Source organism: Pseudophryne corroboree, chromosome 1 (assembly GCF_028390025.1).
Source record: "Pseudophryne corroboree isolate aPseCor3 chromosome 1, aPseCor3.hap2, whole genome shotgun sequence".
Classification (NCBI taxonomy): Eukaryota; Metazoa; Chordata; class Amphibia; order Anura; family Myobatrachidae; genus Pseudophryne; species Pseudophryne corroboree.
Window position 1 is genome coordinate 44,062,419 of NC_086444.1, and position 72,089 is coordinate 44,134,507.

The 72,089-nt window shown below is 46.7% G+C and overlaps 2 protein-coding genes and 1 pseudogene across 2 annotated transcripts in view; all 3 read left to right on the plus strand.

The window, feature by feature from the left end:
- The window catches only part of LOC135055179 (perilipin-2-like), a 4,630-nt gene extending 1,300 nt beyond the window's left edge, over nt 1-3,330 (plus strand). Inside the window, exons 4-8 of the mRNA XM_063958908.1 lie at nt 759-841; nt 951-1,203; nt 1,375-1,559; nt 2,320-2,454; nt 2,749-3,330. Coding sequence (XP_063814978.1) covers nt 759-841; nt 951-1,203; nt 1,375-1,559; nt 2,320-2,454; nt 2,749-3,126 — 1,034 coding nt within the window. The 3' untranslated portion in view covers nt 3,127-3,330. The remainder of the gene's footprint in view (nt 1-758; nt 842-950; nt 1,204-1,374; nt 1,560-2,319; nt 2,455-2,748) is intronic.
- Nucleotides 3,331-12,076: 8,746 nt separating this feature from the next.
- On the plus strand, nt 12,077-28,860 carry LOC135055187 (perilipin-2-like; annotated as a pseudogene).
- Nucleotides 28,861-63,179: 34,319 nt separating this feature from the next.
- Nucleotides 63,180-69,626, plus strand: LOC135055199 (perilipin-2-like). Its single transcript, XM_063958957.1, has 8 exons — nt 63,180-63,240; nt 64,139-64,178; nt 64,888-65,083; nt 65,883-65,965; nt 66,075-66,327; nt 66,500-66,684; nt 68,502-68,636; nt 68,740-69,626. Exons 2-8 carry the CDS (start codon nt 64,155-64,157, stop codon nt 69,115-69,117), a joined length of 1,254 nt encoding a protein of 417 aa, XP_063815027.1. The 5' UTR covers nt 63,180-63,240; nt 64,139-64,154; the 3' UTR covers nt 69,118-69,626.
- The last annotated feature ends 2,463 nt before the right edge of the window (nt 69,627-72,089 follow it).

Here is a 72,089-nt window from a genome sequence, read left to right on the forward strand (position 1 = left end):
CCTCCTTAAAGATAGTTTCCAGAGATGAGAGATTAGTGTCAGTTAAAAGATATTTGGCTGTTTACATGATCAGTCTCCAAGCCTTGATAAATGCCCCCCCCCCCCCCCCCACCAATATTAGATCCAGTCTGTCATGCATTATTGACTTCCCTGTACTCGCACACGGGACAGACTTCAGTATTTTACAGCCTAGTATGTCCTTAATTAAAATACACATACATTAAGTACTGTACTCTGTATTCTGCTTGTCATCCAGTTGCTGATGATTACCTCTTGTATGTTTTCTCTTACAATGAGGAGAGCACTGGATTTAGTTGGCATAGCAGTAAAATGCTGATTTATGGTCTTGTATGTTGTAAATAAGGTCTCCTACTATGCAAGAACAAGCCCATCTTAAATCACCTTAGCATAGAAAGTAGCCTAAATATTGGCTGTCCCTGGTCTAAGATGCACATCACTAGGCTAGCAATCGATGGTTCCATTGGTGGTTAGCATCAATGTTGTATAACAATTGATGGCTTCACCCACTGATCATTAACCCCCATCTATTACTCGCAGGGCTGCAGGCCAATCAGGGGGTAGCATTAGGCTCCATGTGCTGGCAATAACATTGGGGCTCTGTACCATTTATGTTGGAGAGCCACTGGATCTCTATATTTGATATCATTGATGGCCAACTCCATTTAGATGCATGTTTGGTGCAATGTATTGTTTCATAAGTGGCTTTTTTTTTTTTTTTTTTTTAATAAACCCTTTAGTTGCCCTGGCTAACAACATTGCATGTATAGGATTGGATAAGATTGAGGTGAAGCTGCCCATTCTCTACCAGCCTACTGACAAGGTAACTTTACAGCCCAACAGATATAACTGAATATCATACACACAGGATAACATGCGTTACACAGGTGTGTTGTATAAATGTTCTCTGCAGTACCTGTGTCCTCCTCTAGGTGGTCTCCACTGCCTCTGAGGCAGTTCTTGGTGTTAAGGATGTGGTTGTACAGAGTATATCGGGAGTAGTTGGCAGAACTAAGGGAGCTGTGCAGGATGGTGTAGAGATGACCAAGGCTGCTGTGAATGGGGGCATTGGCACCATTATGGGGAGCAGTGTAGCACAGATGGTGAGCAACCGTGTGGACGCTGCACTGACTACATCGGAGAGTCTCCTGGAACAATACCTGCCACCCACGGACGAGGAGCTGGGTAAGCCAGAACTGATGTGAGCAGTATATTCATGAACTAACACTTGGCCTACTGGGCCACAAAGTATAACTATAGCCATACAACTCTTACTAGACCACTGACAGGCCAGCTGTAAAGCCAAGTCAGACATTTAAATGGCTTCATTGTATTTCAAGCTTTTATATATTTCAGTTAAGGAATCGACAAAAACAGAGGGTTTTGAAGTGGCAGCAGGAAAGCCAAGTTACTACGTTCGCTTGGGGTCGCTCTCTACCAAGGCCCGTAAACGTGCTTATCGGCAAGCCCTGACACGAGTGATGGATGTCAAATGCCGGAGCCAGGAGGCCATTGCTCAGCTACAGAACACCGTTGATCTGGTCAGTTGCAGATTTGTAACCATGGCCACCACCTGTCCAGCATCTTTTGTTGCCATACATGTAGCAGTAAAGGACTATTATTATTTTTTTTATTTTCTAAGAAGCAACATCTAGAATCTTGCTCAAGGTGAAGAAAGGAGCTCATAAACACTTGCATGGTCTGGTTGTAGCAGATGTGATGGCTGGGCTACCCCTGACATGGTTGTATCTGATGTGTCCAACACCCAGTGAGTGGCTGCCGGAAGTCTATATTCCAGCAGCCGTTAATTGTGGTGGTTTGCACCCTTGGTTTCTCACGAGTGTCTCAACACTGCTGTATCGGGAAGCTGGCAGCACCGCCACCTGGTGGTGGAACAGCTGCTGCAGAAATGTACAGTGCAGCACTTCAATTTCCCCACTTTTAAATACCCAGCAGCTGCCAGGTCATAGGAACACTGATTCCTTTAACAGCATTCACCAATGAGCATTGATTATCAGAATATCAATCATCTGATATTGGGGGTTTTTTGTTTCATCTATATCCATTAGTGACTAATTTAATAATCTTCATTATGGAATCCCATATTGATATAAGACCACTGATAACTTCAAGTTCATGCACAGTATACCATAAAAATTGCTATAGGAAAAAAATCATGAAATGGTATTGGATAGTGTTTATGTACTTTAGGCAAAGACTTTCATTATATAATAATCAAAATCAGTGTTTCTGAATAAACCTTTTCTATAATTAAGTGATTAAAGGCTTCTCATCTTTTAGATTGAATTTGCAAGAAAGAACATGAATGGTGCCAACCAGAAGATCCATGATGCTCAGGATAGGATGTACTACACGTGGGTGGAATGGACTAAAAGCACAGGACAGCAAGCTAGTGGGGAGGCTGAGAGCGTGGAGGTAAGCTCATCTACTGGTGTATATGCCAGGTGTCTAAGTATTGGCTGCATAGAAATACTACTCTGATACGCTAACACAGAGGTTCTCAAACTCTGTCCTCAGGGGCACACACAGTGCATGTATTGCAGGTGCACAGGTGTATTAATTACTCACTGACACATTTTAAAAGGTCCACAGGTGGAGCTAATTATTTCACTTGAGATTCTGTGAGGAGACCTGCAAAACATGCACTGTGTGCCCCTGAGGACCGAGTTTGAGAACCTCTGATCTAACATGTAACTTCTGGTTTTTCAGCAAATTGAATCACGCACTTTGACTATTGCCCGGCATCTGACTCTACAACTGCAAACCACCTGTCTCTCCCTGGTGACCGGTGTCCAAGGCCTTCCGCAGAACATCCAGAGCAAGGCTCAGAACATCCGTGTCATGGCTACTGAGGTCTATCAGAACTTCCGTTCTGCCTCCTCCATCAGAGACATGTCTGACGGCCTCTTAGGCACCAGCAAGGAACAATTCACCAAGATGAAGAGTTCTATGGATGACGTCATGGCTTACTTGGTTAATAACACACCACTAAACTGGCTGGTCGTTCCTTTTTACCCACAGCCGGCTGGCTGCGCACATGGGGAGGAAGAAGCTGACGTGACAGACTCTGCTAATAGGGACGATTGACCGCACTTCAGTCTACAGTCACTTTGTACCAAATTCACCCAAGTGGGCTATCACTGATGTGTAGTGGCAAATGTTTCATGTAGCTTTACTGTGTACTTTCACTCATATTTTTACACATGCTTTTTAGGTAAACCTGTATTAATTGTTTCAGCCACCACACAGTCTATGTTGTGCATTTTTGTATATTAAATACTTTTGCTGTAATGGTCTGTGTTCATGATGAAGCTTTGTTCATAACTTTATAAATTTTAACGTTATGTCACTTGGAATGGGGGTAGGGGTGTTAGTAACCAAATATTGCAGACTTCCTGTGCAGTTCTATGGGATGTAAAGGGGGAAAAACCTGATGCTAGTCACAAGGATAAATGTTCTGATACATTACATCCATTGTTGCTCCCTTAATATGTAACTGTTATCAGAGCAGCAGTGCAAGTATGCAGGTACAGAGTACCCTTAAGAATTTGGCAGTGAGTACGCAGTACCACCTGTCACACACTTTGCAATTACCACAATTATAATGTGCCACAAAGCAACAAGACCATGGTGCATGATGGCTCCTCCCACTTTGTCAGGGTTACTGGGAGTGTGACTGGCTGTAATTTTCTGTTTTATAATGGAGGCATTACTATATATTAAATTGGGGGCATTACAATATTTCTATTACACTGGAGGAATTATATATTTGTAGCCTTGCCTCCAGATTCTTCATCCCCCACACACAAAAAGGGGGCTGTTGTGTGGCCATGCTGCTAGTGTCATGGAGCCACTAGCAGTAGGTTGCCATGCCCCCCTCGCAACACATGACCATTTTTGGCATTCTGTACCACTAAAATATTTCTACGTGCACCACTGCATCAGAGCAAAGTAACAGATCAATTAGGATTTCAGTAATCTGGTCCTAAGAATAAATGAGTAGTAAACTACTTTATGGGTGGTAAGACTTTAGCAGCTCTGCTCATTGGGTCTCTGATAATTAGCTTGGCTTGAAACATGGCATTTTAAAATTCAGTCCCCCACAACTGAACTAAAAGAATGTCCTAAAATACGGCTTCACTAGTGTTGTGCAATAATCAGTCACTGGTTAACCAAATTGGCCTGCCTCCCACACCTAATATCGCATGCTTGGTCACAATCTACCTGTAAGGTGCATTGTAAATGGTTCTATGCAGATTACCTGTACATAGGGGATTTTATTTTTTACGTGTAAAAATACATAGTTGCTGTATAACTTTCTCCTAAATCCACAGCAGTAGCGGCTCTTGCCACGGGCAAGCAGGCTTCTTGCCCTGGGCACTGCAACCCAAAGTGCCACCACTGCCATGGCAAGAGCCACTACTAATACCCTGCCGCCGGCTGCAGTGTGCGCCCACTGACTGACGCTAGAGATCAAAATTGACTCCTAGTGTCAAATGCGGCACTACTATGGCAGACGTCATGATGTCTCTCCCACAGAGAGGAGCTGGTCCTTGGAGATTGCAGCAGCAATCCGAAAGCAGGAGCAAGGCTGGTAAGTATTGGTGTATTTTTTTTTTGTTTGTTTTTTTAGGGTTTCAAAGCAGCGCTACTATTGGTGGCAAATCTACAGGGGGCACAACTACAAGGGGAACAGCTACTGGGGGGGAAATCAACTGGGGGCACTACTACAGGATGCAAATCAACTGGGGGCACAAGTACAGGGGGATAACTGTGGGCATGCCCCTTCCCTATGAAGAAGCCACTCCCCTGTTTTGGGATGTGCGCACCAACTATTTTACCTGGCGGGGTGCCACAGGAAACTTTCACCATGGGTGCCACAAGGTCTAGAACTAACCCTGATCCACAGGATAACATTGGGATATAAGATGGCATCAGCGGATTGGCACCAACGATCAAAAGCGTTCGGCTTCCCAGAATGTAACGGGCCAGTCCCCTATATACCTGCCTCCGGGCTGAGGCAATTCTGTTTTCCAAAACTCAAGGCAGGAGCATCATAGAGAGCCCTAATCAGGTGAGAAGAACACGCATGCACACACTTCTGTACAAGAAGGAAGAGGTTAGTAGGTGTAAGGATTCTCAAATCGTATGGGATACTGTGGACTTAGGCGAAAGAGTTATCAACAGTAAGTCTACCATAACTACGTATTTCTCCTGCAGGGTCCACAGAATAAACATTGGGATGTCCCAAAGAAATTTTAGTGGAGGGGACGCTCCTGATTAGACAGGGGAATCCCTCGCCAGAATGCAGCATCCTGAGAGGCAAAGGCATAATATTTAATGAATGTGTTAATGGAAGACCATGTGGCTGCCTTACATATCTGTTCAGCTGAAGCACCATGTTGTGCTGCCCATGATGGTCCTACCTTACGAGTAGAGTGAGCAGAGACCTTAGCTGGAATAGGGAGAACAGCTTGAGAATATGCTTCTGAAATCGTCATCTGAAGCCACCTCGCCAGTGTCTGCTTGTCAGCAGACCATCCTCTCTTGTGAAATCTGTAGAGAACGAAGAGTGTCTGTCTTTCTGATGGCACTGGTACGATCCACGTAGACCCTTAAAGCACAGACTACGTCCAATGATAACTCTCCCGCAGAAAGGTCCAGCCCTTGGAAAGCCGGGACTACAATTTCTTCACTTTAGGTGGAAATTAGACACCACCTTAGGAAGATACCCAGATTTGGGTCTGAGAACCGCTCTATCTGGATGAAATATCAGAAAAGGAGGACGACATAACAATGCCCCTAAATCTGAAACTCTTCTAGCTGAAGCAATAGCCAGTAGAAAGAGAACTTTAGCTGTCAACCATTTAAGATCCACTTGCTTCAGTGGTTCAAATAGGGGCAATTTGAAGTGCCTTTAGGGCTAAACTTAGATTTTAAGGAACTGTAGGAGGGACACAAGGAGGTTGGATGTGAAGCATTTCTTGGAAAAAAAAGTGCAAACATCCTGCAGGTTAGCAATTTTCTTTTAAAACCATAGTCAGTGCTGACACCCGAACTCTCAGGGAAGCCACCCGTAGACCTTTGTCCATTCCTGCCTGAAGGAATGTTAGGAGCCTGGAAACTCTGAAAGACCTAGGGTCAAATTTCTAGTCACTACACCATTGAATATTCAGTAATAAATGCGAGCTGAGGATAGTTTCCTTGCTCTAAGCATTGTTCGAATAACCTGTTGTGAGAATCCTCTTGCTTTCAGGATGGAAGTCTCAAGAGCCATGCCGTCAAAGACAGCTGATCCAAGTGCTTGTAATAGCAAGGACCTCGAGACAGTAGATCTGGACGTTGAGGGAGTAGGAACGGAGTATCCACGACAGCCTCTGCAGATCTGTGTACCAATGTCTTCTGGGCCAAGCTGGAGCTATTAGTATCACTGTGCCCTTTTCCTGTTTTACCTTTTGCATCACCCTGGGCAACAGGGCAATTGGTGGAAACACATAGGCCAGACGAAAGTCCCATCTTACTGACAGGGAATCCACAAAGGTCACTTTGGGATCCTTTGTCCTTGACCCGTATGCGGGAACTTTGTTGTTCTGATGAGAAGCCATGAGATCTATCTCTGGTAACCCCCACTTGTCTACCAGAGTCTGGAAGACCTCAGGGTGTAAAGCCCATTCGTTTGCATGAATGGTGTGTCGACTAAGAAAATCTGCTTCCCAGTTTAGGACTCCCGGAATGAACACTGCGGACAAGGCTGGATGATGAAGTTCTGCTGACCTTAACGTGGTGCTTACCTCCTTCATTGGCTGCAAGTTCCTTCCTGATGATTATGGTACGCTACTCTCATTGCATTGTCTGAGCGAATTTGAACTGGTTTCCCCTGAAGAATGTCCTTTGCCCTAATGAGTGCCATATATATATAGCCCGAAGTTCCAATATATTTATTGGCAGGCAACATTCTTCCTTGGTCCACTGCCCTTGGAAGCAACTTCTTTCTGACACTGCTCCCCAGCCCTGAAGGCTGGCATCCATTGTCAGAACCTCCCAATCTGAGATCCAAAAGAGTCTCCCTTTGTCCAGATGGGATGTCTGTAGCCACCAGGCGAATTACCTCCTTACTTCCAGAGGAAGGACCATAGTCTGAGTTTTTATTGTCTGATGTAACCCATTCCATTTGGAAAGGATCAGATGTAGATGCCTTTAATGGAATTGAGCATACTCCACCATATCAAATATTGACACAATAGATCCCATCACATGCATCGCTGCGTGAATGGATACCCTTTGACTGCTGTGTAGCAGCTCCTGAATCCTCGACTGTATTGTGGATATTTTGTTCAGAGGTAAAATTACTCTCCAAAGACCTGAATCCAATACAGCCCCCAAGTGTGTCATCCATTGTGATGGAACCAGGGATGACTTTGCCCAATTTATGATCAAACCATGTGTCTGCAAAAAAACTATTGTCTGTTGCAGATGACTCTGAAGCAGGTCCTGAGATTGCGCCTGGATTAATAAATCATCGAAGTACAGACAAATTCTTATCCCCCTGTCGACGGAGATAAGCCGCCATTACCACCATAATTTTGGTGAACACTCTTGGAGCAGTGGCCAGTCCAAATGGTAGGGCCTGAAACTGAAAGTGTTGCTGGAGGATAGCAAACCTGAGATACAGATGGGTCCACGTTTATCTTGACCTTTAATAGGATTAATTGAGACTGGCCAATTGGACTTAATCCCCTGCTGTAATGACTTAATCCCCTGCTGTATTGTTCTCTGTATTGTATTGCAGCTGAGAACTATAGATGAAGGGTTTATGCTAATAAGTCATGTTGTGCCTAGGCACAGAAAACTAGTCAAGATAACCGTGGGCCCATCTGTAGCATTGATGGGACTGTGCTATAGGAAAATGAAGGTAAGCATCCTGGATATCCACGGATACCATATAATCCTCCAGCTCCATGGACAAAATTATGGAATGTAAAGTCTCCATATAAATATGAGGCACCCAAAGGTACTTGTTCAGCACTTTGAGAGTATGGGCCAGAACGAACCATTTGGTTTCTGAACTAGAAACTGGTTGGAATACAAATCTTGTCATCGTTGCACAGGAGGAACTGGAATTATCACTCCTGACTGAAGCAACTTCTGAACTGCCTCTTGCAAGGCCCTGGCCTTTGTTCCACTGAAGATGGTCTGGTACAAAAGAACCTTTTGTGGAGGGTGTTTCTTGAAAGCAAACGCATAACCGTGAGATACCGCTTCTTGCAATCAGGCATCTGTGGTGGACTGCTGCCAGATGTGTGCAAAATGAAGAAGTCGGCCTCCCACCCGGGATCCCACAGGTGGAGGCCCGCACGATCAGGCTAATGGCTTATCTTCTGGCTTGGAAGCAGGCCTTCTAGAAGCCCAATGCTTTTTAGTCTTACCAGACTTGTCAGATAGAGACTGTTTGCCATAACCCTTTCCTTTTGCTTTTCCCTGGGTCCAAAAGGGCCAAAAAGTTGGAAACCTACATTTGGATTTGTGTGTTGAAGGAAACTTCACTTTCTTGGAGTCTGCTTCTGACTCCAAAATACTGTTTAATTCTTTACCAAAAAGAATATCTCCAGTAAAAGGCAAAGACTCTAGAACTTTCTTGGACTCTGACTCAGCCTTCCATGTACGTAGCCAAAAAGTTCTGCGAGCTGCTACTGCTGAGGCTGATGCTTGAGAAGCAATAGTACCCATATATAAAGCTGCTTCTTCCATAAAAATAGCCGCCTGTTTAATATGTGCAATAAGAGAATTTTGCTCTCTAGATGCCAATGAAAGATCATCATGTAATGCATCAGCACAGGCTGCCACTGCTTTTGCCATCCAGACTGAAGCCATGACTGGTCTTACAATTGCCCCAGACAAGGAGAAAATGGTTTTTAAAAAACATCTCCTTTGCCTCTGCCTTCAACATCATTAAATGATGTTACAGATAGGAATGTACATTTTCGCACTAATCGAATGACATGCGTATCTAGTTTGGGAGCCAGCTCCCTTTTTAAAAAGTCCACAGCTGGAAGAGGATAATGGGAATTCTATTTCTTTGGAATTCTAAACTTCTTACTGGGTGTTAACCATGCCTCTTACATAATCTCCGTCAGCTGTTCCGGCCCCCGGAAATTCAGTCCTGATTGTTTTGGGATGTTTAAACACAGGTGCCTTGAATTTTAACAAAGGCTCTGCTGCCTCCTCTAAGGATAGAATGGCTTTCATAGCACTAATTTCAGGTGTGTCCACTGAGCTGAGGCCTTCCTCCTCCTCTCTGTATGCAGACCCGGAATGCGAGAAATCCTCATCCTCCAAAGAGTCCCCATCTGAAACATGTGTAGACAGTGAAGATGTTGGGGTAAATTTACTAAGGTGGGAGATTTTTAGAACTGGTGATGTTGCCCATGGCAACCAATCAGATTATATCTATTATCTGCTAGAAGCAGCTAGATAAATGGTAAGTAGAATCTGATTGGTTGCCATGGGCAACATCACCAGTTCTAAAAATCTCCCACCTTAGTAAATTTACCCCGTTGTTTCCTGTCTGTTTGATTTACTTACCATGGGCCTTTCAGCCTGTTTTTGTTGAAAGGCTGCACATTCCTGGACTGGATGTGATAAACCCCAGGGGGAATGTTGCATGTAAGGGTTATTAGGGAAGCCTATTCCTGGTAAAGGAGCTGGCATTATCTGCTCAGCTAATCTGGATAATGTCTGTGCAAAAGAAGCCCATGGGGGATCAACTTTAACCTGTGCCTGCCTTGGATTATTCAAGAGGCTTTGGTGAAAGCTAAAACAATTTGCACATAATCCATTTTGAACCAGATCCTAAGAGGTTAACCCAGCTTTGCAAGACAAACATGAAATGAGTGTTGGTATCCTCATCACCTTTGCCTAGACATGATAGATAAATAAATCACACACCTGTACAGTGTTAACTACACAATTTATGATTGAAATTACTTAAAAACTAGTTAAAGTGACATACAATCTGATCTCTTCCTGCTTTGCACCAGCATTGATAATCAGAATACACAGAAAACTGACAGAATTATAGTAAAGTCAGCAATCACACTAGCAATCAGTCACAGGTTATACATTATTAAAATAAGCAATATGAGCACATAATCAACTACAAATACATTTCAAGTATCTAGAAACATTATTGCATTGCCTTATATATGACTTTAAACGTATTCAGTCGCACAGCGATAGAAACAGCAGCAATAGTTTACAGACTCATATGCATCAGGCACTTATCCAACTACTCGTACTTAATGGTAGGTAGAGACACTGGGGGACATTTACTAAGCAGCGATAAGAGCGGAGAAGTGAGCCAGTGGAGAAGTGCCCATGGCAACCAATAAGCACTGAAGTAACATCTATAATTTGCATACTATAAAATGATACAGAGCTGCTGATTGGTTGATGGGGCAACTTCTTCACTGACTCATTTCTCCGCTCTTATCACTGCTTAGTAAATGTCCCCCTTAGTGCTGTATCACCCGGCTCAGGAGGATGGGATACAGGGAGACTTCACCCCGCTTCCAGGATCCATCAATACGTTAGTGAATGTTGAGTGGATCCAGACACCAATAGTGTACACAAACGCCCATGAACCTACAGTGAACACAGCCACCCAAGTGAACACCGACGCACTAGTCACACAGCCGCCTATGCTGCAATTGGGTCCATTAGATACACAGCGTCTCAGACGGAAGTGGGAAATCAGTTCAAAGCTGGAAACTGGTCATGAACCGGGGGGGAGGGCATGTCACTAGGTAACGAAAGCAAGGACTGAACAAAACAGAGCCTAGGAACAACAAACAATAAAAAGCACACAATATAGACAATACATTAGCACAGTGGTTCTCAAACTCGGCCCTCAGGACCCCACACAGTACATGTTTTGCAGGTAATCCAGCAGGTGCACAGGTGTATTAATTTCTCACTGACACATTTTAAAAGGTCCACAGGTGGAGTTAATTATGTCACTTGTGATTCTGTGAGGAGACCTGCAAAACATGCACTGTGTGGGGTCCTGAGGACCGAGTTTGAGAACCTGTGCATTAGCATGTTAAGCAAAAAGAAACGTAGACTCTCAGAATCATTAATGTGTTGTTAGAACAACCTAGTTTAAAAATATCAAAATATTTTAGCAGCTAAATAGCTATCTTCTGTTTGAATATATGAAATTATTTGTGCTTTATTCTAATTTCCCTGTGCGGCGCTATGGACACTTTGTGGCACCACATAAATAAACGATAATAAGCAGAAAAATCAGCATAAAACTGCCACTGTCATAGATTGGTGTTTGTGTAAGCATTGCATTCCCAAGACAGATAGTCCTAGCCTTAGACACCTAAGGGGAGATGTATCAGAGCCTGGAGACTAGAGAGATAAAGTAGATGAGATAAACTACCAGCCAATCAGCTCCCAACTGACATGTTACAGGCTGTTTTTTTAAAAATTACAGTCAGGAGCTGGTTGGTTGGTACTTTGGGGCAGATGTGTTAAGCCTGGAGAAGTGATAAAGCAGTGATAAGTAGAAGGTGATAATGCACCAGCCAATCAGCTCCTAACTGTCATTTTTCAAATCTGTAATGATTGGCTGGTGCGTTATCACCTTCCACTTATCACTGCTTTATCACTACTCCAGGATTAATACATCTGCCCCTTTATCTCTAGGCTTACCACACTGTCCCTGGGCTGGCTGACATCAAGTCTGCATTTCACCTGGTTGTAATCAGCTAGAGAATCTGTGTAATCCATGAGTGCTTAGATTTAAAGGGACATTATGGTAAGCCTATTTATCTCTCTCCAAGGCTTAGAACATCTGCCCCATGTCGCAGAAATGTAGTTAGACACTTATGGAGCTGACAGGAAACACTAATGATTTGCACCCACACCTGTGACTCCTCCTCCTGAGCTTTAGATAGGGGAGGGACAGAGCAGGTCACATGTGAGGCAGCTCCTATAAAAGCCAGGGTGCCCTGAGTCAGGGAGCAGCAGTCAGGAAGGAGCTAGGAGGTTGTGCAGAGCTCAGGATACTGGAATACAGGTAACCACTGGAACACCATCCAATCATCACCATTTGATGGCTGCAAACATTGAAATGCTATCATTGAATGTTTGATATATTAGTAGTTGCAAGTAGGGAGGCCAATCCCGGGGGAATTTTTTCAATCCTGGGATTTGGGATTAAAAAATGCTCATTCTCAGGATTGCAGTAGGGAAAGTATATGTGGAGGGCAGTAAGGCAGGGTGGATGTAGGGAGCAAGAGAGGGTGGGTGTAGGGAGGATGTAAGGAACAGGATGGGAGGGTGGGTGTAGGGAGCAGTGGGAGGGTGGGTGTGTAGTGAGCATGTAAGATACAGGAAGGGAAGGTGCCAGTGGGTGTAGTGAGCAGAGGGATGTCTGGAGCAGTGAGGGAGTGTGGGTGTAGGTAGCGACAAGTTAAACACTTACTACTTAGGCGGGCCGCGGGCACCAGCCATGGACACACACTGACCGCGCTGGCAGCATTTCAAATGTAGCGCTGGCCGCTTCCCTGATTGGCTGCCGGTCTGCCAGCTCTGATTGGCCGGTGCTACGTTTGAAATGCCGCCAGCGCGGTCAGTGTGTGTCCATAGCTGATGTAACTACATCGCTGACAGCTGGGCAGCGCTGTCGGGCAAAACTGTGCATGCGCACTCGAATCCCGGGATTGGAGGCTCCAATCCTGGGATTCAAATCCCGGCATTTTTGGGCCCAAATCCCGGGATCCCGCCGATCCTGATCCCGGGATTGGCCTCCCTAGTTGTAAGGGAACCATTGATGGTCTGTAACCATCAGGCAGTGATGTCCATCCCTGAATAACTGCTGCCTTCTGTGCTCTTACATGTGTGTATCTTATGTTTCCTAGGTGGCTGACTGTTAATATGGCAGAGACAGTAGAGCAGCAGGTAAGTACAGTGTATGGTGACACTATGGTATACGTGAGGCTGGAGAATGGTAATGTGGATTCCTGTAGGTGATCACATGCCCTGTATTGGGATTATTTACAATTAATATTCAGGGATATATGCTTGTTCGCCTCATGCCCTATGCGGTTAGTAGTGTGCTTCTCTAAACCAGTCACACCCCCTCCCCTCCCAAATACTACTGTTACAGTCCAGGTTTTAAGGATATCTATGCTTGAACCTAGATGATTAAATCAAATGGACTGGGGTACTAATTGAGTCACCTGTGGTGAAGCATGGATACTAAAACTTGGAGTGCAGTTTGGGAGCATTGTATGTAGACTAGGCACAGAATAGTGTATGTTTGCTCCTGTTAATTTTAAGTAATGGTGGTGGTCTACAACCCCCTTTCTCTGACGTCCTAGTGGATGCTGGGAACTCCGTAAGGACCATGGGGAATAGCGGCTCCGCAGGAGACTGGGCACAACTAAAGAAAGCTTTAGGTCACCTGGTGTGCACTGGCTCCTCCCACCATGACCCTCCTCCAAGCCCCAGTTAGATTTTGTGCCCGGCTGAGGTTGGATGCACACTAGGGGCTCTCCTGAGCTTCTAGAAAGAAAGTATAGAATTAGGTTTTTTATTTTCAGTGAGACCTGCTGGCAACAGGCTCACTGCAGCGAGGGACTAAGGGGAGAAGAAGCGAACCTGCCTGCCTGCTTGCAGCCAGCTTGGGCTTCTTAGGCTACTGGACACCATTAGCTCCAGAGGGATCGACCGCAGGCCCAGCCTTGGTGTTCGGTCCCGGAGCCGCGCCGCTGTCCCCCTTACAGAGCCAGAAGCAAGAAGAGGTCCGGAAAATCGGCGGCAGAAGACATCAGTCTTCACCAAGGTAGCGCACAGCACTGCAGCTGTGCGCCATTGCTCCTCATACACACTTCACACTCCGGTCACTGAGGGTGCAGGGCGCTTGGGGGGGCGCCCTGAGCAGCAATAAAAACACCTTGGCTGGCAAAAATACCACAATATATAGCCCCAGAGGCTATATATGTGGTAAATACCCCTGCCAGAATCCAGAAAAAAGCGGGAGAAAAGTCTGCAAAAAAGGGGCGGAGCTATCTCCCTCAGACACACTGGCGCCATTTTCTCTTCACAGTGCAGCTGGAAGAAAGCTCCCCAGGCTCTCCCCTGTAGTTTTCAGGCTCAAAGGGTTAAAAAGAGAGGGGGGGCACTAAATTTAGGCGCAATATTATATATACAAGCAGCTATTGGGGAAATTTCACTCAGTTATAGTGTTAATCCCCACATTATATAGCGCTCTGGTGTGTGCTGGCATACTCTCTCTCTGTCTCCCCAAAGGGCTTTGTGGGGTCCTGTCCTCAGTCAGAGCATTCCCTGTGTGTGTGTGTGGTGTGTCGGTACAGCTGTGTCGACATGTTTAATGAGGAGGCTTATATGGTGACGGAGCAGATGCTGATAAATGTGATGTCGCCCCCTGTGGGGCTGACACCAGAGTGGATGATTAGGTGAAAGGTATTAACCGACAGTGTCAACTCCTTACATAAAAGGGTGGATGACGTAACAGCTGTGGGACAGCCGGCTTCTCAGTCCACGCCTGCCCAGGCGTCTCAAAGGCCATCAGGGGCTCAAAAACGCCCGCTCACTCAGATGGCAGACACAGATGTCGACACGGAGTCTGACTCCAGTGTCGACAAGGTTGAGACATATACACAATCCACTAGGAACATCCGTGACTTGATCCCGGCAATAAAAAAAATGTGTTACACATTTCTGACATTAACCCTCTAAAAATGGGTTTTTATGTTGGGGAGAAAAAGCAGGCAGTGTTTTGTTCCCCCATCAGATGAATGAATGAAGTGTGTGAAAAGCGTGGGTTCCCCCCGATAAGAAACTGGTAATTTCTAAAAAGTTACTGATGGCGTACCCTTTCCCGCCAGAGGATAAGTTACGCTGGGAGATATCCCCTAGGGTGGATAAGGCGCTCACACGGTTGTCAAAAAAGGTGGCACTGCCATTTTAGGAATGGCCACTTTGAAGGTACCTGTTGATAAAAAGCAGGAGGCTATCCTGAAGTCTGTATTTACACACTCAGGTACTAGACTGAGACCTGCAGATCGTGCTGCTGCTGCAGCGTGGTCGGTGACCCTGTCAAACATGAGAACATATTAAAGATGTCGTCTTATATATGAGGGATGCACAGAGGGATATTTTGCCGGCTGGCATCCAAAATGAATGTAATGTCCATTCTGTCAGGAGGGTATTAGAGACCTGTCACTGGACAGGTGATGCTGACTTTAAAAGGTGCATAGAGACTCTGCCTTATAAGGGTGAGGAATTATTTGGGGATGGTCTCTGGGACCTCCTATCCACAGCAACAGCTGGGAAGAAATATTTTTACCTCAGGTTTCCTCAGACTAAGAAAGCACTGTATTATCAGGTACAGTCCTTTCGGCTTCAGAAAAGCAAGCGGGTCAAAGGCGCTTCCTTTCTGTACAGAGACATGGGAAGAGGGAAAAAGCTGCACCAGTCAGCCTGTTCCCAGAATCAAAATTCTTCTCTCGCTTCCTCTGAGTCCACAGCATGACGCGGGGGCTCCACAGGTGTAGCCAGGTACAGTGGGGGGCCGTCTCAAAAATTTCAGCGATCAGTGGGCTCGCTCACAGGTGGATCCCTGTTTCATGCAAGTAGTATTTCAGGGGTACAAGCTGGAATTCGAGATGTCTCCCACCCCCCCCCCCCCCCCCGCCGTTTCCTCAAATATGCCTTGCCGACGACTTCCTCAGGCAGGGAGGCTGCGCTAGAGGCAATTAATAAGCTGTATTCCCATCAGGTAATACTTAAGGTGCCCCTACTTCAACAAGGACGGGGTTACTATTCCACACGGTTTGGGGTACCGAAACCGCATGGTTCGGTGTGACCCATTTTATATTTAAAATCCTTGAACACATACATAAAAAAATTCAAGTTCAAGATGGAATCGCTCAGGGCGGTTATTGCAAGCCTGGACGAGGGGGATTACATGGGATCCCGGGACATCAAGGATGCTTACCTGCATGTCCCCATTTACCATCCTCGCCAGGAGTACCTCAGATTTGTGGTACAGGATTACCATTACCAAGTCCAGACACTGCCGTTTGGACTGTACATGGCACCGAGGGTGTTTACCAAGGTAATGGCCGAAATGATACTCCTTCGAAAAAGGAGTTTTAATTATCCCGTACTTGGACAATCTCCTTATAAGGGCAAGGTCCAAGGAGCAGTTGCTAGTCGGGGTAGCACTATTTTGGAAAGTGCTACAACAGCACGGTTGGATTCTAAACAGTCCAAAGTCACAGCTGGTTCCTACGACGCGTCTACTGTTCCTGGGGATGGTTCTGGACACAGAACAGAAATAAGTGTTTCTCCCGGAGGAGAAAGCCAAGGAGCTGTCATCTCTAGTCAGAGACCTCCTGAAGCCAAACAGGTATCGGTGCATCATTGCACGCGAGTCCTGGGAAAAATGGTAGCTTCCTACGAAGCAATCCCATTCGGCAGGTTCCATGCAAGAACTTTTCAGTGGGACCTGTTGGACAAGTGGTCCGGATCACATCTTCAGATGCATCGGCTGATAACCCTGTCTTCAAGGACCAGGGTATCTCTACTGTGGTGGCTGCAGAGTGCCCATCTTCAAGAGGGCCGCAGGTTTGGCATACAGGACTAGGTCCTAGTGACCATGGATGCCAGCCTTTGAGGCTTGGGGGCAGTCACACAGGGAAGAAACTTCCAGGGACTTTGGTCAAGTCAGGTGACTTCCCTACACATAAATATTCTGGAACTGAGGGCCATTTACAATGCCCTGAGTCAGGCAAGGCCTCTGCTTCAAAACCAGCCGGTACTGATCCAATCAGACAACATCACGGCAGTCGCCCATGTAAACCAACGGGGCGGCACAAGAAGCAGGATGGCAATGGCAGAAGCCACAAGGATTCTCCGATGGGCGGAAAATCATGTGTTAACACTGTCAGCAGTGTTCATTCCTGGAGTGGACGACTGGGAAGCAGATCTTCTCAGCAGACACGACCTCCACCCGGGAGAGTGGGGATTTCATCCAGAAGTCTTCCAAAGGATTGTACACCATTGGGAAAGGCCACAGGTGGACATGATGGCGTTCCGCCTCAACAAAAAGCTATAAAAGATATTGCGCCAGGTCAAGGGACCCTCAGGCGATAGCTGTGGACGCTCTGGTAACACCGTGGGTGTACCAGTCGGTTTATGTGTTCCCCCCTCTGCCTCTCATACAAAAGGTACTGAGAATAATAGGAAGGCGAGGAGTAAGAACGATACTCATGGTTCCGGATTGGCCAAGAAGAGCTTGGTACCCAGAACTTCAAGAAATTATATCAGAGGACCCATGGCCTCTGCCGCTCAGACAGGACCTGCGGCAGCAGGGGCCCTGTCTGTTCCAAGACTTACCGCGGCTACGTTTTGACGGCATGGCGGTTGAACGCCGGATCCTAAGGGAAAAGGGCATTCCGGAGGAAGTCATTCCTACGCTGATTCAAGCCAGGAAAGATGTAACTGCAAAACATTATCACCACATATGGCGAAAATATGTTGCTTGGTGTGAGGCCAAAAAAGGCCCCAACAGAGGAATTTCAACTGGGTCGATTTCTGCATTTCCTACAAGCAGGAGTGTCTATGGGCCTAAAATTAGGCTCCATTAAGGTACAGATCTCGGCTCTGTCGATTTTCTTCCAGAAAGAACTAGCTTCAGTACCTGAAGTTCAGACATTTGTAAAAGGAGTGCTGCATATTCAGCCCCCGGTTGTGCCTCCAGTGGCACCTTGGGTTCTCAACGTGGTGTTGAGTTTCTTAAAATCACATTGGTGTGAGCCACTAAAAACCGTGGATCTAAAATATCTCACGCGGAAAGTGGTCATGTTGTTGGCCTTGGCTTCGGCCAGGTGTGTCTCAGAATTGGCGGCTTTGTTATATAAAAGTCCTTATCTGATTTTCCATATGGATAGGGCAGAATTGAGGACTCGTCCCCAGTTTCTCCCTAAGGTGGTATCAGCTTTTCACTTGAACCAACCTATTGTAGTGCCTGCGGCTACTAGGGATTTGGAGGATTCCAAGTTACTGGACGTAGTCAGGGCCTTGAAAAATTATGTTTCCAGGACGGCTAGAGTCAGGAGAACTGACTCGCTGTTTATCCTGTATGCACCCAGCAAACTGGGTGCTCCTGCTTCTAAGCAGACTATTGCTCGCTGGATTTGTAGCACAATTCAGCTGGCGCATTCTGCGGCTGGACTACCGCAGCCAAAATCTGTAAAAGCCCATTCCACAAGGAAGGTGGGCTCATCTTGGGCAGCTGCCCGAAGGGTCTCGGCTTTCCAACTTTGCCGAGCTGCAACTTGGTCGGGGGCAAACACGTTTGCTAAATTCTGCAAGGTTGATGCCCTGGGTGAGGAGGACCTGGAGTTCTCTCATTCGGTGCTGCAGAGTCATCCGCACTCTCCCGCCCGTTTGGGAGCTTTGGTATAATCCCCATGGTCCTTACGGAGTTCCCAGCATCCACTAGGACGTCATAGAAAATAAGATTTTACTCACCGGTAAATCTATTTCTCGTAGTCCGTAGTGGATGCTGGGCGCCCATCCCAAGTGCGGATTGTCTGCAATACTTGTATATAGTTATTGCCTAACTAAAGGGTTATTGTTGAGCCATCTGAGAGGCTGTTATATTCATACTGTTAACTGGGTATAGTATCACGAGTTATACGGTGTGATTGGTGTGGCTGGTATGAGTCTTACCCGGGATTCAAAATCCTTCCTTATTATGTCGGCTCGTCCGGGCACAGTGTCCTAACTGAGGCTTGGAGGAGGGTCATGGTGGGAGGAGCCAGTGCACACCAGGTGACCTAAAGCTTTCTTTAGTTGTGCCCAGTCTCCTGCGGAGCCGCTATTCCCCATGGTCCTTACGGAGTTCCCAGCATCCACTACGGACTACGAGAAATAGATTTACCGGTGAGTAAAATCTTATTTTAACAGTGCAGCCAGATATTGCATGTGCAATGTGTGCTGCAGTCCCTAACTGATCAACTGGGCCACCTGTAGTCCTGATATTACTGGTCCTAGTAACCTGTGTACTATGCAACTGCTGCATCTCAAACTCACAATTGTGTGTTTAAAAACAAACCAAAACTGAGTGGTAATTGCCAATGTTATAGGTCACAACTGAAAACCATAAATGTGCACCCTGAGCCCTGTCCACAGGTGTAGCCTCCTGGTCTGCTCGGAGAGGAACCCAGCTGTATGGTGTTGGACTAACTCTGGCTGTTTCTCCTGTAGAACGTTGTGGTCCGGTTGATCAACCTCCCCTTGGTGAGCTCAACGTATGACATGGTGTATTCTGCCTATATCCACACCAAAGATAACCACCCCTACCTGAAATCTGTGTGCAATGTAGCGGAGAGAAGTGTGAAGACCATCACGTCGGTGGCTGTGACCAGCGCCAGGCCAATCCTGCAGAGACTGAAGCCTCAGAGTAGGTTTTGGTATTTTCTGCTGTCTGGAAACTATCTTTAAGGAGGATGCTTATCAAAGCTCAGAGATTAGATTATTGGCAGTTAAAGGATATTTGGCTGTTTACATGATCAGTCTCCAAGCCTTGATAAATACCCCCCCCCCCCAATATTAGATCCAGTCTGTCATGCATTATTGACTTCCCTGTACTCGCACACTGGACAGACTTCAGTATTTGACAGCCTATTATGTCCTTAATTAAAATACACATATAGTAAGTACTCTAGATTATGCTTGTCATCCAGTTGCTGATAATTACCTCTTGTATGTTTTCTCTTACAATGAGGAGAGCACTGGATTTAGTTGGTGTAGCAGTAAAATGCTGATTTATGGTCCTGTATGTTGTAAATACGGTCTCCTACTATGCAAAGAACAAGCCCATCTTAAATCACCTTAGCATAGAAAGTAGCCTAAATATTGGCTGTCCCTGGTCTAAGATGCACATCACTAGGCTAGCAATCGATGGTACCATTGGTGGTTAGCATCAATGTTGTATAACAATTGATGGCTTCACCCACTGATCATTAACCCCCATCTATTACTCGCAGGGCTGCAGGCCAATCAGGGGGTGGCATTGGGCTCCATGTGCTGGCAATAACATTGGGGCTCTGTACCATTTATGTTGGAGAGCCACTGGATCTCTATATTTGATATCATTGATGGCCAACTCCATTTAGATGCATGTTTAGTGCAATGTACTGTTTCATAAGTGGCTTTATTTTTTTAATAAACCCTTTAGTTGCCCTGGCTAACAACATTGCATGTATAGGATTGGGTAAGATTGAGGTGAAGCTGCCCATTCTCTATCAGCCTACTGACAAGGTAACTTTATAGCCCAGCAGCTATAACTGACTATCCTACACATAGGATAACGTGTTACACAGGTGTGTTGTATAAATGTTATCTGCAGTACCTGTGTCCTCCTCCTCTAGGTGGTCTCCACTGCCTCTGAGGCAGTTCTTGGTGCTAAGGATGTGGTCGTACAGAGTATATCGGGAGTAGTTGGCAGAACTAAGGGAGCTGTGCAGGATGGTGTAGAGATGACCAAGGCTGCTGTGAATGGGGGCATTAGTACCATTATGGGGAGCCGTGTAGCGCAGATGGTGAGCAGCCGTGTGGACATGGCACTGACGACATCTGAGAGTCTCCTGGAACAATACCTGCCACCCACGGACGAGGAGCTGGGTAAGCTAGAACTGATGTGAGCAGTATATTCATGAACTAACACTTGGCCTACTGGGCCACAAAGTATAACTTTCTCTGGCTGGGTCCACAGGATTATCCACAGGATAACATTGGGATATTGTCAAGCGACAGCGAAAATGGCACCAACACGGTCACAAGCTTTCTGGCCTCCCAGGATGCATTGGGGCCTCCACTATATAGTCCCGCCCACTGACTCAGTCAGATCAGTTTTTTGCTTGGTGCGGCAGGAAGCCGCATGGTCACAGGGCTGCTGTGAAAGCAGCCTCAAGTTTTCATTACTTTATTTTTATAGACTTACTGTTTTGGTTTGAGCGACTTCTCTTAACAGCGTCTTAAACGTGTATTAGAAAGAGTCGCTCCAACAACTCCCCACCGGGTCGCAACAACGCTTACCTTCGCGGTACAGTGCTGTCTCGACGGGCGTCTGTGTCGGATGTTCTAGCAGGTCCAGCAGACGTAACCAGGCTGTGGCCGGACCATGGGGAGACGGTGAGTCTATGGACTTCCTCTTACTAGAGGGGTCAGGACACGGCTACACTGATTTGGTGGAGACTACAAACAGCGTGTTGATGCGCCGAACATCTCGAGTGTGACAGCGCTACGCTCCGGGGATCATAGGCGCCAGGACTAGGTGAGGCTGCGATCCTGGGAGTTTAAGTCAACAGGGGGTTTCAGACGCTCTCCTGGTCGTCCCTCCTCAGAGTTCATGGCCAGTTCCCGCGGGTCTCGTTTCATGAACTGAATGACCTCACTTCCGGCTCAGACGCTACCACGAGGGTACTCGGTCGCAGCTTAGACGCTGCGGTTGTGTACACTGGATATAAACCCGCCCAGACCGAGTCGCAGGCCTTTAGTGTCTGCATGCACGTGGAGTCGCTCAGCGTCCGTGTCCGTTATCAGTTACCAAGAGCGGCAGTGTACACCAGTAGCGTCTGAATCCACTCGGCGTCTTTCGAGCGTCTTTGCTTGGATATGGAAGTGTGGTGAGTCTCCCTGTATCCCGCTCCCTGGAGGCGGGGTATACAGTACTAAAAATTCCTTCTACTTCGTGTGCACTGTTAATTTTTAGTACCTATTGCATATGAGACCTGTATATTACTGTGTTTTCTGCATGTTATGTTGAAAAAGAACCAGTTAAACAGAAGTACAATTTTCCTACTTATGTATAAGTTATTATGGAGGTTGTATTTTCATATGACAATGTCTAATGCTTTAACATGTGACTGACTGCTAGTATGTGTGCTGACTTTTCTGTGTAATGTCAGTCCTGTTCTGACCCTCAAATCAGGTGCACTGTGGTCAGATTGATTTCACCTCTATATACTGATTATAGGGTGTGGTTCAGTCACAAAATTGTGTAGTCAATATCAGAAAAAATGTCTGAGCGGCAAAAGTGATGAGGAGAATTTGTCAAGCACTCCTACAGCCCTAACATGCTTATCTTGTAAGTCAGGGGTAATTGATATGATTCAATTGGTCACTTATGAGTGTTTGTGTGCAAACTGTGTCGCTTTTCAGCGAAGTAAAAAACAGGTTAGCTCCAGTAGCACCACCTCAAGGGTTAGGTTACACTATGAACCCATACATGCAACTCCCTTCCTATGGTTTGGTTCCAGTAGCCTCTACAAGCAACCAGGGGGTAGGTAAGACTAAGACAGATACGTCTGTATGGCAGACTACACAAGAGGATACATCGGATGATGATGCGGAAACAATAGATTCAACTCCGTATGATGATCAATTGCAGAGCTTTAGTTCAGATGATGTAGCTGAACTCATTAATGCAGTAAAGGCTGTGCTTTCTCTGGAAGAACCAGCCAAGACAGCGTTAAAAGCAAAAGCACCTGTATTCAAACGAACAAAGTCAGTGAAAGCTGAATTTCCAGCGTCAGAGGAGTTGACGGAAATGATGGATGAGTCTTGGGCAGCGCCCGGTAAAAAGTATAAGATTCCTAGGAGATGGGATTCTTATTATCCATTTCCTGCTGGAGATTGTTCGAAGAGAGAAGTTCCTCCAAAAGTAGATGCACATGTTCTGCAACTAGTGCACAAATCTGCTTTGCCACTGTCATTTACCTCTTTGAATGATGTCACAGACAGGAGGGTAGAGAGCCTATTGAAAAATATTTTTTTTCTCTTGTGGGTGCAGTGGTAAGACCTGCTATGGCTTCGGCCTGGGTAGCAAAGGCAATGGGCGAATGGATAGAGGAACTAGAGAATGACATCCCCTCTCCTACTAGGGAGCAAGAGGATCGTCTTTGCCGTTTAAGACAATCTGCCCAGTATTTAGAAGAAGCAGCCATTGATGTAGGCACTGTTGCTTCTAAAGCTTCAGCCCTGGCAGTAGTCTCTCTCAGAACAGTCTAGCTACGGACCTGGAAGGCAGATGCGGAGTCCAAGAAGGAATTGGAAGCATTGCCTTTCGTGGGTAATATATTATTTGGAAAACCTTTATCGGATATCCTAGAGTCAGAGGCTGAATCGAAGGTCAGTTTTCCGGCTACCTACAACCCTAAGTCCAAGGGTTTAAAATTTTGCTCATTTCGCTGGCAAAGCGAAAGGTAAAGAGGAGCCTAAACAACCCCAGTTTAAATCCAGGGGTAGGCAGCAGTGGGCTAGCAAAAAGCCAGCTTCCAAACCTGAACAAAAGCCCTCAGCCTGAAGAGACGGGCCTCCGCCTGGAGGATTCCAGGGTTGGGGGCCGACTCCTGCAATTTGCACCCACATGGCAACAGTCAACAACAGATGCCTGGGTGCAGAAGGTAGTATCTCAGGGGTATGGGTTCCCATTCAGGAGGCAGCCTCCTCAAAGATTTTTTTTTTGCACCAGCCCGTCTCGTATAGAGTCGAAGGACAATTCCCTGCAAGAAGCAGTCCAAAAATTACTGCAGTCAGGTGTGATTGTCCCAGTACCTCCATCACAAAAGGGACCGGTGTTAGTCCAATCTGTTTCTAATCCAGAAACCAAATGGGTCATATCGACCAATTCTAAATCTGAATATGTTGAACAATTACATATGGATCCCGAAGTTCCACATGGAGACGTTACGCTCCATAATGTTGGCTATGGAACCGGGAGACTATATGGTATCTCTGGATGTGCGGGATGCTTACCTACATATGCCTATAGCACTATCACATCAGTGTTACCTCAGGTTTGCCATCCTCAAGGAACACTTCCAGTTTCAAGCTCTGCCCTTTGGGCTAGCTACAGCACCCAGGGTGTTTACCAAGATCATGGTGGTTATGGCAGCTTGTCTGCGCAAACCAGGGATAAGGATATTCCCATACCTAGACGACCTATTAATCTTAGCACAGTCGCAAGATTTACTGTTGAGCCATCTCCAACAGACGATAGTTTGTTTACAGAGACACGGGTGGCTCATAAATTGGGAGAAGTCGTCCCTGAATCCATCACAGCGGATGGTTCATTTGGGAGCCATATTGGATTCAGACCTACAGAGAGTTCTCTTACCAGAGAAGAAAATAGTCAAGGTGCAGGTCATGGCTCAGGAAGCGTTGCAAGCCCAGACAATGTCAGTCCATGCAGCAATGCGACTGTTGGGTCTGATGGTATCAACGTTCGACATGGTGGAATATGCGCAATTCCACTCCAGACCATTGCAGCATCTCATTTTGACAAAATGGAACGGAAATCATCAAACAATAAAGAAGCAGATGATAAAGATTCCAGTAAATGTAAAAAGGTCTCTAGCATGGTGGCTACAGACAGACCATTTAAACAAGGAGACCCTTTTGGATAAAAGAGTGGCAAGTCCTGACGACAGATGCCAGCCTGCAAGGTTGGGGGGCGGTACTCGGAAGCCTATGGTTCCAGGGAAAATGGACCGCAAGGGAAAGTCGCCTGCCGATAAATCTGTTAGAAATAAGAGCCATTTACTTGGCCCTAGTTCAGGCAAAGGACAATCTACAAGGAAGACCAGTCCAGATCCGCTCAGACAATGCGACGGCAGTAGCATACCTAAATCAAGGAGGGACTCACAGCAAGAGTCTGATGGAGGAAGTAACTCCCATTCTAAAGTGGGCAGAACTCCATCTCCCAGCATTGTCAGCAGTATTTGTCCCGGGTGTACTAAATTGGGAAGCGGATTTTCTCAGTCGGCACACCATTCAGGAAACCGAATGGGCACTACACCCAGAAGTGTTTCGGACACTGGTGAACAGATGGGGTCTACCGGAGATAGACCTTATGGCGTCTCGTCTAAACAACAAAGTTCCGAGGTACGGATCAAGAACAAGGGACCCAGGAGCAGTCCTGGTAGACGCACTGTCAGTAGAATGGAGGTTTCAGCTGGCATATCTGTTCCCTCCAATATCTCTGTTACCCAGAGTAGTGAGAAAGCTAAAACAGGCAAAAGGAGCAATCATTCTAATAGCTCCAGCTTGGCCAAGAAGGCATTGGTACACAGATCTGTGGAGAATGTCCGTGGAAGCACCGATACTGCTCCCTCAACGTCCAGATCTGTTAATGCAGGGTCCTTGTCAGTCATCTGGATCGCCTGTCTTTGACGGCGTGGCTGTTGAAACCTCTATCTTAGAGGCTAAAGGATTTTCAAAGCAAGTAATCCAAACCATGCTTAGAGCAAGAAAGCCTTCTTCGGCCCGTGTATATCATAGAATATGGCAAGCCTATATTCATTGGTGTTCTGGAAAAAATTACAATCCAAGAGCCTTTAAAGTAGCTAGGATTTTGGATTTTCTGCAGGCAGGATTGGATAAGGGGTTGAAGGTTGCTTCCTTGAGGGTGCAAGTCTCAGCGTTGACTGTGGTTTCAGCAGAAGATTGCTGACCTACAGGATGTACGTACGTTTTTCCAAGGAGTAGTACATATTCAACCTCCATTTGTTCCTCCTGCAGCTCCCTGGGATTTGAATTTAGTTCTTAAATTTCTCCAGGGTCCTTTGTTTGAACCACTTGAGAGAGCGGATCTTAAGTGGTTAACGATTAAAGTTCTTTTTTTACTGGCAATGGCGTCAGCCAGAAGAGTGTCAGATTTAGGAGCATTATCATGTAAGTCTCCTTTCCTAAGTTTTTTTCCAGACAGAGCAGTTCTCAGAACGAGATCTAGTTATCTTCCAAAGGTGGTATCAAAGTTTCACCTGAATGAAGAGATTGTAGTCCCAGCTTTTCAGGTATCGGGACTATCTGCGGGAGAAGCGTCACTAGACGTGGTCCGGTCTTTAAAAATCTATATAGATCGTACTAGTGCCATCAGGAAAACAGATTCCCTCTACGGATTCCATAGGAGAGGTTGGCCTGCTAGTAAACAGACGCTGGCGAGATGGCTCCGAGTGGTAATATCTGAAGCTTATTCTCATGCAGATCTCCCTATTCCGGCTAATGTCTCTGCGCACACTACACGTAAGGTAGGTCCTTCTTGGGCAGCACAACAGGGTGCATCAGCAGAACAGATATGTAAGGCAGCCACATGGTCTTCCATAAACACATTCATCAGACATTATGCCTTGGATACTTTTGCCTCTCATGACGCAGACTTCGGGCGAAAGGTCCTCCTGTGCAATCAGGAGCGTCCCCACCACTAAAATGGCTTTGGGAATCCCAATGTTATCCTGTGGATAATCCTGTGGACCCAGCCAGAGAAATAAACGTTATGGTAAGAACTTACCATTGATAATGTGATTTCTCTTATGTCCACAGGTATCCACAGGGATCCCACCCGGACGCATCTGATTTGAGGATCTAGACAAACACTAAAAACCTCTTCCTTGTATGGAAGGGTGTGCATGTGTGTTCTTATCGCCTGTACAGGTCTCTACCTAATGTTCCTGCCTATAACCGCTGTGGAAAGAACTGATCTGAGTCAGTGGGCGGGACTATATAGTGGAGGCCCCAATGCATCCTGGGAGGCCAGAAAGCTCGTGACCGTGTTGGTGCCATTTTCGCTGTCGCTCGACAATATCCCAATGTTATCCTGTGGACATAAGAGAAATCACGTTATCAACGGTAAGTTCTTACCATAACGTTTATATAGCCACACAACTCTTACTAGGCCACTGACAGGCCAGCTGTAAAGCCAAGTCAGACATTTTAAATGGCTTCATTGTATTTCAAGCTTTTATATATTTCAGTTAAGGAATCGACAAAAACAGAGGGGTTTGAAGTGGCAGCCGGAAAGCCAAGTTACTACGTTCGCTTGGGGTCACTCTCTACCAAGGCCCGTAAACGTGCTTATCAGCAAGCTCTGACACGAGTGATGGATGTCAAATGCCGGAGCCGGAGGCCATGGCTCGGCTACAGAACACCGTTGATCTGGTCAGTTGCAGATTTATAACCATGGCCACCACCTGTCCAGCATCTTTTGTTGCCATACCTGTAGCAGTAAAGGACTATTATTTTTTTTTTTTTATTTATTTTTTTTCTAAGAAGCAACATCTAGAATCTTGCTCAAGGTGAAGAAAGGAGCTCATAAACACTTGCATGGTCTGGTTGTAGCAGATGTGATGGCTGGGCTACCCCTGACATGGTTGTATCTGATGTGTCCAACACCCAGTGAGTGGCTGCCGGAAGTCTATATTCCAGCAGCCGTTAATTGTGGTGGTTTGCACCCTTGGTTTCTCATCCGTGTCTCAAACACTGCTGTATCGGGAAGCTGGCAGCACTGCCACCTGGTGGTGGAACAGTTGCTGCAGCACTTCCACTTCCCCAGTTTTAAATACCCAGCAGCTGCCAGGTCATAGGAACACTGCTGCCTTTCACAGCAATCACCGATGAGCATTGATTATCAGAATATCAATCATCTGATATTGGGTTTTTTTTGTTTCATCTATATCCATTAGTGACTAATTTAATAATCTTCATTATGGATTCCCATATTGATACAAGACCACTGATAACTTCAAGTTCATGCACAGTATACCATAAAAATTGCTATAGGAATAAAACCATGAAATGGTATTGGATAGTGTTTATGTACTTTAGGTAAAGACATGTTCATTATATAATAATCAAAAAATCAGTGTTTCTGAATAAACCTTTTCTAGATTAAGTGATTAAAGGCTTCTCATCTTCTAGATTGAATTTGCAAGAAAGAACATGAATGGTGCCAACCAGAAGATCCATGACGCTCAGGATAGGATGTACCACACGTGGGTGGAATGGACTAAAACCACAGGACAGCAAGCTAGTGGGGAGGCTGAGAGCGTGGAGGTAAACTCCTCTACTGGTGTACATGCCAGGTGTCGAAGTATTGGCTGCATAGAAATACTACTCTGATACTTTAACACAGAGATTCTCAAACTCTGTCCTCAGGGGCACACAAAGTGCATATTTTGCAGGTATCCCAGCAGGTGCACAGGTGTGTTAATTACTCACTGACACATTTTAAAAGGTCCACAGGTGGAGCTAATTATCTCACTTGCGATTCTGTGAGGAGACCTGCAAAACATGCACTGTGTGCCCCCGAGGACCAAGTTTGAGAACCTCTGCTCTAACATGTAACTTCTGTTTTTTCAGCAAATTGAATCACGCATTCTGACTATAGCCTGGCATCTGACTCTACAACTGCAAACCACCTGTCTCTCCCTGGTGACCGGTGTCCAAGGCCTTCCGCAGAACATCCAGAGCAAGGCTCAGAACATCAGTGTCATGGCTACCGAGGTCTATCAGAACTTCCGTTCTGCCTCCTCCATCAGATGTCTGATGGCCTCTTAGCCACCAGCAAGGAGCAATTCGCCAAGATGAAGAGTTCTATGGATGATGTCATGGATTACTTGGTTAATAACACACCACTAAACTGGCTGGTCGTTCCTTTTTACCCACAGCCAGCTGGCTGCCCACATGGGGAGGAAGAAGCTGACGTGACAGACTCTGCTAATAGGGACGATTGACCGCACTTCAGTCTACAGTCACTTTGTACCAAATTCACCCAAGTGGGTTATCACCGATGTGTAGTGGCAAATGTTTCATGTAGCTTTACTGTATACTTTCACTCATATTTTTACACAAATGCTTTTTAGGTAAACCTGTATTGTTTCAGCCACCACACAGTCAATTATGTTGTGCATTTTTGTATATTAAATATTTTTGCTGTTATGGTCTGTGTTCATGATGAAGCTTTGTTCATAACTTTATAAATTTTAACGTTATGTCACTTGGAATGGGGGTAGGGGTGTTAGTAACCAAATATTGCAGACTTCCTGTGCAGTTCTAAGGGATGTAAAGGGGGAAAAACCTGATGCCAGTCACATGGATAAATGTTCTGATACATTACATCCATTGTTGCTCCCTTAATATGTAACTGTAGATAAAGTTAATTATTTACCTTTTAACATAAGCTATATACTTATTATAAACAATGTACACAATAGGCGCACGAGGTGCCGTAATGGTATGCACTTTGCGTAGCAGACGCTAGGCCGTGGTCGAGACGCACGAGCGGCACATTCGCTTATGCTTAGTATTGAGCACGCTGTAGGCGGCCCGAGTACCGTAATGCTACGCTATTGGCGTAGCGGACGCTGTACCGTGAGAGTGGGATACGAGCGGTGCTGACGCTCACTGAATTACACACAGAAAACCTTAACAACACACCTAAAGGGTATGCTTATGCTGTAAACCTTAGTACTGTAATATTACCACAATGTAACACTGATTAACCTGGATGATATGAAAGCTGTTTGAGCGATTGAGACGCTCAAACCCTTTATAATGTCTAGTGAAACACACACACTACTTGCTAAGGTTCTAACACCTTTATAGATGATATTAGTAAGTAAAAGGGAAAAGAAAAACAGTTTACAGCTTATACACTACAGACCTGACATTAATACCTAAACACAATAACTAAACAGAAATATTAAACACTAGCGAACGATCACAAATAGAATAAACACAAAGAGAATAAATGGCAAATACTTATAGGAGAACAATCGCATACACACAGAGTAACGAAGTGGTCACAGAGAAACTTACACACGTGGGAATGACTCGCAGGCGCTATCTGGAAACAAGCTCTCAGTCATCACGGGGAAAACCTTTGTGGAGAGAAGTGAGCTGGTCTGGCTATGGGGGTCTTTATATACACAGTATACTGTACAATACAATGGTCCTATAATCTCATTGTTCATTGGACACAGGAATGTCCCTCTGCATTATAACATAAGGTCATAGGTGGATTCGAACAGGTGGGCTGTGACTATTTCAAACTGCTCAGATGGGAGGTATCCTCAGGATTCCCGCCGCATGGATAATGAACTGCAAATACAGTAAATGTCCATAAACTACTCAAAGACATAACTATACGCAGGAGCGATTAATCTCTTCCTAACCAACACTGGATTGCTTCTAATAAAATACTCTTCAGTTAGGTACTAGACACCACTGTTCAACCTTTGACAGACCCTTCGTATCATGCAAAGAGGAATTCCCAAGTCCCTGAACCATTTACACTAAACATACTTGCAGACATTATTAAGGGGAATATTATCTACAAAACACACTATAAAGGTTAAATATGCTGCGATCGAGTCGCCCGCTACAAGCCCACAAACTCTACCGTAACTACACATCCCCATGCACAGGTGATGTCGGAGCATCCCTTACGCAACCTTAGGGGATGCGTACACACGGGGGAGTGGGTGCACGAGCAGCGGGCATGTGCATTGGGGTTAGTACAAGGCATTGGGAATAACAATATTTTTCAACTTTGACACGGTTATCAGAGCAGCAGTGCAAGTATGCAGGTACAGAGTACCCTTAAGAATTTGGCAGTGAGTACGCAGTACCACCTGTCACACACTCTGCAATTACCACAATTCTAATGTGCCACAAAGTAACAAGACCATGGTGCATGACGGCTCCTTCCACTTTGTCAGGGTTACTGGGAGTGTGACTGGCTGTAATTTTCTGTTTTATAATGGAGGCATTACTATATATTAAATTGGGGGCATTACAATATTTCTATTACACTGGAGGAATTCTATATTTGTAGCCTTGCCTCCAGATTCTTCACCCCCCACAAACAAAAAGGGGGCTGTTGTGTGGCCACGCTGCTAGTGTCATGGAGCCACTAGCAGTAGGTTGCCATGCCCCCTCACAACACATGACCACGCCCATTTTTGGCATTCTGTACCACTAAAATATTTCTACGTGCACCACTGCATCAGAGCAAAGTAACAGATCAATTAGGATTTCAGTAATCTGGTCCTAAGAATAAATGAGTAGTAAACTACTTTATGGGTGGTAAGACTTTAGCAGCTCTGCTCATTGGGTCTCTGATAATTAGCTTGGCTTGAAACATGGCATTTTAAAATTCAGTCCCCCACAACTGAACTAAAAGATTGTCCTAAAATACGGCTTCACTAGTGTTGTGCAATAATCAGTCACTGGTTAACCAAATTGGCCTGACACCCTCACCTAATATCGCATGCTTGGTCACAATCTACCTGTAAGGTGCATTGTAAATGGTTCTATGCAGATTACCTGTACATAGGGGATTTTATTTTTTACGTGTAAAAATACATAGTTGCTGTATAACTTTCTCCTAAATCCACAGCAGTAGCGGCTCTTGCCACGGGCAAGCAGGCTTCTTGCCCTGGGCACTGCAACCCAAAGAGTGCCACCACTGCCATGGCAAGAGCCACTACTAATCCCCTGCCGCTGGCTGCAGTGGGCGCCGTGTGCGCCCACTGACTGACGCTAGAGGTCAAAATTGACTCCTAGTGTCCAATGCGGCACTACTATGGCAGACGTCATGATGTCTCTCCCACAGAGAGGAGCTGGTCCTTGGAGATTGCAGCAGCGATCCGAAAGCAGGCGCAAGGCTGGTAAGTATTGGTGTATTTTTTTTTTTTTTAGGGTTTCAAAGCAGCGCTACTATTGGTGGCAAATCTACAAGGGGAACAGCTACTGGGGGGGAAATCAACTGGGGGCACTACTACAGGATGCAAATCAACTGGGGGCACAAGTACAGGGGGATAACTGTGGGCATGCCCCTTCCCTATGAAGAAGCCACTCCCCTGTTTTGGGACGTGCGCACCAACTATTTTACCTGGCGGGGTGCCACAGGAAACTTTCGCCATGGGTGCCACAAGGTCTAGAACCGGCCCTGATCCATAGGATAACATTGGGATATAAGATAGCGTCAGCGGATTGGCACCAACGATCAAAAGCGTTCGGCTTCCCAGAATGTAACGGGCCGGTCCCCTATATACCCGCCTCCGGGCTGAGGCAATTCTGTTTTCCAAAACTCAAGGCCGGAGCGTCATAGAGAGCCCTAATCAGGTGAGAAGAACACGCATGCACACACTTCTGTACAAGAAGGAAGAGGTTAATAGGTGTAAGGATTCTCAAATCGTATGGGATACTGTGGACTTAGGCGAAAGAGTTATCGACAGTAAGTCTACCATAACTACGTATTTCTCCTGCAGGGTCCACAGAATAAACATTGGGATGTCCCAAAGAAATTTTAGTGGAGGGGATGCTCCTGATTAGACAGGGGAATCCTTCGCCAGAATGCAGCATCCTGAGAGGCAAAGGCATAATATTTAATGAATGTGTTAATGGAAGACCATGTGGCTGCCTTACATATCTGTTCAGCTGAAGCACCATGTTGTGCTGCCCATGATGGTCCTACCTTATGAGTAGAGTGAGCAGAGACCTTAGCTGGAATAGGGAGAACAGCTTGAGAATATGCTTCTGAAATCGTCATCTGAAGCCACCTCGCCAGTGTCTGCTTCTCAGCAGACCATCCTCTCTTGTGAAATCTGTAGAGAACGAAGAGTGTCTGTCTTTCTGATGGCACTGGTACGATCCACGTAGACCCTTAAAGCACAGACTACGTCCAATGATGCCTCTCCCACAGAAAGCCGGGACTACAATTTCTTCATTTAAGGTGGAAATTAGACACCACCTTAGGAAGATACCCAGATTTGGGTCTGAGATCCGCTCTATCTGGATGAAATATCAGAAAAGGAGGACGACATAACAATGTCCCTAAATCTGAAACTCTTCTAGCTGAAGCAATAGCCAGTAGAAAGAGAACTTTAGCTGTCAACCATTTAAGATCCACTTGCTTCAGTGGTTCAAATAGGGGCAATTTGAAGTGCCTTTAGGGCTAAACTTAGATCCTAAGGAACTGTAGGAGGGACACAAGGAGGTTGGATGTGAAGCATTTCTTGGAAAAAAAAGTGCAAACATCCTGCAGGTTAGCAATTTTCTTTTGAAACCATAGTCAGTGCTGACACCCGAACTCTCAGGGAAGCCACCCGTAGACCTTTGTCCATTCCTGCCTGAAGGAATGCTAGGAGTCTGGAAACTCTGAAAGACCTAGGGTCAAATTTCTAGTCACTACACCATTGAATATTCAGTAATAAATGCGAGCTGAGGATGGTTTCCTTGCTCTAAGCATTGTTCAAATTACCTGTTGTGAGAATCCTCTTGCTTTCAGGATGGAAGTCTCGAGCCATGCCGTCAAAGACAGCTGATCCGAATGCTTTAATAGCAAGGGCCCTGAGACAGTAGATCTGGACATTGAGAAAGTAGGAACAGAGCATCCACCGACAGCCTCTGCAGATCTGTGTCTTCTGGGCCAAGCTGGAGCTATTAGTATCACTGTGCCCTTTTCCTGTTTTACCTTTCGCATCACCCTGGGCAACAGGGCAATTGGTGGAAACAAATAGGCCAGACGAAAGTCCCATCTTACTGACAGGGAATCCACAAAGGTCACTTTGGGATCCTTTGTCCTTGACCCGTATGCGGGAACTTTGTTGTTGTGATGGGAAGCCATGAGATCTATATCCGGTAACCCCCACTTGTCTACCAGAGTCTGGAAGACCTCAGGGTGTAAAGCCCATTCGTTTGCATGAATGGCGTGTCGACTGAGAAAATCTGCTTCCCAGTTTAGGACTCCCGGAATGAACACTGCGGACAAGGCTGGATGACGAAGTTCTGCTGACCTTAACGTGGTGCTTACCTCCTTCATTGGCTGCAAGTTCCTTCCTGATGATTGAGGTACGCTACTCTCATTGCATTGTTTGAGCGAATTTGAACTGGTTTCCCCTGAAGAATGTTCTTTGCCCTAATGAGTGCCATATATATAGCCCGAAGTTCCAATATATTTATTGGCAGGCAACATTCTTCCTTGGTCCACTGCCCTTGGAAGCAACTTCTTTCTGACACTGCTCCCCAGCCCTGAAGGCTGGCATCCGTTGTCAGAACCTCCCAATCTGAGATCCAAAAGAGTCTCCCTTTGTCCAGATGGGATGTCTGTAGCCACCAGGCGAATTACCTCCTTACTTCCAGAGGAAGGACCATAGTCTGAGTTTTTATTGTCTGATGTAACCCATTCCATTTGGAAAGGATCAGATGTTGTAGATGCCTTTAATGGAATTGAGCATACTCCACCATATCAAATATTGACACAATAGATCCCATCACATGCATCGCTGCGTGAATGGATACCCTTTGACTGCTGTGTAGCAGCTCCTGAATCCTCGACTGTATTGTGGATATTTTGTTCAGAGGTAAAATTACTCTGCGAAGACCTGAATCCAATACAGCCCCCAAGTGTGTCATCCGTTGTGATGGAACCAGGGATGACTTTGCCCAATTTATGATCAAACCATGTGTCTGCAAAAAAACTATTGTCTGTTGCAGATGACTCTGAAGCAGGTCCTGAGATTGCGCCTGGATTAATAAATCATCGAAGTACAGAAAAATTCTTATCCCCCTGTCGACGGAGATAAGCCGCCATTACCACCATAATTTTGGTGAACACTCTTGGAGCAGTGGCCAGTCCAAATGGTAGGGCCTGAAACTGAAAGTGTTGCTGCAGGATAGCAAAACTATAGATGAAGGGTTTATGCTAATAAGTCATGTTGTGCCTAGGCACAGAAAACTAGTCAAGATAACCGTGGGCCCATCTGTAGCATTGATGGGACTGTGCTATAAGAAAATGAAGGTAAGCATCCTGGATATCCACGGATACCATATACTCCTCCAGCTCCATGGCCAAAATAATGGAATGTAAAGTCTCCATATGAATATGAGGCACCCAAAGGTACTTGTTCAGCACTTTGAGAGTATGGGCCAGAACGACCCATTTGGCTTCTGAACTAGAAACTGGTTGGAATAAAAATCTTGTCCTCGTTGCACAGGAGGAACTGGAATTATCACTCCTGACTGAAGCAACTTCTGAACTGCCTCTTGCAAGGCCCTGGCCTTTGTTCCACTGAAGATGGTCTGGTACAAAAGAACCTTTTGTGGAGGGTGTTTCTTGAAAGTAAACACATAACCGTGAGATACCTCTTCTTGCAATCACGCATCTGTGGTGGACTGTTGCCAGATGTGTGCAAAATGAAGAAGTCAGCCTCCCACCCCGGGATCCCCCAGGTGGAGGCCCACACTATCAGGCTGATGGCTTATCTTCTGGCTTGGAAGCAGGCCTTCTAGAAGCCCAATGCTTTTTAGTCTTACCAGACTTGTCAGATAGAGACTGTTTGCCATAACCCTTTCCTTTTGCTTTTCCCTGGGTCCAAAAGGGCCAAAAAGTTAGAAACCTAGGTTTGGATTTGTGTGTTGAAGGAAACTCCACTTTCTTGGAGTCTGCTTCTGACTCCAAAATACTGTTTAATTCTTTACCAAAAAGAATATCTCCAGTAAAAGGCAAAGACTCTAGAACTTTCTTGGACTCTGACTCAGCCTTCCATGTACGTAGCCAAAAAGTTCTGCGAGCTGCTACTGCTGAGGCTGATGCTTGAGAAGCAATATTACCCATATATAAAGCTGCTTCTTCCATAAAAATAGCCGCCTGTTTAATATGTGCAATAAGAGAATTTTGCTCTCTAGATGCCAATGAAAGATCATCCTGTAATTAGTGATGAGCGGGTTCGGTTTCTCGGAAACCAATCCCCCCCGAACTTCACCCTTTTTACACGGGTCCGAGGCATACTCGGATTCTCCCGTATGGCTCGGTTAACCCGAGCGCGCCCGAACGTCATCATCCCGCTGTCGGATTCTCGCGAGATTCGGATTCTATATAAGCAGCCGCGCGTCGCCGCCATTTTCACTCGTGCATTGGAAATGTTAGGGAGAGGACGTGGCTGGCGTCCTCTCCGTGTATTGTTGATGCAAATATTTGTGCTTGCTTTACTTATTGCTTAATTGTGGGGACTGGGGAGCAGCTGTATATTAATATAGGATGAGTACAGTGCAGAGTTTTGCTGATCAGTGACCACCAGTATACGTTGTCTGCCTGAAAAACACTCCATATCTGTGCTGCATTGTAGACAGTATATAGTAGGAGTACAGTGCATAATTTTGCTGACCACCAGTATATAATATATAGGAGTACGGTACAGAAGGCCACTGCTGTACCTACCTCTGTGTCGTCAAGTATACTATCCATCCATACCTGTGGTGCATTTCAGTTTTGCACAGTTTGCTGACCACCAGTATATAATATATAGCATTACGGTACAGTAGGCCACTGCTGTACCTACCTCTGTGTCGTCAAGTATACTATCCAAACAACAAAATGCTGAATCTGGCGCTCTGTCACTCCTAATCAATATGCTGCCAGCAACATAGGGCTACTCACCCCTATTAGATTAAAAATCAAACAAGCAAGAAAGAAAAGTTGCAGCGCATATAGATTAGAATTAATAAGATTCTATTTATTAAAACACATATAAGAATAAAAATATATATATTTAAACAAACTGTGCAATTTATACCACCGGCCGGTCAGTACATTTTTACAATAATTAATGCATGCATATATCAAATGTAGCATAAATTGTAACAAATTGCTTCCTCTCTGTTCAATCACTTTAAGCAATAAAATTATAATATAATCTGATATATCTGATAATTATACAGACTGGGTAATGCGCTCAGAAGTTTTTCCTTTGAGATTATATAACAGTCATTTTTGGTGAAGAAGATAATGATGGTAAGATATATTTCTCACTTCAGGTGCAGGTAATTATGCTGTGAATAACTGCAACCTGTAATTGAGCCGGTGCTCTCACTGAAAATGTGTCTGGCCAGACGTAAATACAATGCGGTCTCACCACTCCTGTGCGTGGGTACTTTCACCTGGAATGTCCTCCCGGCTGCTGGTGCTCTCAACCTTTTATTGTGCAGTCATCTCTGGGGGATCGTATAAGCGGTGAAGAATTCCAATCGCATCTTAATGGAGTGTAGGATTTTGCTGAAAAGACCTCCGGGTTCTCCCTCCGGGTTCAGCGGCTTCATCAGAATGATGAAGCCGCTGAACCCGGAGGGAGGCGGGGAAACGCGTTAACCACTCATTCAGACTGTTATACTGCTGTCCGGAGGTCTTTTCAGCAAAATCCTACACTCCATTAAGATGCGATTGGAATTCTTCACCGCTTATACGATCCCCCAGAGATGACTGCACAATAAAAGGTTGAGAGCACCAGCAGCCGGGAGGACATTCCAGGTGAAAGTACCCACGCACAGGAGTGGTGAGACCGCATTGTATTTACGTCTGGCCAGACACATTTTCAGTGAGAGCACCGGCTCAATTACAGGTTGCAGTTATTCACAGCATAATTACCTGCACCTGAAGTGAGAAATATATCTTACCATCATTATCTTCTTCACCAAAAATGACTGTTATATAATCTCAAAGGAAAAACTTCTGAGCGCATTACCCAGTCTGTATAATTATCAGATATATCAGATTATATTATAATTTTATTGCTTAAAGTGATTGAACAGAGAGGAAGCAATTTGTTACAATTTATGCTACATTTGATATATGCATGCATTAATTATTGTAAAAATGTACTGACCGGCCGGTGGTATAAATTGCACAGTTTGTTTAAATATATATATTTTTATTCTTATATGTGTTTTAATAAATAGAATCTTATTAATTCTAATCTATATGCGCTGCAACTTTTCTTTCTTGCAAGTATACTATCCATCTACATTCTATACCTGTGGTGCATTTTAGTTTTGCAGTTTGCTGACACAGTGACCACCAGCATATATAGCAGTACGGTACGGAAGGACACTGCTGTACCTACCTCTGTGTCGTCAAGTATACTATCCATCTAAATTCTATACCTGTGGTGCATTTTAGTTTTGCAGTTTGCTGACACAGTGACCACCAGTATATATAGCAGTACGGTACGGAAGGCCACTGCTGTACTTACCTCTGTGTCGTCAAGTATACTATCCATCTACATTCTATACCTGTGGTGCATTTTAGTTTTGCAGTTTGCTGACACAGTGACCACCAGTATATATAGCAGTACGGTACGGAAGGCCACTGCTGTACCTACCTCTGTGTCGTCAAGTATACTATCCATCTACATTCTATACATGTGGTGCATTTTAGTTTTGCAGTTTGCTGACACAGTGACCGCCAGTATATATAGCAGTACGGTACGGAAGGCCACTGCTGTACCTACCTCTGTGTCGTCAAGTATACTATCCATCTAGATTCTATACCTGTGGTGCATTTTAGTTTTGCAGTTTGCTGACAGTGACCACCAGTATATATATCAGTATGGTACGGTAGGCCACTGCTGTACCTACCTCTGTGTCGTCAAGTATACTATCCATCTACATTCTATACATGTGGTGCATTTTAGTTTTGCAGTTTGCTGACACAGTGACCGCCAGTATATATAGCAGTACGGTACGGAAGGCCACTGCTGTACCTACCTCTGTGTCGTCAAGTATACTATCCATCTAGATTCTATACCTGTGGTGCATTTTAGTTTTGCAGTTTGCTGACAGTGACCACCAGTATATATTGCAGTACGGTACGGTAGGCCACTGCTGTACCTACCTCTGTATCGTCAAGTATACTATCCATCTACATTCTATACCTGTGGTGCATTTCAGTTGTGCAGTTTGCTGACACAGTGACCACCAGTATACAGTGTCGGACTGGGGCATTAGGGGCCCACCAGGGAAATGTAACTACAGGGGCCCACTGAAGGGGTGTGGTCAACTGCTAGTAGGTGTGGTCATCAATGGGAGGGGAGTGACCATCCCCACAAACGACACATATTATGTATTCTCCAATTTTCCCAGAAACAGGACTGTGCCCAATTTAATTTACCGTCTTTGGCACTCAGTCACTGCCACACACTCTGTGTCTCTCACACACACTGTGGGCGGGATGTACCAAAGGATCGCGGTACATTTCGCCACTTACTGCATTGATACTAATCGCATATGATCCGGGAGTCCATTGATGTATGCGCAGAACAGTGGCATCCGCAGGGGATGCTGGGAGGGTTCTGTGACAGAACCCTCTCCACATCGCACTGCGGAAGAAGACCCATAGGCCTCTACAGGGTAACACCAGCAAAAGCTGGCGTTACCCTGTGTGCGTAGAACTGGGGCATGGAGGTAAATACATGTGAAAATGCGTTAAAAACCCAGAAAACAGGGTTTTTACCACATTTTCACTTTAGTACATCCTGCCCAGTCTCTCTCTCTCTCTCTCTCACACACACACACACACACACACACACACACACACACACACACACTGTACCTCTATCTAACACACACACACACACACACACACACACACACACACACACACACACACTCACAGTGCCACTCTCTCTCTCACATATACAGTACATGCACTTATTACATCATACCCTTAAACCCAGCAACTAGTTTTTACACATTTGTACTTATTGCCACACTGATCCTTTCCTCTGTGTTATATGTGTGCCCCTTCACTATGGCAGTCTGCAGTGGTACTGTATGAGACGTTGAGCTGCCACCGCTTCCCGGTTCCCTCCTATGGGGCCGGGCTGCGCATGTATGTGACAGGAGGAGGGATGGATCAGGCCTGGGCTGGCCAGTGTGGCCATTGCGGTAGCTGGTCCCTGGGGCAGACAGGTAGATTGACATGACACCGGCAGGCAATCGGGCAGGTGGATATGACAGAGTCAGGCAGGTAATATAAACAGTCAGGCAGTCAGACATGTGGATGTGACACAATTGGCACACGGGTAGATGTATGTGACGCAGTGAGGTATGTGGGTTGATGTGACACAGGCATGCAGACAGGTAGGTGAACGCGGGGCAGACAGACAGGTAGTGGATGTGACGCAGAGAGAAAGGCAGTATGTGGATGTGACGCAGTCAGGCAGGTAGTTGTGACGCAGTCAGGTAGGTGGATGTGACAGAGAGAAAGGCAGTAGGTGGATGTGATGCAGTCAGGCAGACAGGTAAGTAGTTGTGACGTAGTCAGATAGACATGTAGGTGGATGTGAAGCAGAGAGAAAGGCAGTAGGTGGATGTGACGTAGTCAGGCAGACAGGTAGGTAGTTGTGACACAGTCAGGCAGACAGGTAGGTGGATGTGAAGCAGAGAGAAAGGCAGTAGGTGGATGTGACGTAGTCAGGCAGACAGGTAGGTAGTTGTGACACAGTCAGGCAGACAGGTAGGTGGATGTGACGCAGAGAAAAAAGCAGTAGGTGGATGTGACAGTCAGGCAGACAGGTAGGTGGATGTGACACAGAGAGACAGGCAGTAGGTGGATAGATGCAGTCAGGCAGAAAGGTAGGTAGTTGTGACACAGTCAGGCAAACAGGTAGGTGGATGTGACGCAGAGAGAAAAGCAGTAGGTGGATGTGACACAGTCAGGCAGATAGGTAGGTGGATGTGACACAGAGAGACAGGCAGTAGGTGGATAGACGCAGTCAGGCAGAAAGGTAGGTAGTTGTGACACAGTCAGGCAGACAGGTAGGTGGATGTGACGCAGAAAGAAAAGCAGTAGGTGGATGTAACACAGTCAGGCAGATAGGTAGGTGGATGTGACACAGAGAGACAGGCAGTAGGTGGATAGACGGAGTCAGGCAGACAGGTAGGTGGATTTGACGCAGACAGGTAGGAGGATGTGACGCTGACAGACAGACAGACAGACAGGTAGTAGGTGGTTGTGACGCAGACAGGCAGTAGGTGGATGTGATGCAGTCATGCAGACAAGTGGATGTGACCCAGTCAGCAGGCAGGTAAGTGGATGTGATGCATACAGACAGGCAGTAGGTGGATGTGATGCATACAGACAGGCAGTAGGTGGATGTGACACAGTCGGGCAGACAGGTAGGTGGATGTGACACAGTTGGGCAGACAGGTAGGTGGTTGTGACACAGACAGGCAGTAGGTGGATGTGACATAGTTGGGCAGACAACAGTTGGTGGATGTTATGCACACAGATAGGTATAGGGACGCAGGCAGAAAGACAGGTAGGTGTATGTGACACAGGCAACTATTTAACACATTTACTCTGTACTTCCTCTCACACATGCTTTCCACGTTACATGTATGTCCCTTCATTGCTCGGTGTGGCTGAGGCTCCCTGGTTCCACCTTCTTATTTTCTTCAATTTCTGGCTCTTCTGACTGCTATGCATGGCGCACATGCAGATTGGCTCCTCCCCACTGATTCTTGCTGCTGCTGCACCACGACGGAAACTGCTGCCCGCCTCCTCTCCTCTGTGCACCTCACTAGTAGACAGCACTCCTCCCCACGCTGCTGCAGCCGCAGCACTGATTCTAGGAATGTAATCAGTGCAGCCTCCGTCTCTGTGCAGGGACATGGAGCGGCTGCAGCTGGACTCCTGTTTGACCCTTGCTGACGTAATCGCGCTGATTCCAGCAGTAGCGGAATCAGTGCTAATGCTTCTCCTCAAAGGGCTCACTGATTGATCTGGCTGCAGGCTCTAACAATGCAGCGTCCTTGCCCTGGTTATAGTAAACGGCGCTGGCACTGTATGCTCCGCCCTCTCGCAAAAGAGGGCATGTCTAATCATCAGTAGGGCCTACCGGTGGTTTCACCGGCTCCCCGGTGGCCCAGTCCAAGCCTGCCAGTATATATAGCAGTACGGTACGGAAGGCCACTGCTGTACCTACCTCTGTGTCGTCAAGTATACTATCCATCTACATTCTATACCTGTGGTGCATTTTAGTTTTGCAGTTTGCTGACACAGTGACCACCAGTATATATAGCAGTACGGTACGGAAGGCCAGTGCTGTACCTACCTCTGTGTCGTCAAGAACACTATCCATCTACATTCTATACCTGTGGTGCATTTTAGTTGTGCGCAGTATATATAGTAGTAGGCCATTGCTGTTGATACTGGCATATAATTCCACACATTAAAAAATGGAGAACAAAAATGTGGAGGTTACAATAGGGAAAGATCAAAATCCCCTTCCACCTCGTGCTGAAGCTGCTGCCACTAGTCATGGCCGAGACGATGAAATGCCATCAACGTCGTCTGCCAAGGCCGATGCCCAATGTCATAGTAGAGAGCATGTAAAATCCAAAAAACAAAAGTTCAGTAAAATGACCCAAAAATCAAAATTGAAAGCGTCTGATGAGAAGCGTAAACTTGCCAATATGCCATTTACGACACGGAGTGGCAAGGAACGGCTGAGGCCCTGGCCTATGTTCATGGCTAGTGGTTCAGATTCACATGAGGATGGAAGCACTCATCCTCTCGCTAGAAAAATGAAAAGACTTAAGCTGGCAAAAGCACAGCAAAGAACTGTGCATTCTTCTAAGTCACAAATCTCCAAGGAGAGTCCAATTGTGTCGGTTGCGATGCCTGACCTTCCCAACACTGGTCGGGAAGAGCTTGCGCCTTCCACCATTTGCACGCCCCCTGCATGTGCTGGAAGGAGCACCCGCAGTCCAGTTCCTGATAGTCAAATTGAAGATGTCACTGTTGAAGTACACCAGGATGAGGATATTGGTGTTGCTGGCGCTGGGGAGGAAATTGACAAGGAGGATTCTGATGGTGAGGTGGTTTGTTTAAGTCAGGCACCCGGGGAGACACCTGTTGTCCGTGGGACGAATATGGCCATTGACATGCCTGGTCAAAATACAAAAAAAATCAGCTCTTCGGTGTGGAATTATTTCAACACAAATGCAGACAACAGGTGTCAAGCCGTGTGTTGCCTTTGTCAAGCTGTAATAAGTAGGGGTAAGGACGTTAACCACCTCGGAACATCCTCCCTTATACGTCACCTGCAGCGCATTCATCATAAGTCAGTGACAAGTTCAAAAACTTTGGATGACAGCGGAAGCAGTCCACTGACCACTAAATCCCTTCCTCTTGTAACCAAGCTCCTGCAAACCACACCACCAACTCCCTCAGTGTCAATTTCCACCTTACACAGGAAAGCCAATAGTCCTGCAGGCCATGTCACTGGCAAGTCTGACGAGTCCTCTCCTGCCTGGGATTCCTCCGATGCATCCTTGAGTGTAACGCCTACTGCTGCTCGCGCTGCTGTTGTTGCTGCTGGGAGTCGATCGTCATCCCAGAGGGGAAGTCGGAAGACCACTTGTACTACTTCCAGTAAGCAATTGACTGTCCAACAGTCCTTTGCGAGGAAGATGAAATATCACAGCAGTCATCCTGCTGCACAGCAGATAACTCAGGCCTTGGCAGCCTGGGCGGTGAGAAACGTGGTTCCGGTATCCACCGTTAATTCAGAGGCAACTAGAGACTTGATTGAGGTACTGTGTCCCCGGTACCAAATACCATCTAGGTTCCATTTCTCTAGGCAGGCGATTCCGAAAATGTACACAGACGTCAGAAAAAGAGTCACCAGTGTCCTAAAAAATGCAGTTGTACCCAATGTCCACTTAACCACGGACATGTGGACAAGTGGAGCAGGGCAGACTCAGGACTATATGACTGTGACAGCCCACTGGGTAGATGTATTGCCTCCCGCAGCAAGAACAGCAGCGGCGGCACCAGTAGCAGCATCTCGCAAACGCCAACTCGTTCCTAGGCAGGCTACGCTTTGTATCACCGCTTTCCAGAAGAGACACACAGCTGACAACCTCTTACGGAAACTGAGGAAGATCATCGCAGAATGGCTTACCCCAATTGGACTCTCCTGGGGATTTGTGATATCGGACAACGCCAGCAATATTGTGCGTGCATTACATCTGGGCAAATTCCAGCACGTCCCATGTTTTGCACATACATTGAATTTGGTGGTGCAGAATTATTTAAAAAACGACAGGGGCGTGCAAGAGATGCTGTCGGTGGCCCGAAGAATTGCGGGCCACTTTCGGCATTCAGCCACCGCGTGCCGAAGACTGGAGCACCACCAAACATTCCTGAACCTGCCCTGCCATCATCTGAAGCAAGAGGTGGTAACGAGGTGGAATTCAACCCTCTATATGCTTCAGAGGATGGAGGAGCAGCAAAAGGCCATTCAAGCCTATACATCTGCCCACGATATAGGCAAAGGAGGGGGAATGCACCTGACTCAAGCGCAGTGGAGAATGATTTCAACGTTGTGCAAGGTTCTGCTACCCTTTGAACTTGCCACACGTGAAGTCAGTTCAGACACTGCCAGCCTGAGTCAGGTCATTCCCCTCATCAGGCTTTTGCAGAAGAAGCTGGAGACATTGAAGGAGGAGCTTAAAGAGAGCGATTCCGCTAGGCATGTGGGACTTGTGGATGGAGCTCTTAATTCGCTTAACCAGGATTCACGGGTGGTCAATCTGTTGAAATCAGAGCACTACATTTTGGCCACCATGCTCGATCCTAGATTTAAAACCTACGTTGTATCTCTCTTTCCGGCAGACACAAGTCTGCAGAGGTTCAAAGACCTGCTGGTGAGAAAATTGTCAAGTCAAGCGGAACGTGACCCGTCAACATCTCCTCCTTCACATTCTCCCGCAACTAGGGGTGCGAGGAAAAGGCTAAGAATTCCGAGCTCACCCGCTGGCGGTGATGCAGGGCAGTCTGGAGCGAGTGCTGACATCTGGTCCGGACTGAAGGACCTGCCAACGATTACTGACATGTCGTCTACTGTCACTGCATATGATTCTCTCACCATTGAAAGAATGGTGGAGGATTATATGAGTGACCGCATCCAAGTAGGCACGTCAGATAGTCCGTACGTATACTGGCAGGAAAAAGAGGCAATTTGGAGGCCCTTGCACAAACTGGCTTTATTCTACCTAAGTTGCCCTCCCTCCAGTGTGTACTCCGAAAGAGTGTTTAGTGCAGCCGCTCACCTTGTCAGCAATTGGTGTACGAGGTTACTTCCAGAAAATGTGGAGAAGATGATGTTCATCAAAATGAATTATAATCAATTCCTCCGTGGAGAAATGAACAAGCAGCAATTGCCTCCAGAAAGTACACAGGGACCTGAGATGGTGGATTCCAGTGGGGACGAATTAATAATCTGTGAGGAGGGGGATGTACACAGTGAAAGGGGTGAGGAATCGGAGGATGATGATGAGGTGGACATCTTCCCTCTGTAGAGCCAGTTTGTGCAAGGAGAGATTGATTGCTTCTTTTTTTGGTGGGGGCCCAAACCAATCAGTCATTTCAGTCACAGTCGTGTGGCAGACCCTGTAGCTGAAATTATGGGTTCGTTAAAGTGTGCATGTCCTGTTTATACAACATAAGGGTGGGTGGGAGGGCCCAAGGACAATTCCATCTTGCACCTCTTTTTTCTTTCATTTTTCTTTGCATCATGTGCTGTTTGGGGACAATTTTTTTGAAGTGCCATCCTGCCTGACACTGCAGTGCCACTCCTAGATGGGCCAGGTGTTTGTGTCGGCCACTTGGGTCGCTTAGCTTAGTCACACAGCGACCTTGGTGCGCCTCTTTTTTTCTTTGCATCATGTGCTGTTTGGGGACTATTTTTTTGAAGTGCCATCCTGCCTGACACTGCAGTGCCACTCCTAGATGGGCCAGGTGTTTGTGTCGGCCACTTGGGTCGCTTAGCTTAGTCACACAGCGACCTTGGTGCGCCTCTTTTTTTCTTTGCATCATGTGCTGTTTGGGGACAATTTTTTTGAAGTGCCATCCTGCCTGACACTGCAGTGCCACTCCTAGATGGGCCAGGTGTTTGTGTCGGCCACTTGTGTCACTTAGCTTAGCCATCCAGCGACCTCGGTGCAAATTTTAGGACTAAAAATAATATTGTGAGGTGTGAGGTGTTCAGAATAGACTGAAAATGAGTGTAAATTATGGTTATTGAGGTTAATAATACTATGGGATCAAAATGACCCCCAAATTCTATGATTTAAGCTGTTTTTTAGGGTTTTTTGTAAAAAAAAAAAACCGAATCCAAAACACACCCGAATCCGACAAAAAATTTTCAGGGAGGTTTTGCCAAAACGCGTCCGAATCCAAAACACGGCCGCAGAACCGAATCCAAAACCAAAACAAAAATGTCTGGTGCACATCACTACCTGTAATGCATCAGCACAGGCTGCCACTGCTTTTGCCATCCAGGCTGAAGCCATGACTGGTCTTACAATTGCCCCAGACAAGGAGAAAATGGTTTTTAAAAAACATCTCCTTTGCCTCTGCCTTCAACATCATTAAATGATGTTACAGATAGGAATGTACATTTTCGCACTAATCGAATGACATGCGTATCTAGTTTGGGAGCCAGCTCCCTTTTTAAAAGTCCACAGCTGGAAGAGGATAATGGGAATTTTATTTCTTTGGAATTCTAAACTTCTTACTGGGTGTTAACCATGCCTCTTGCATAATCTCTGTCAGCTGTTCCGGCCCCCGGAAATTCAGTCCTGATTGTTTTGGGATGTTTAAACACAGGTGACTTGAATTTTAACAAAGGCTCTGCTGCCTCCTCTAAGCATAGAATGGCTTTCATAGCACTAATTTCAGGTGTGTCCACTGAGCTGAGGCCTTCCTCCTCGTCTCTGTATGCAGACCCGGAATGCGAGGAATCCTCATCCTCCAAAGAGTCCCCATCTGAAACATGTGTAGACAGTGAAGATGTTGTTTCCTGTCTGTTTGATTAACTTACCACAGGCCTTTCAGCCTGTTTTTGTTGAAAGGCTGCACATTCCTGTACTGGATGTGATAAACCCCAAGGGGAATGTTGCATGTAAGGGTTAATAGGGAAGCCTATTCCTGGTAAAGGAGCTGGCATTATCTGCTCAGCTAATCTGGATAATGTCTGTGCAAAAGAAGCCCATGGGGGATCAACTTTAACCTGTGCCTGCCTTGGATTATTCAAGAGGCTTTGGTGAAAGCTAAAACAATTTGCACATAATCCATTTTGAACTAGATCCTGAGAGGTTAACCCAGCTTTGCAAGACAAACATGAAATGAATGTTGGTGCTGCTGGGGAGAGTGTATCCTCATCACCCTTGCCTAGACATTATAAATAAATCACACACCTGTACAGTGTTAACTACACAATTTATGATTGAAATTACTTAAAAACTTGTTAAAGTGACATACAATCCGATCCCTTCCTGCTTTGCTCCAGCATTGAGGATCAGAATACACAGAAACTGACAGAATTATAGTAAAGTCAGCAATCACACTAGCAATCAGTCACAGGTTATACATTAGTATAATAAGCAATATGAGCACATAATCAACTACAAATACATTTCAAGTATGTAGGAGAAAGATATTACTGCATTGCCTTATATACGACTTCAAACGTATTCAGTTGCACAGCGAAAGAAACAGCAGCAATAGTTTACAGACTCATATGCATCAGGCACTTATCCAACTACTAGTACTTAATGGTAGGTAGAGACATTGGGGGACATTTACTAAGCAGTGATAAGAGCGGAGAAGTGAGCCAGTGGAGAAATGCCCATGGCAACCAATCAGCACTGAAGTAACATCTATAATTTGCATACTATAAAATGATACAGAGCTGCTGATTGGTTGATGGGGAAACTTCTCCACTGGCTCATTTCTCTGCTCTTATCACTGCTTAGTAAATGTCCCCCTTAGTGCTGTATCACCCGGCACAGGAGAGTGGGATACAGGGAGACTTCACCCCGCTTCCAGAATCCATCAATATGTTAGTGAATGCTGAGTGGATCCAGACACCAATAGTGTACACAGACGCCCAAGTGAACACCGACGCACCAGTCACACAGCCGCCTATGCTGCAATTGGGTCCTTTAGATACACAGCATCTCAGACGGAAGCGGGAAATTAGTTCAAAGCTGGAAACTCTGAGGAAACTGGTCATGAATCGGGGGGGAGGGCATGTCACTAGGTAATGAAAGCCGGGACTGAACAAAACTGCGCCTGGGAACAACAAACAATAAAAAGCACACACTATAGAAAATACATTAGCATGTTAAGCAAAAAGAAACGTAGACTCTCAGAATCATTAATGTGTTGTTAGAACAACTTAGTTTAAAAATATTAAAATATTTTAGCAGCTAAATAGCTATCTTCTGTTTGAATATATGAAATTATTTGTGCTTTATTCTAATTTCCCTGTGCGGCACTATGGACACTTTGTGGCACCACATAAATAAATGATAATAAGCAGAATAATCAGCACAAAACTGCCAATGTCATAGATTGGTGTTTGTGTAAGCATTGCATTCCCAACACAGATAATCCTAGCCTTAGACACCTAAGCAGTGCCAGATTAAGGTCCACGTGGGCCTGGAGCTGAAATCTATGAAGGGCCTATTGCGTGCCACGCAGTGGGTGTGATTTGCGCAACAGAATTTCTCCCTGTGAGGGTAGTGGTGTGTGGTGGCATAATACATCACTGCACTTCCTCCTCACAATACGGGGGTCATTCCGAGATGATCGCTCGCTAGCTAGTTTTAGCAGCCGTGCAAACGCTATGCTGCCGCCCACTGGGGTGTGTATTTTAGCTTAGCAGAAGTGCGAACGCATGTGCAGCCGAGCTCTGCAAAAACAGTTTGTGCAGTTTCTGAGTAGCTCTGAACCTACTCTGCGCTTGCGATCACTTCAGCCTATTCGTGTCCGGATTTGACGTCATACACCCGCCGTGCGAACGCCCAGCCACGCCTGCATTTTTTCAGACACGCCTTCGTTTTTGCCAACACTCCCTGAAAATGGTCAGTTGACACCCAGAAACACCCCCTTCCTGTCAATCTTCTTGCGGTCGTCAGTGCGACTGAAATCTTCGCTAGAACCTGTGCACAACCACAATGGACGTTGTACCCGTACAACGCGTGTGCGCATTGCAGGCCATACGCATACGCAGAAATGCCGATTTTTTTTGCCTGATCACTGCTCTGCGAACAACGGCAGCTAGCGATCAACTCGGCATGACCCACTACATCTCTCCACTGTGGGGGAGATGTAGTAAAAAGTGATAAAAGTGGAAAAGTGAGCCAGTGGAACTGCTCTGTATACTCTTATAGTATACAAATTATAAATGTTATGTCAATGCTGATTGGTTGCCATGGGCAACTTCTCCATTTGTTCACTTCTCCACTTTTATCTCTGCTTAATACAATCACTACTACACTACATCTCTATGGGTCATATTATCACATTCAGGGACAGAGCTTGTCAGAGAGTTCTGTCCCTGTGAATCTGGTTACTGTGAGATGGGCGGAAGCATGGGTCGAAGGGAGTAGTGCCACAGGTGGGGAGGAAGGCAGAGATACATTTGGAAGAGTAGATAGACAGGTGGAGAGGAAGATATAGATATAAGTGGAGAGGGGGGCAAAGATTCAGGTGGGGAAGGAGGCAAAGATGCATTTGGAGAGGTAGGGAGGGAGGTGGAAGCACAGGTAGACGGAAGGCAGAACCACAGGTGGTGTGGAAGGCAGAGATACAGGTGGATAGGGAGGGAGAGTCGCATGTGTAAAGGGGGACAGAAGCACAGGTGGGGAAGGGACACAGTGTGGAGAATGCAGAGAAACAAGTAGGGAGGGGGCAATGACACAAGTGGGGAACGAGGCTGAGGCACAAGTAGGAAGGCACAGGTGGCAAGAGGGGTGGACACACAGGTAGTTAAGGTGGCAGAGAGACCGGTAGTGAAGGTGGCAGAGACACAAGTGGAGAGGTAAGCGGAAGCATAAGTAAAGAGAAGGCAGAAACATATGTAGAGAGGGGGCAGAGACCCAGGTGGGGAGGGGGTAGACATACAGGTGGAGAGGGGGTAGAGATAGAGGTGAGGAGGGGGTAGAGATAGAGGTGAGGAGGGGGCAGAGATACAGGTGGAGAGGAAGCAGAGATACAGATGATGAGGGGACAGAGATACAGGTGGAGGAGGTAGAGATACAGGTGGAGAGGGAGCAGCGGTACAGGTGGACAGGGAGCAGCGGTACAGGTGGACAGGGAGCAGCGGTACAGGTGGACAGGGAGCAGCGGTACAGGTGGACAGGGAGCAGCGGTACAGGTGGACAGGGAGCAGCGGTACAGGTGGACAGAGAGCAGCGGTACAGGTGGAGAGAGGGTAGAGACACAGATGGAGAGGGGGTAGAGATAAAGGTGAAGAGGGGGTAGAGATACAGGTGGAGAGGAGGCGAGCAATACAGGTGGAGAGGGGGCAGCGATACAGGTGGACAGGGAGCAGCGATACAGGTGGAGAGAGGGTAGAGATACAGATGTAGAGGGGGTAGAGATATAGGTGGAGAAGGGGTAGAGATACAGATGGAGAGGAGGCAAGCAATACAGGTGGAGAGGGGGTAGCGATACAGGTGGAGAGGGGGCAGCGATACAGGTGGAGAGGGGGCAGCGATACAGGTGGAGAGGGGTAAGAGATACAGGTGGGGAGGGGGCAGCGATACAGGTGGAGAGGGGGTTAGAGATACAGGTGGAGAGGAGGCGAGCAATACAGGTGGAGAGGGGGCAGCGATACAGGTGGAGAGGGGGCAGCGATACAGGTGGAGAGGGGACAGCGATACAGGTGGAGAGGGGACAGCGATACAGATGGAGAGGGGGTAGAGATATAGGTGGAGAGGGGTTAGAGATACAGGTGGAGAGGAGGCGAGCAATACAGGTGGAGAGGGGGCAGCGATACAGGTGGACAGGGAGCAGCGATACAGGTGGAGAGAGGGTAGAGATACAGATGGAGAGGGGGTAGAGATACAGATGGAGAGGGGGTAGAGATACAGGTGGAGAGGAGGCGAGCAATACAGGTGGAGAGGGGGCAGCGATACAGGTGGAGAGGGGACAGCGATACAGGTGGAGAGGGGGCAGCGATACAGGTGGAGAGGGGGCAGCGATACAGGTGGAGAGGGGGCAGTGATACAGGTGGAGAGGGGATAGAGATACAAATGGAGAGGGGGTAGAGATATAGGTGGAGAGGGGGTAAGAGATACAGGTGGAGAGGAGGCGAGCAATACAGGTGGAGAGGGGTTAGCGATACAGGTGGAGAGGGGGTAGAGATATAGGTGGAGAGGGGGTAGAGATACAGGTGGAGAGGAGGCGAGCAATACAGGTGGAGAAGGGGCAGCGATACAGGTGGAGAGGGGGTAGCGATACAGGTGGAAAGGGGTTAGAGATACAGATGTAGAGGGGGTAGAGATACAGATGGAGAGGGGGTAGATATATAGGTGGAGAGGGGGTAGAGATACAGATGGAGAGGGGGTAGAGATATAGGTGGAGAGGGGGTAGAGATACAGGTGGAGAGGAGGCGAGCAATACAGGTGGAGAGGGGGCAGCGATACAGGTGGAGAGGGGGCAGCGATACAGGTGGAGAGGGGGCAGCGATACAGGTGGAGAGGGGGCAGTGATACAGGTGGAGAGGGGGTAGAGATACAAATGGAGAGGGGGTAGAGATATAGGTGGAGAGGGGGTAAGAGATACAGGTGGAGAGGAGGCGAGCAATACAGGTGGAGAGGGGGCAGCGATACAGGTGGAGAGGGGACAGCAATACAGGTGGAGAGGGGTTAGCGATACAGGTGGAGAGGGGGTAGAGATATAGGTGGAGAGGGGGTAGAGATACAGGTGGAGAGGAGGCGAGCAATACAGGTGGAGAGGGGGCAGCGATACAGGTGGAGAGGGGGTAGCGATACAGGTGGAGAGGGGTTAGAAATACAGGTGGAGAGGGGTTAGAGATACAGGTGGAGAGGAGGCGAGCAATACAGGTGGAGAGGGGGCAGCAATACAGTTGGAGAGGCAGCAGCGATACAGGTGGGGAGGGGGCAGCCATACAGGTGGAGAGGGGGCAGTGATACAGGTGGAGAGGGGGTAGAGATACAAATGGAGAGGGGGTAGAGATACAGATGGAGAGGGGGTAGAGATATAGGTGGAGAGGGGGTAGAGATACAGGTGGAGAGGAGGCGAGCAATACAGGTAGAGAGGGGGCAGCGATACAGGTGGAGAGGGGGCAGCGATACAGGTGGAGAGGGGGCAGTGATACAGGTGGAGAGGGGGTAGAGATACAAATGGAGAGGGGGTAGAGATATAGGTGGAGAGGGGGTAAGAGATACAGGTGGAGAGGAGGCGAGCAATACAGGTGGAGAGGGGGCAGCAATACAGGTGGAGAGGGGGCAGCGATACAGGTGGAGAGGGGACAGCGATACAGGTGGAGAGGGGACAGCGATACAGGTGGAGAGGGGGTAGAGATATAGGTGGAGAGGGGGTAGAGATACAGGTGGAGAGGAGGCGAGCAATACAGGTGGAGAGGGGGCAGCGATACAGGTGGAGAGGGGGTAGCGATACAGGTGGAGAGGGGTTAGAGATACAGGTGGAGAGGGGTTAGAGATACAGGTGGAGAGGAGGCGAGCAATACAGGTGGAGAGGGGGCAGCAATACAGTTGGAGAGGCGGCAGCGATACAGGTGGGGAGGGGGCAGCCATACAGGTGGGGAGGGGGTAACGATACAGGTGGAGAGGCGGCAGCGATACAGGTGGGGAGGGGTCAGAGATACAGGTGGAGAGGAAAGCATAGATACTGGTGGAAGAGCAGCAGATAACAGGGTAGGAGCAAAAATGGTGGCATGGGGCGGAGCATATCCACAGGAAGAGCTGAGATCCCTGTGCTAACTGCTGCATTGCGAAATTCCTGGCAACCAAGTAGCAGACCTCTGTCCTAAATGGTCCATTACTCACCAGCACCCCCTGGGCATCCCCACTGACCCCCAGCTCTACTCACGTGCTGCCGATCAAAAGTTCTGATCTTCTGACACTGACTGACATCGTGACTGCGAAGCTTTGAAACTTCCAACGGGTACAGGAGGCGAGGCTTTGTTTGGATGGGTCCGTTTGGTGGGGCTTGTGACGGGTGCGGGAGGCGGAGCTTCTCTAAGGTGTGGGAGGCGGAGCTTCTGGCGGCTGCGAGGGACGGAGCTTGTCAGGTGCGGGTGGAAGAGCTTCTGATGGCTGCGGGGGGCAGAGCTTCTTACGGCTGCGGGAGGCGGAGCTTCTGTCAGGTGCGGGAGGCGGATCTTGTCAGGTGCGGGTGGCAGAGCTTCTTACAGCTGCGGGAGGCAGAGCTTCTGTCAGGTGCCTGAGGCGGGGAATCTGTCGGGTGTGGAGGCGGAGTTTCTGAGGGGTACGGCAGGAGGAGTTATCGCAATGACGGGTGCAGAGCTTCTTGTTTCGGCTGCCCCAGAGTCTGACTCTGACATAGGAGTGACTTTTCACTGTCAACACTGCAGGGGATCTGTGGGCCTATTTTCAATGGGGGGCCTGGAGCTGCAGCTCCATCCGCCCCATTGTTAATCCGGCCCTGCACCTAAGGGGAGATGTATCAGAGCCTGGAGACTAGAGAGAGATAGAGTAGATGAGATAAACTACCAGCCAATCAGCTCCTAACTGCCATGTTACAGGCTGTTTTTTTTTAAATAACAGTCAGGGGCTGGTTGGTTGGTTGGTTGGTTGGTTGGTTGGTACTTTGGGGCAGATGTGTTAAGCCTGGAGAAGTGATAAAGCAGTGATAAGTAGAAGGTGATAATGCACCAATCAGCTCCTAACTGTCATTTTTCAAATCTGTAATGATTGGCTGGTGCGTTATCACCTTCCACTTATCACTACTTTATCACTTCTCCAGGATTAATACATCTGCCTCTTTGGGGTATATGCAATTCCGGACGAATTGCGCCTTTTTTTCGTCCGTTTAAAAATTCGCCTGTACTCGTCAGCCGCAGCCCTGCCGCCGGGAACATGAATTCACCATATGCAATGCAAAACGGATTCGACACACCCCTTGGCGGATAACGGCCCAATCGGCGAGTAGTGGGCGTCCCGAATTTGACTTCCCGCCGTTTGCAGCCCTTTATTAGGGCTTGTTTGCTGTATGCTCTGCAGCCATTTTGTGAACCTGCAGAGAGGTGTGAGGAGGTGCAGAGCTAGCAAATTGGTTGTTTGCTGTGGTATCGTTTGGACACCCAGCAGGCTTTATTCCAGGACAGACAGGAGGATACCTGTTACCCCGGAGGAGAGTCATTTTTGGAGCTTTTACTACATTTGTAGGTAAGTACCACATGTGGGTCTGGTGTTGCATGTATGTGTTTTTGTAGTGGGGGTTGCCATGAGGTGTACATGGGGTGTTTGGGTATGTGTGCAGGTATGTGTATAGCTCCTGCTTGTTTTGCTGCATTTTTTTTGTGGAGTTTTGTGTTTTGGGGTAGTTTTTTACGGTTTTTTTTTCTTCTTAAAATGACTTTTTGGGTCATGCTTTTGCATTGGTGTACCTCCAGCATGTGCAGGAATGATTTTTGGCTAGTTTGGGCTGATTTTAGTGTGTGTCGGTATCAATGCGGTCGACATGTGGTGTCGTTTGTTTGCCAAACATGTTTTTTCCCTCCTATTTTAGCACTGGTGTACCTCCAGAGTGTGCAGGGATGCTTTTTGGCTAGTTTGGGGTGATTTGGAGCAAGTTTGTGTCTTACATGTGGTCGACATGTGGTGTCGTTTGTTTGCCAAACATGTTTTTTCCCTCCTATTTTAGCACTGGTGTACCTCCAGAGTGTGCAGGGATGCTTTTTGGCTAGTTTGGGGTGATTTGGAGCAAGTTTGTGTCTTACATGTGGTCGACATGTGGTGTCGTTTGTTTGCCAAACATGTTTTTTCCCTCCTATTTTAGCACTGGTGTACCTCCAGAGTGTGCAGGGATGCTTTTTGGCTAGTTTGGGGTGATTTGGAGCAAGTTTGTGTCTTACATGTGGTCGACATGTGGTGTCGTTTGTTTGCCAAACATGTTTTTTCCCCTCCTATTTTAGCACTGGTGTACCTCCAGAGTGTGCAGGGATGCTTTTTGGCTAGTTTGGGGTGATTTGGAGCAAGTTTGTGTCTTACATGTGGTCGACATGTGGTGTCGGTTGTTTGCCAAACATGTTTTTTCCCTCCTATTTTAGCACTGGTGTACCTCCAGAGTGTGCAGGGATGCTTTTTGGCTAGTTTGGGGTGACTGTCAGCCATTTTGTGTGTGTCAGCCATGGTTGATTTCCAGTATGTGCAGGGATGTTTGTACGGGTTTTTTTTTTTTGTGTGTTTGGTCCTGCTTGAGAACTGGGGTTCCAGCAGCATGACATGCGATTGCATGTAATAATGTAATGTGTGTTAAATTTGTAAAAATATATATTTTTTTGTTCTTTTTAAAACAGAGATATCCAGGGACAAGCAGACCCGATCCCCCCCCCCCTTCCCCCACCCACTCAGAACTATCCCTGCGTAGCAACGAGGAGTGGGAGCCGACCCAGGAGGAGGATACGACCGACCAGGCATGCAGTGACCAGCCGCGGTCGTCAAGGGACCAAAGTGAGAAGTCGAAAAAGAAAAAGCCTAGTAGAAAGGTACTGACAACACCTGCAGACACAAATACCATCCAACTTGACACACCCTAGTTTGCGCACTGCCATGCACACCTACAGGTATATGTGCGCAATGCCAGGGATGCTGACACTCACAGGTACATACCGATCTTATTAAATGCATGGTTTTTTTTCAATCCCTAAAGGCAAGAAGCCAGCCAGAGGAGCAGTCGGAGGAGGAAGCCTCTGGTGAAGATGCAGGACCGAAAAAGCCGCGTGGACCCAGATACACTGAGGCGGAAAACTGTACCCTAGTGGATGGCGTCGACAGGTCCTACGACGTTCTGTATGGACAAAGGGCACAGACCACAGCAGCCAAGACGAAGCGAACCATCTGGGATGCCATCGCGAGCCAAGTCACTGCAGTATCTGGAAACCGCCGGAGCACCAGAAACTGCATGAAGCGGTACAGTGATTGCCGCAGACAGACCAAAAAGAAGATGGGGATTCAGCGCCGACATGAGACAGCTACGGGAGGTGGGCCCGGCTCTCAATCTGAAGTGGCTACCCTGGAAGAACGTTATTAGAAGGCGCATGAACCCTGCCATGGTCGAAGGAGTTCGCGGAGGTGTGGACTCCAGCCGTCCTGCTAGCTTTCCAGAGGAGGAAGAACCGCCCAGAAGACGGAAGAAGGCGGGAGACAAGCAGTCCAAAAGGAGGCCTGATGGTAAGAATACATTCAGATGAGCTGTACTTCAAAAAACAAATTTTGTATTTGCTAATGTGAGTTTTTTGTTTTTCAGACAGGCCTGCCCAGAGGACATCGCCAGCGCGCGGACCGACACCTGCGCAGCAGGCATCGACAGCAGGGCGCGGACCATCACCTGCGCAGCAAGCATCAGGAGCGCGCAGATCATCACCTGTGCGCCACACATCGTCATCGCGCAGTTTGTCACCTGTGCACCAGACGACGTCAGCACGCAGACTATCACCTCCGCGCCAGACATCAGCGCACAGAACGTCACCTGTGCGCCAGACACCGTCGGCGACCACACCACCAGATGGGCGCCAAACTACAGCTCCTACGCGCAGGCCATCACCAGATCGTCGTCTCTCCAGGAGCTCTGGGACTGTGACTGAAGAGCCTCAAGACACTACCCTTATGGACCCATCACCTGATCTGTTTGAATCTACAGGGTTAACGGACGAGACTTTTCTTGGGTTTGAAGACAGCCGTGCAGAAGTATCCAGCCAGACCCTTGAAAAGTCTCCAGAAATGAGGACAAGTGAAGCTCCTGGAGCAGCGGCACCACAGGATGGAGAAGGTTTGTATTTTATTTTTGGGGGTGTGGTGGGGGGGGTGCACCAGTTTTGTATAGTTTATTAACTTTAATTTTTTTTTCTTTTGCAAACAGTGGTGCCACGGACCAGCAGCGGACTTGCTTCGAGGATTGGTTCCTACTACAGGCCGGATCTCCTCCTACAGGATTCGTCAGAGGATGACGAGGTGGAAGTGCAGCAGCCTGCAGTTGCTACATCCCTGTGTGAGTAAATATCGAATTGTGAGCCTCCAAACAAATGTATGATGAATGTGTATAATAATTTCTAATTTTCTTTTCAGCTGCCCAAATGCAAGTGGTGGCAGACGTCCAGGAAGGGCAGGATCCCTCAAATGTTCAGAGGGTACACACCCTGGCATCCGAGATTACTTCCCACCAGGATACTTACACAAATGTCGCTGGAAGCAGACTGGACGCCATTGAGAGGACAATGGATAAGATGTCAAACAGTCTGCTTGAAATGCAGAAGGCTCATGCCGACAGCACGGCCAAAATGCTACAGACCAGAAGAGAAGATCATAGGGAGACTATGGACATCCTTCACATTCTGGCCCAATCCATGAACCGGCTCGTGGAGAACACATCATGCCTGGCACACAGCAATGACAACATGTCGGAGAGCCATCGACAATCCTCATCCAGCCAACAGTTTATCGCAACAACACTGCAGATGATCTATGATAAGCTCCCAGAACCAGGTCATCAACACGCTGGTGATCCACCATTTCCGCCATCACAAGCCACAAGGACGCCTCGTTCCCTTCCTCCACTACCAACCTGGTATAGACAGTCACAGATGTACCAAGGATATACAGGGATGTACCCCACCCACCAGATGCCTCCACCACCAACACCGGCCGCAACATCTACAGCCGCACGGGCACAGAGGCCCAGTCAACACACTACCCAGCCTCCCAGGACATTGACGCCCCATCAGGAGGAAGCAGAGGATCCGGACAGACTTCCACCATAAGCCCGGTCGTATTGTTTAATTTACTATATATGTTTGTCATGTATCCCTTTCTTCCCCTCCCATTAGTTTGTTTTTTTTCTTACTATTGTTTTATGTGTTGGGCTTCCCCACCCGTGACCGGGTACTACCAAGGAGCTTTGTGTAGGCATACATGCGCGGGCATGTATGCGGGCGCGTGTGGTAACGGATGAAAGCTCCTTGTGGCTACATGTATGATGGGCCAAAGAGCTATTCTGATACCACTTTTTTACCCAAAAAATCCTTTTTGTAATGGTGTACAATAGGCTTTCACTGTTGTGTGAATTTACTATTCACTAGTGTGTGTTTTTTGCTTATTCATAGGATTGGGTGGAAAATTGAAGTGGACGGCATAAGTTCGTGTTGTGCGTACCAAGGTGAGTAGAGCCATGTTTCAATGTATATATTCAAGAAACTTTGGACCGCCAGCCTTTGTGGAACCACACAGCCCAGCAATGGGTCATGCTGGGCTGTGTGGTTCCACAAATGTTAGCGTGTCAAAGTGCTGACCACTGACACCACTATTCCACTTTGTATCGCCAGCCTTTGTGGAACCACACAGCCCAGCAATGGGTCATGCTGGGCTGTGTGGTTCCACAAATGTTAGCGTGTCAAAGTGCTGACCACTGACACCACTATTCCACTTTGGACCGCCAGCCTTTGTGGAACCACACAGCCCAGCAATGGGTCATGCTGGGCTGTGTGGTTCCACAAATGTTAGCGTGTCAAAGTGCTGACCACTGACACCACTATTCCACTTTGGACCGCCAGCCTTTGTGGAACCACACAGCCCAGCAATGGGTCATGCTGGGCTGTGTGGTTCCACAAATGTTAGCGTGTCAAAGTGCTGACCACTGACACCACTATTCCACTTTGGACCGCCAGCCTTTGTGGAACCACACAGCCCAGCAATGGGTCATGCTGGGCTGTGTGGTTCCACAAATGTTAGCGTGTCAAAGTGCTGACCACTGACACCACTATTCCACTTTGGACCGCCAGCCTTTGTGGAACCACACAGCCCAGCAATGGGTCATGCTGGGCTGTGTGGTTCCACAAATGTTAGCGTGTCAAAGTGCTGACCACTGACACCACTATTCCACTTTGGACCGCCAGCCTTTGTGGAACCACACAGCCCAGCAATGGGTCATGCTGGGCTGTGTGGTTCCACAAATGTTCTTGGGAAAGAAATGAACATGACTTTAGTGTCTTTACTTAATATGCTTTTTTTTACTTTTCCCCACAGATATCTACACAAGAGAAGAATGTTAAGAAGAACAAACTACTTTTTTGTTTTATTAACTTTCAATTTTTATTTAAAAAATAAAATACAATTTGTCTTCAATAAATTTTTAAAAAGAGAAGTTTTCTGTGGTTTTTATTAAAATTATTTGATATGCAGTTGAATTGTACACAAGTAGGTCGCCCATGGAACATCAGGAGAAATGGCATGTCTCTTCACATCCACGCCACTTGGGAAGGATACACCGCAAGACCTGTGGAAGAGAACGGTATGAGGTTCCAGCTATTGGTAATAGTGTCACCCTGGTACTGAAAAGAAGAGGTACAATCAACACGACACAAGCAGGTTACAGTGGACCCAAATGCAACCCTCCGGCACTTGCGTCACTACACATCCAAACATTCCCTGACAAGCATTGGTGTATCAGGGAATATTTGGATGTGCAGTTTTGCAAATGCCGGAGGGCTGTACTATGGACATGCCGGGGTGACTTGGACAAGAGGGAGTTTTGGGCAATACATCTCACCTGAGGGGGGTTGTCAGCTACATGGCGGAGGCTCAGGTCCACATCACAAGTAGGTCGCCCAGGGAACATCAGGGGAACTGTGGTGTCTCTTCACATCCACGCCACTTGGGAAGGATACACCGCAAGACCTGTGGAAGAGAACGGTATGAGGTTCCAGCTATTGGTAATAGTGTCACCCTGGTACTGAAAAGAAGAGGTACAATCAACACGACACAAGCAGGTTACAGTGGACCCAAATGCAACCCTCCGGCACTTGCGTCACTACACATCCAAACATTCCCTGACAAGCATTGGTGTATCAGGGAATGTTTGGATGTGCAGTTTTGCAAATGCCGGAGGGCTGCACTTTGGACATGCCGGGGTGACTTGGACAAGAGGGAGTTTTGGGCAATACATCTCACCTGAGGGGGGTTGTCAGCTACATGGCGGAGGCTCAGGTCCACATCACAAGTAGGTCGCCCAGGGAACATCAGGGGAACTGTGGTGTCTCTTCACATCCACGCCACTTGGGAAGGATACACCGCAAGACCTGTGGAAGAGAACGGTATGAGGTTCCAGCTATTGGTAATAGTGTCACCCTGGTACTGAAAAGAAGAGGTACAATCAACACGACACAAGCAGGTTACAGTGGACCCAAATGCAACCCTCCGGCACTTGCGTCACTACACATCCAAACATTCCCTGACAAGCATTGGTGTATCAGGGAATGTTTGGATGTGCAGTTTTGCAAATGCCGGAGGGCTGCACTTTGGACATGCCGGGGTGACTTGGACAAGAGGGAGTTTTGGGCAATACATCTCACCTGAGGGGGGTTGTCAGCTACATGGCGGAGGCTCAGGTCCACATCACAAGTAGGTCGCCCAGGGAACATCAGGGGAACTGTGGTGTCTCTTCACATCCACGCCACTTGGGAAGGATACACCGCAAGACCTGTGGAAGAGAACGGTATGAGGTTCCAGCTATTGGTAATAGTGTCACCCTGGTACTGAAAAGAAGAGGTACAATCAATACGACACAAGCAGGTTACAGTGGACCCAAATGCAACCCTCCGGCACTTGCGTCACTACACATCCAAACATTCCCTGACAAGCATTGGTGTATCAGGGAATATTTGGATGTGCAGTTTTGCAAATGCCGGAGGGCTGCACTATGGACATGCCGGGGTGACTTGGACAAGAGGGAGTTTTGGGCAATACATCTCACCTGAGGGGGGGTTGTCAGCTACATGGCGGAGGCTCAGGTCCACATCACAAGTAGGTCGCCCAGGGAACATCAGGGGAACTGTGGTGTCTCTTCACATCCACGCCACTTGGGAAGGATACACCGCAAGACCTGTGGAAGAGAACGGTATGAGGTTCCAGCTATTGGTAATAGTGTCACCCTGGTACTGAAAAGAAGAGGTACAATCAACACGACACAAGCAGGTTACAGTGGACCCAAATGCAACCCTCCGGCACTTGCGTCACTACACATCCAAACATTCCCTGACAAGCATTGGTGTATCAGGGAATGTTTGGATGTGCAGTTTTGCAAATGCCGGAGGGCTGCACTTTGGACATGCCGGGGTGACTTGGACAAGAGGGAGTTTTGGGCAATACATCTCACCTGAGGGGGGTTGTCAGCTACATGGCGGAGGCTCAGGTCCACATCACAAGTAGGTCGCCCAGGGAACATCAGGGGAACTGTGGTGTCTCTTCACATCCACGCCACTTGGGAAGGATACACCGCAAGACCTGTGGAAGAGAACGGTATGAGGTTCCAGCTATTGGTAATAGTGTCACCCTGGTACTGAAAAGAAGAGGTACAATCAACACGACACAAGCAGGTTACAGTGGACCCAAATGCAACCCTCCGGCACTTGCGTCACTACACATCCAAACATTCCCTGACAAGCATTGGTGTATCAGGGAATGTTTGGATGTGCAGTTTTGCAAATGCCGGAAGGCTGCACTTTGGACATGCCGGGGTGATTTTGGACAAGAGGGAGTTTTGGGCAATACATCTCACCTGAGGGGGGTTGTCTGCTACATGGCGGAGGGTCAGGTCCACATCACAAGTAGGTCGCCCATGGTAGAGTTGGATAAAAGGGTCCAATATTTGCGGCAACCAAACAACAGGAGAAAACAGGGGGTAACGAGTCGTCAACAGGACAAAAACAGGCCTGGGAAGGTACATCAACAGGACGTAAAAACAGTCACGAAGGGGTCTCTCTGCATTCGGGGAAAGGGGTCCCATGTGTAAACATGGGACCCCTTTCAGTCCGCTGGTCCGGGTTTGTCGTGTTATTTTTTTGCCAAGTACGTGGATTTATCTCTGGACACTGGATCAGGTGAGTCTAATTTTTTTCACAGGTACCCCGGATCGACGGAGACTGTGGCAGTCGGCGGGTCAACATAGGTAAGTATGTGTGTGTCGGCAGTTGTGTAATAAAGTTTTACTATCAAGGTGTGTGTCTCCTGTTTTTATTGGGGTATTTTTTTCCAGTAGTACTACAGGTACCAGCTGGCCCGTTTTTCTCCCACATGCTGGTACTTGTGGTTCTCCAAGTACCAGCTTGTGGGGGAGGCTTGCTGGGACTTGTAGTACTACTGGAAAAAACAATATTCTTTCATTTTTCTCAAGGCTATCAGCCCCCCATCCGCAGCCCTTGGATGGGGGGGACAGCCTCGGGCTTCACCCCTGGCCCTTGGGTGGCTGGGGGGGGACCCCTTGATTGAAGGGGTCCCCACTCCCCCAGGGTACCCCGGCCAGGGGTGACTAGTTGGATATTTAATGCCACGGCTGCAGGGCGCTGTATAAAAGTGACCCCCGACTGTGGCATTATCTGTCCAGCTAGTGGAGCCCGATGCTGGTGTAAAAAATACGGGGGACCCCTACTCTTTTTGTCCCCCGTATTTTTTGCACCAGCACCAGGCGCAGAGCCCGGTGCTGGTTTTAAAAATACGGGGGATCCCCTGTCCAATTTCTCCCCGGATTTTTAGAACCAGGACCAGCTCGAAGAGCCCGAGGCTGGTTATGCTTTGGAGGGGGGACCCCACGCCATTTTTTTTCAGGATTTTACCATTCCATGTAAAAAAATATATATATATTTTAAAAAATATATAAATAATACTTGTGCCTCCAAAACAGACAAACCATGTACCTAATCCCTTCTAATATAAATAGATATGCTATTAGCAAAAAAAAAACCACCCAAAAAAACATGTTTTAATTTTTTTTTATTCGTTTTACTCACCAAAGTGTGGCGGATTGAAAATGACGAATTTACTGTCTAAAAGCACTGTTGTCGAATTTCCAAACTTCAATTGAATATACTTTTGGCGAATTGCCGCATTTGTACCATTGCAGAAAAGTCGAATTTGACAAAAGTCGAATTTCAAAAAGTCGAATTTTGAAAGTCAGTTTTTTTGACGGAAAGTACTGAATTGCATTGTCGATTTTTTTGGGGGGGGCGAAAAATTCCCGTTTTTCGACAATTTTGGGAATTCGACCGCAATTGCATATACCCCTTTATCTCTAGGTTTACCATACTGTCCCTGGGCTGGCTGACGTCAAGTCTGCATTTCATCTGGTTGTAATCAGCTAGAGAACCTGTGTAATCCATGAGTGCTTAGATTTAAAGGGACATTATGATTAGCCTATTTATCTTTCTCCACTTTATCTCTCTCCAAGGCTTAGTACATCTGCCCCATGTCACAGAAATGTAGTTAGACACTTATGGAGCTGACAGGAGACACTAATGATCTGCACCCACACCTGTAACTCCTCCTACTGAGCCCTAGATAGGGGAGGGACAGAGCAGGTCACATGTGAGGCAGCCCCTATAAAAGCCAGGGTGCCCTGAGGCAGGGAGCAGCAGTCAGGAAGGAGCCAGGAGGTTGTGCAGAGGTCAGGATACTGGAATACAGGTAACCACTAGAACACCATCCAATCATCACCATTTGATAGCTGCAAACATTGGAATGCTGCCATTGAATGTTTGATATATTAGTAGTTGTAAGTAGGGAGGCCAATCCTGGGGTGTTTTTTTTTCAATGCTGGGATTTGGGATTAAAAAATGCTCATTCCCGGGATTGCAGTAGGGAGCATGGAAAGTATATGTGGAGGGCAGTAAGGCAGGGTGGATGTAGGGAGCAAGGGAGGGTGGGTGTAGGGAGCTGCGGGAGAGTGGGTGTAGGGAGCAGCGGGAGGGTGGGTGTGTAGTGAGCATGTAAGGTACAGGAAGGGAAGGTGCCAGTGGGTGTAGTGAGCAGAGGGATGATGTCTGGAGCAGTGAGGGAGTGTGGGTGTAGGTAGCGATAAGATAAACACTACTTAGGCGGGCCGCGGGCACCAGCCATGGACACACACACTGACCACGCTGGCAGCATTTCAAACGTAGCGATGGCCACCAGCCAGTCAGAACTGGCAGTCCGGCAGCCAATCAGGGGCCGTGGCTGCTGCCGCTTCCCTGATTGGCTGCCGGTCTGCCAGCTCTGATTGGCCAGTGCTACGTTTGAAATGCCGCCAGTGCGGTCAGTGCGTGTCCTCATAGCTGATGTAACTACATTGCTGACAGCCGGGCAGCGCTGTCGGGCAAAACTGTGCATGCGCACTCTAATCCCGGGATTGGAGGCTCCAATCCTGGGATTCAAATCCTGGCATTTTTGGGTCCAAATCCTGGGATCCCGCCGATCCTGATCCCGGGATTGGCCTCCCTAGTTGTAAGGGAACCATTGATGGTCTGTAACCATCAGGCAGTGATGTCCATTCCTGAATAACTGCTGCCTTCTGTGCTCTTACATGTGTGTATCTTATGTTTCCTAGGTGGCTGACTGTTAATATGGCAGAGACAGTAGAGCAGCAGGTAAGTACAGTGTATGGTGACACTATGGTATAGGTGAGGCTGGAGAATGGTAATGTGGGTTACTGTAGGTGGTCACATGCCCTGTATTGGGAGTATTTACACTTAATATTCAGGGATATATGCTTGTTCGCCTCATGCCCTATGCGGTTAGTAGTGTGCGCCTCTAAACCAGTCACACCCCCTCCCCTCCCAAATGCTACTGTTACAGTCCAGGTTTTAAGAATATCTATGCTTGAACCTAGATGATTAAATCAAATGGACTGGGGTACTAATTGAGTCACCTGTGGTGAAGCATGGATACTAAAACTTGGAGTGCAGTTTGGAAGCATTGTATGTAGACTAGGCACAGAATGGTGTATGTTTGCTCCTGTTCATTTTAAGTAATGGTGGTGGTCTACAACCCCCTTTAACAGTGCAGCCAGACCTTGCATGTGCAATGTGTGCTGCAGTCCCTGACTGATCAACTGGGCCACCTGTAGTTGTGATATTACTGGTCCTAGTAACCTGTGTACTATGCAACTGCTGCATCTAAAACTCACTTTTGTGTTTAAAAACAAACCAAAACTGAGTGGTAATTGCCAATGTTATAGGTCACAACTGTAAACCGTAAATGTGCACCCTGAGCCCTGTCCACAGGTGTGGCCTCCTGGTCTGCTCAGAAGAACCCAACTGTACGGTGTTGGACTAACTCTGGCTGTTTCTCCTGTAGAACGTTGTGGTCAGGTTGATCAACCTCCCCTTGGTGAGCTCAACGTATGACATGGTGTCTTCTGCCTATATCAACGCCAAAGATAATCGCCCCTACCTCAAATCTGTGTGCAATGTAGTGGAGAGGAGTGTGGAGAACATCACGTCGGTGGCTGTGACCAGCGCCAGGCCAATCCTGCAGAGACTGGAGCCTCAGAGTAGGTTTTGAGACTTTCTGCTGTGTCTGGAAACTATCTTTAAGGAGGACACTTATCAAAGCTCAGAGTTGAGACTTTAGTGGCAATTAAAGGCTAACTGGCTGTTTCTTTATCAGTCTCCAAACTTTGATAAATACCCCCCGCCCACCCAATATTAGATCCAGTCTGTCATGCATTATTGACTTCACTGTACTCACTGTGGACAGACTTGTCCGTATTTGACAGCCTAGTACGTCCTTAATTAAAATACACATACATTAAGTACTGTACTCTGTATTCTGCTTGTCATCCAGTTGCTGATAATTACCTCTTATGTGTTCTCTTACAATGAGGATTAGCACTGGATTTAGTTGGTGTAGCAGTAAAATGCTGATTTATGGTCTTGTATGTTGTAAATTCGGTCTCCTACTATGCAAAAAACAAGCCCATCTTAAATCACCTTGGCATAGAAAGTAGCCTAAATATTGGCTGTCCCTGGTCTAAGATACACATCACTAGGCTAGCAATTGATGGTACCATTGGTGGGTTAGCATCAATGTTAAATAACAATTGATGACTTCACCCACTGATCGTTAACCCCTATCTATTACTCGCAGGGCTGCAGGCCAATCAGGGGGTGGCATTAGGCCCCATGTGCTTGCAATAACATTGGGGCTCTGTACCATTTATGTTGGAGAGCCATTGGATCTCTATATTCGATTGTTTGTAGTCATTGATGGCCAACTCAATTTAGATGCATACTTGGTGCTATGTACTGTTTCATAAGTGGCTTTTTTCTTTTCTTTGTCAAACCCTTTAGTTGCCCTGGCTAACAACATTGCATGTATAGGATTGGATAAGATTGAGGTGAAGCTGCCCATTCTCGATCAGCCTACTGACAAGGTAACTTTACAGCCCAGCAGCTATACCTGAATATCCTACACATAGGATAACATGCATTACACAGGCGTGTTGTATAAATGTCATCTGCAGTACCTGTGTCCTCCTCTAGGTGGTCTCCACTGCCTCTGAGGCAGTTCTTGGTGCTAAGGATGTGGTTGTACAGAGTATATCGGGAGTAGTTGGCAGAACTAAGGGAGCTGTGCAGGATGGTGTAGAGATGACCAAGGCTGCTGTGAATGGGGGCATTAGCACCATTATGGGGAGCAGTGTAGCGCAGATGGTGAGCAGCCGTGTGGACACTGCACTGACGACATCGGAGAGTCTCCTGGAACAATACCTGCCACCCACAGACGAGGAGCTGGGTAAGCCGGAACTGATGTGAGCAGTATATTCATGAACTAACACTTGGACTACTGGGACACAAAGTATAACTATAGCCACACAACTCTTACTAGGCCACTGACAGGCCAGCTGTAAAGCCAAGTCGGACATTTAAATGGATTTGTTATATTTCAAGCTTCTATATATTTTCAGCGAAGGAATCTACAAAAACAGAGGGGTTTGAAGTGGCAGCAGGAAAGTCAAGTTACTACGTTCGCTTGGGGTCACTCTCTACCAAGGCCCGTAAACGTGCTTATCAGCAAGCCTTGACACGAGTGATGGATGTCAAATGCCGGAGCCAGGAGGCCATGGCACAGCTACAGAACACCGTTGATCTGGTCAGTTGCAGATTTATAACCATGGCCACCACCTGTCCAGTATCCCTTTTGTTGCCATACCTGTAGCTGTAAAGAACTATTTCTTTCTAAGAAGCAACATTTAGAATCTTGCTCAAGGTGAAGAAATGAGCTCATAAACAATTCCATGGTCTGGATGTAGCAGATGTGACAGCTGGGCTACCCCTGACATGGTTGTATCTGATGCGTCAAACACCCAGTGCGTGGCTGCTGGAAATATTCCAGCAGCCGTTAATCATGGTGATAAAAAAACACAGCAGTGTAAATTCCTGGCGCAAAGTTGTCAGCCCAATCTAGATCCTCAACAGATCAGTCCAAATAACAGATCAAAAACAATATTCTAAGAAAAAACAAATGAGGATAGATCAAAGGCGATAACAAATAGAATGAATTTTGATATACGTCACATGGTATGATGTCCTTTTGGATATTCACTCTTTCAATTGTCTCATGATATCCAGATGTCAAACATGAAAAAAAGAGAGAGTACACATACATGGGTGGTATTGCTTTCAACACTAAATGAACAACCTATGAGTGTCCAGAAAAACGAAGCCTAAAGTGCCGGACCCAACTTGATAGTAGATGAGAATAGTATCTCGCCACCAATTTGCCAATATTTTGTGGACGTACCGAAACTCACATCAAAATATATAAGAACAGGTGTATAAAGGTATCTTTAAGCTGCTATTATCCCACGTGATGTAACAGAGTTTCGACTACCTTGAAAAAGACCCAGGAGGTCGAAACGTCGTTGGTGAAACCAGAGAGTGGAAACTACATAGAAAAACATCAGATTGCTGTTTTACGAACTTTTAATAAAAACCCTTTGAATTATCGATGTCATTCCTGATCCTGGCTTGAAAGATACCTTTTATACGTGGAACTAATCCCCCTCCAAAGTGAGTGGGGTACGTCTTCTGAAATAGCTCTTTCTGTGTTACATCACGTGGGATATAGCAGCTTAAAGATACCTTTATACACCTATTCTTATATATTTTGATGTGAGTTTGGGTACGTCCACAAAATATTGGCGAGATACTATTCTCATCTACTATCAAGTTGGGTCCGGCACTTTAGGCTTCGTTTTTCTGGACACTCATAGGTTGTTCATTTAGTGTTAAGCAATACCACCCATGTATGTGTACTATCTCTCTTTTTTTCATGTTTGACATCTGGATATCATGAGACAATTGAAAGAGTGAATATCCAAAAGGACATCATACCATGTGACGTATATCAAAATTCATTCTATTTATCGCCTTTGATCTATCCTCTCATTTGTTTTTGTTTTTTTAGTTAATCGTGGTGGTTTGCACCCTTGGTTTCTCACCAGTGTCTCAAACACTGCTGTATCGGGAAGCTGGCAGCACTGCCACCTGGTGGTGGAGGAACAGCTGCTGCAGAAATGTACACTGCAGCACTTCCACTTCCCCATTTTTAAATACCCAGCAGCTGCTAGGTCATAGGAACACTGCTGCCTTTCACACATTCACAGATGAGCATTGATTATCAGAATATCGATCATCTGATATTGGGGTTTTCTGTTTCATGTATATCCATTAATTACTAATTTAATGAAATCTTCATTATGCAATCCTATATTGATACAAGACCACTGATAACTTCAAATTCATGCACAGTATACCATAAAAATTGCTATAGAAAAAAAAAATCATGAAATGGTATTGGGTAGTGTTTATGTACTTTAGGCAGAGACACGTTCATTATATAATCAAAAAATCAGTTTCTGAATAAACCTTTTCCAGTTTAAGTGATTAAAGGATCTCATCTTTTAGATTGAATTTGCAAGAAAGAACCTGAATGGTGCCAACCAGAAGATCCATGATGCTCAGAATAGGATGTACCACACGTGGGTGGAATGGACTAAAAGCACAGGACAGCAAGCTAGTGGGGAGGCTGAGAGCACGGAGGTAAGCTCCTCTACTGGTGTACATGCCAGGTGTCCAAGTACTGAATAAGTAACGCATAGAGCATCAGAGTATTATTTCTAACCTGTAACTTCCGGTTTTTCAGCAAATTGAATCACGCACTTTGACTATTGCCCGGCATCTGACTCTACAACTGCAAACCACCTGTCTCTCCCTGGTGACCGGTGTCCAAGGCCTTCCGCAGAACATCCAGAGCAAGGCTCAGAACATCAGTGTCATGGCTACAGAGGTCTATCGGAACTTCCGTTCTGCTTCCTCCATCAGAGACCTGTCTGATGGCCTCTTAGCCACCAGCAAGGAGCAATTCACCAAGATGAAGAGTTCTATGGATGACGTCATGGATTACTTGGTTAATAACACACCACTAAACTGGCTGGTTGGTCCTTTTTACCCACAGACGGCTGGCTGCCCACATGGGGAGCAAGAAGCTGATGTGACAGATTCTACTAATAGGGATGATTGATCGCACTTCAGTCTACAGTCACTTTGTACCAAATTCACCCAAGTGGGCTATCACCGATGTGTAGTGGCAAATGTTTCATGTAGCTTTACTGTATACTTTCACTCGTATTTTTACACAAATGCTTTTTAGATAAACCTGTATTAATTGTTTCATCCACCACACTGTCATTTATGTTGTGCACTTTTGTATATTAAATATTTTTGCGGTAATGGTTTGTGTTCATGATGAAGCTTTGTACACAACTTCATAAATTTTAACGTTATGGCACTTGGAATGGGGGTAGGGGTGTTAGTAAACAAATATTGCAGACTTCCTGTGCAGTTCTATGGGGTGTAAAGGGGAAAAGCCTGATGCCAGTCACAAGGATAAATGTTCTGATACATTACATCCATTGTTGCTCACTTAATATGTAACTGACATCAGAGCAGCAGTGGAAGTATGCGGGTAGGCTCGGGTATGGAGTACCCTTAATAATTTGGCAGCAGGTACTCGGTACCACCTGCCACACACTTTGCCATTACCACGATTATAATGTGCCACAAAGCAGCAAGACCATGGTCAGGGTTACTGGGAGTGCAACAGTGGCTGTATTATCCTATTATAATGGAGGTATTACTATATTGTTAAATTGGGGGCATTACAATATATTGCTATTATACAGGAGGTATCCCTACATATATTATACTGGAGGCATTACTATATATTTGTAGCTTTGCCCCCAGATTTCTCCCCCCCCCCCCCCCCCCCCCCCAAAAAAAAAGGGGCTGTCATGTAGCCACTCCCACTAGCAGCATGTGGCCACACACCCTCATGACATGTCCACATCCATTTTTTGGCACTCTGTACCACTAAGAGAATATTTCTACTTGCACAACTGCATCAGAGCAAAGTATTTGATCAATTAGGACTTCAGTAATCTGGTCCTAAGAATAAATGAGGTAAACTACTTTTATGGGTGGTAAGACTTAAGCAGAAACTCATTACACAATTGGGCTTCAGGGCTAAAGCCAGAGCAGGCCATAGGCATATACAGCCACAGTCTCACACAGTATATAGGCATGCTGCATATCATTTTAATCAGCAGGAGCTGCTTGTGTATCCTAGCCACATAGCAATGCAAGTAAGATGCATTTTCATTAAAAAAAAAAAGGTGCCCACGTTAGCATTGAGGCAAGATTTGAGGACACATCTGTATCCAATCAGAGGCAGAGGTCACAGTGTTAGTGGCAGTGTGAGTGCTGTGTGCATGTGAGTGGGTTGGTTGTGCAGTAGTGTTTGAAATATGTGTAAGCAGCATTATGTGTGTCATGTAAAAATTATTTAATAATGTGCAACATATGTGTAAGGGGCACTGTGCATCATTATGTGTATAAGGGCATTAATAATGTGTGGCATGTGTGTAAGGGAATTATGTGTAAAAGGGCATTACTAAAGGTTGTCATAATGTGTAAGGTGCATTAGGTTTTTAAGGACATTAATAATGTGTCTAATGTGTAAGGGGCATTACTGTGTGGTATTATGTGTATAAATGCATTAATGTGTGGCATTATGTGTTTAAGGTGCTCTACTATGTGGCATTGCGTATAGAAAGGGCATTACTGTGTCATCTAATGTGAATAAAGAGCAATATGGTGTGGTGTAATGTGAATAAGGAGCAATTCAGTGTGATGTATTGTGAATAAGGGGCTCTACTGTGAGGAGTAACATTTATAAGGTACAGTGATACTACTGTGGTGGACACTATCGCATGATCAAATGTGAATAAAGTTGCAGTTCTGTGTGGTGTAATTTGTATTGGGGTTACTATTGTGTGGCCATATCCCTTGCCAGAAAAAACACACCCCTTTTTGGGCTGTGCACCAAATGTGTGAACTGTTCCTATTTAAAATATAGGGGGTACAAAGTAAACACCAAAATAAGGACTGTCAAAGTCAGAAAAATGTCTCCATGCACGTTGCCATATTTGCACCGCACACTGGTCCGCGCTGCGCATGCGTACGCTCTCCCGTGAAGGCGCATACCCGCAAGAGCGTGCACCCGCGGGCGCACGGTATGCGTATTTACGGTAGAGTTTATGTAGTCGTAGCGTGCGACTCATTCGTTACATATTTTCACAATTAATGTAGTTTATAGATCATGGTCCCTTTGATAGATTCTGAAAGTTTGGTTAATATAGAATGTCCCTGAGCTGAGGAATCCCTCTCTGTATTGTAGGAAGGGTCTAACAGGAGTCATGCAGCAGTGTTTGGTACCCATCGGAAGAGTATTTAATCAGCAATATTCCGGTGTTGGTTTGGAGCGTATTAATCGCTCGTGCGAATAGTTATGGACATAAGAAGTTTATGTCCATTTCTATTATTTACACATACTCAGGTATGCGGCGGGAAACCCAGTTTCCCACCCACCTGAGCTGTTTGAAATCGTCACAGCCCACCTGTATGAATCACCCTATGACCTTTTGTTATGATGCAGGGCCGAATTCCGACGTCCAATGGACAATGGGATTGTAGGGACTATGAGATTGCATTGTGTGTGGGGCATAAATAGGCAGGCCGACCATATCCAACTTCACTCTCTCTCATCAACGGTTTTCTGCTGATAACCGGGAGCTGGATATCGAGGCGCATGCGATCGTCACCCTTTGTGCGTAAGTTTCTCTCCGTAATCATATTGTCTTACTGTGAGCCAATCTCTCTCTCTCCGTCTCTCTCTCTTTTTCCCTTCTCTTTCTCTCACATCTCCCCTAGACTAGTATTGAATTGTATTAGATAGTATTGTATTTAGGTTAGGAAGTCTCTGTTATTCTGTAGTGTATCATTTGTACTGTTATCCCCTTTTTACAAGTATATTAGATATAATACAGTTAATAGGCTTTGGACCCTAAACCAGTATCAGTGTATTTCCTATAGTGTTAAGTGTTCACTTGAGCGTCGGTGACGCTCAAGCAGCTTTGTAGTTAGTCAGGTTACACA

Excerpts from the sequence above, each read along its gene's own strand:
- LOC135055199 (XM_063958957.1), top strand. The coding sequence starts at position 64,155 with ATGGCAGAGACAGTAGAGCAGCAG. Across the intron at positions 64,179-64,887 it reads CAGAGACAGTAGAGCAGCAG|AACGTTGTGGTCAGGTTGAT; the intron begins GTAAGTACAGTG and ends TTTCTCCTGTAG. Across the intron at positions 65,966-66,074 it reads TCGATCAGCCTACTGACAAG|GTGGTCTCCACTGCCTCTGA; the intron begins GTAACTTTACAG and ends GTCCTCCTCTAG.